Raw genomic sequence first — 72,089 nt, forward strand, 5'->3', positions numbered from 1 at the left:
TATTCTTTACCACAATAGTTTTTAAGCTACTTTCCCATGAGCTATATATTGCAAAGACAAGGAATGAAATTTTAAAGGTAGCACGGAAGCAATTTACTTTGGAATGGCAGAGAAATACCATATAGTAGGTAGTTATGGTGGACACAAATGGCATAAGTTTTGGCTCAAGGTTTTGGATGCACGAGAAGCATTCCCTCTCAGTACAAGGCTTTGGCTAGCAAGGTTGTTTGAAGCAAACACAAGTATGAACCGGTACAGCAAAACTTACATAAGAACATATTGCAAGCATTATAAGACTCTACACTGTCTTCCTTGTTGTTCAAACACCTTTACCAGAAAATATCTAGACTTTAGAGAGACCAATCATGCAAACCAAATTTCAACAAGCTCTACAGTAATTCTCCACTAATAGGTTCAAACTACATGATGCAAGAGCTTAAACATGATCTATTTGAGAGCTCAAAACAATTGCCAAGTATCAAATTATTAAAGACCATATACCAATTACCACATGAAGCATTTTCTGTTTCCAACCAAATAGCAATAAACGAAGCGGTTTCAACCTTCGCCATGAACATTAAAGTAAAGCTAAGAACACCAGTGTTCATATGAAACAGCGGAGCGTGTCTTTCTCCTACACAATGAATGCTAGGATCCGAATTTATTCAAACAAAAACAAAAATAAAAGCACACAGACGCTCCAAGTAAAGCACATAAGATGTGACGGAATAAAAATATAGTTTCACTAGAGGTGACCTGATAAGTTGTTGATGAAGAAGGGGATGCCTTGGGCATCCCCAAGCTTAGATGCTTGATTCTTCTTGAAATATGCAGGGACGAACCACGGGGGCATCCCCAAGCTTAGACTTTTCACTCTTCTTGATCGTATTATATCATCCTCCTCTCTTGACCCTTGAAAACTTCCTCCACACCAAACTCAAAACAATCTCATTAGAGGGTTAGTGCATAATCAAAAATTCACATGTTCAGAGAGGACACAATCATTCCTAACACTTCTGGACATTACCCAAAGCTACTGAAAGTTAATGGAGCAAAGACATCCATTCAACACAGTAAAAGAGGCAATGTGAAATAAAAGGCAGAATCTGTCAAAACAGAACAGTCCGTAAAGACGAATTTTTTCGAGGCACTTAACAGGCTCAGATGAAGAAGCTCAAATTGAATGAAAGTTGCGTACATATCTGAGGATTACTCACGAATTTTTTCAGAATTTTTAGATTCTCCTACAGAGAGAACAGCTCAGATTCGTGACAGCTAAAAATCTGTTTCTGCGCAGAAATCCAAATCTAGTATCAACCTTACTATCAAAGACTTTACTTGGCACAACAATGCAATAAAGTAAAGATAAGGAGAGGTTGCTACAGTAGTAACAACTTCCAAGACACAAATATAAAACAAAAATTGCAGAAATAAAATAATGGGTTGTCTCCCATAAGCGCTTTTCTTTAACGCCTTTCAGCTAGGCGCAGAAAGTGTAAGTCAAGTAACATCAAGAGAAGAAGCATCAACATCATAATTTGTTCTAATAATAGAATCAAAAGGCAACTCCATTCTCTTTCTAGGGAAGTGTTCCATACCTTTCTTAAGAGGGAATTGATATTTAATATTTCCTTCTTTCATATCAATTATAGCACCAACAGTTCGAAGAAAGGGTCTTCCCAAAACAATAGGACAAGATGCATTGCATTCAATATCCAAGACAACAAAATCAACGGGGACAAGGTTATTGTTAACCGTAATGTGAACATTATCAATCCTCCCCAAAGGTTTCGTTATAGAATTATCAGCAAGATTAACATCCAAATAACAATTTTTCAATGGTGGCAAGTCAAGCATATCATAAAGTTTCTTAGGCATAACAGAAATACTTGCACCAAGATCACATAAAGCACTACAATCAAAATCATTGACCTTCATCTTAATGATGGGCTCCCAACCATCTCCTAACTTCCTAGGAATAGAAGTTTCAAGTTTTAATTTCTCTTCTCTAGCTTTAATGAGAGCATTTGTAATATGTTTTGTAAAGGCCAAATTTATAGCACTAGCATTAGGACTTCTAGCAAGTTTTTGCAAGAACTTTATAACTTCAGAGATGTGACAATCATCAAAATCTAAACTATTATGATCTAAAGCAATGGGATCATTGTCCCCAATATTCTGAAAAATTTCAGCAGTTTTATCACAAATAGTTTCAGCAGTTTTAGCAGTTTCAGGCAGTTTTGCACGCTTTGCATTAGGAGTAGAAACATTGCTAACACCAATTATTTTACCATTGATAGTAGGAGGTTTAGCAACATGTGAAGCATTAACATTACTAGTGGTGGTAATAGTCCAAACTTTAGCTACATTATTCTCTTTAGCTAGTTTTTCTTCTCTTTCCCACCTAGCATGCAATTCAGCCATCATTCTAATATTGTCATTAATTCGAACTTGGATAGCGTTTGCTGTAGCAAATGACTTAATATCTTTAGTTTCATTAGGCATAACTTTCAATTTTAAAAGATCAACATCAGCAGCAAGACTATCAACCTTAGAAGCAAGAACATCAATTTTACCAAGCTTTTCTTCAACAGATTTGTTAAAAGCAGTTTGTGTACTAATAAATTCTTTAAGCATGACTTCAAGACCAGAGGGTACACTCCTATTATTGTTGTAAGAATTAGCATAAGAATTACCATAACCATTACCATTATTAGAAGGATATGGCCTATAGTTGTTACCAAAATTATTCCTATAAGCATTGTTGTTGAAATTATTACTTTTAATGAAGTTCACATCAACATGCTCTTCTTGAGCAACCAATGAAGCTAAAGGAACATTATTAGGATCAACATTAGATCTACCGTTAACAAGCATAGACATAATAACATCAATCTTATCACTCAAGGAGGAGGTTTCTTCAACAGAATTTACCTTCTTACCTTGTGGAGTCCTTTCAGTGTGCCATTCAGAGTAGTTGATCATCATATCATCAAGAAGTTTTGTTGCGGCACCCAAAGTGATGGACATAAAAGTACCTCCAGCAGCTGAATCCAATAGGTTCCTTGAAGAAAAATTCAATCATGCATAAAAGGTTTGGATGATCATCCAAGTAGTTAGTCCATGGGTAGGGCAATTCTTTACCAAAGATTTCATTCTTTCCCATGCTTGGGCAACATGTTCATTATCCAATTGCTTAAAATTCATGATGCTACTTCTCAAAGATATAATTTTAGCAGGAGGATAATATCTACCAATGAAAGCATCTTTACATTTAGTCCATGAATCAATACTATTTTTAGGCAAAGATAGCAACTAATCTTTAGCTCTTCCTCCTAAGGAGAAAGGAAACAATTTCAGTTTTATAATATCCCCATCTACATCCTTATACTTTTGCATTTCACAAAGTTCAACAAAATTATTAAGATGGGCAGCAGCATCATCAGTACTAACACCGGAAAATTGCTCTCTCATAACAAGATTTAGTAAAGCAGGTTTAATTTCATAAAATTCTGCTGTAGTAGCAGGTGGAGCAATAGGAGTGCATATAAAATCATTATTATTGGTGCTAGTGAAATCACACAACTTAGTGTTCTCAGGAGTATTCATTTTAACAGCAATAAAAATAAGTAAGGCAAACTGAATTAAATAAAATAAATGCAAGTAACTAATTTTTTTGTGTTTTTGATATAAAGAAAGCAAAGAAGACAGAAAATAAAATAAAGTAAAGCAAGACAATAAACAAAGTAAAGAGATTGGATGTGAGAGACTCCCCTTGCAGCGTGTCTTGATCTCCCCGGCAACGGCGCCAGAAAAAGAGCTGCTGGCGTGCAGTTGACGTGGGAGTTAGAAATCTCTGTGGTGTAATTTTCCTGTTTGATCCCCGGCAACGGCGCCAGAAAAAGAGCTTGATGACGCGTGCTACAGGGATTGCAACGGCGCCAGAAAGTAGCTTCCTTGTGACGGTAAAGCACTCGTCCGTTGGGAACCCCAAGAGGAAGGTGTGATGCGTACAGCAGCAAGTTTTCCCTCAGTAAGAAACCAAGATTTATCGAACCAGTAGGAGATGAAGGCCACGTGAAGGTTGTTGGTGAAGGAGTGTAGTGCGGCACAACACCAGGGATTCCGGCGCCAACGTGGAACCTGCACAACACAATCAAAATACTTTTCCCCAACTTAACAGTGAGGTTGTCAATCTCACCGGGTTGCTGAAAACAAAGGATTAAACGTATGGTGTGGAGAATGATGTTTGTTTGCAAAGAACAGTAGAGAACAATGATTGCAGTAGATTGTATTTCAGATTTAAAAGAATGGACCGGGGTCCACAGTTCACTAGTGGTGTCTCTCCAATAAGATAAATAGCATGTTGGGTGAACAAATTACAGTTGGGCAATTGACAAATAGAGAGGGCATAACAATGCACATACATATCATGATGACTAATATGAGATTTACTTGGGGCATTACGACAAAGAACATAGACCGCTATCCAGCATGCATCTATGCCTAAAAAGTCCACCTTCGGGTTAGCATCCGCACCCCTTCCAGTATTAAGTTGCAAACAACAGACAATTGCATTAAGTACTGTGCGTAATGTAAACAATACAAATATCCTTAGACAAAGCATTGTTGTTTTATCCCTAGTGGCAACAGCACATCCACAACCTTAGAACTTTCTCACATCGTCCTGCATTCAATGGAGGCATGAACCCACTATCGAGCATAAATACTCCCTCTTGGAGTTACAAGTATCAACTTGGCCAGAGCCTCTACTAGCAACGGAGAGCATGCAAGATCATAAACAACACATATATGATAGATCAATAATCAACTTGACATAGTATTCCATATTCATCGGATCCCACCAAACACAACATGTAGCATTACAAATAGATGATCTTGATCATGATAGGCAGCTCACAAGATCTAAACATGATAGCACAAGAGGAGAAGACAACCATCTAGCTACTGCTATGGACCCATAGTCCAAGGATGAACTACTCACGCATCAATCCGGAGGCGGGCATGATGATGTAGAGTCCTCCGGTGATGATTCCCCTCTCCGGCAGGGTGCCGGAGGTGATCTCCTGAATCCCCCGAGATGGGATTGGCGGCGACGGCGTCTCCGTAACTTTTCTCGTATCGTGGCTCTCGGTACCAGGGTTTTCGCGACGGAGAGTATAAGTAGGCGGAAGGGCAGAGTCGGGGGAGGCACGGGGGCCCCACACCATAGGGCGGCGCCCCCCCCCCCCCTTGGCCGCGCCGCCTTGTGGTGTCGGCGCCTCGTGGCCCCACTTCGTATCCTCTTCGGTCTTCTGGAAGTTCCGTGGAAAAATAAGACCCTAGGCGTTTGTTTCGTCCAATTCCGAGAATATTTCCTGTGTAGGATTTCTGAAACCAAAAACAGCAGAAAACAGGAACTGGCGCTTCGGCATCTTGTTAATAGGTTAGTGCCAGAAAATGCATAAAAATGATATAAAGTGTATATAAAACATGTGAGTATTGTCATAAAACTAGCATGGAACATAAGAAATTATAGATACGTTTGAGATATATCATGGGGCTCGAGGGCGACGTCGGTGAAACAGCGCCAGGACGGCGTGGTCGAGCAGGCGCGCAGAGGCTCGCATCGCTCGGCTTTGGCATGCAGGGGCGGCCCTGGACGTCAATGCCGACCAGGGCGAGCATGGCGGGACAGGAACTGACGGTGATGGGTTCGACGACGGCGACAGTCCTGGCAGGCTCCTGGCAAGAACAATGAGCGAGTTAGGGTTTCTAGAGGGCGAGAACAAGAGAGGATCAGAGAGCTAATCGGAGAAGGCAGCTACCGCGGCCACAACGAGAAGCGGACGGATGAGCTCCGGCTCATTCTCAGGTTTGGCCAAGGAAGAAATGAAGGAGGTCTCCTTCTCTAGATTCTCTGAGAGATAGAGAGGAGTGAGGAGAGGTGTGGAGAGAAGGGAGGGCTCGGTCTGCCTTTTTACTAGACGTTGGTTGTGTACAGTGGCCGAGTCGGACGACCTCATGAGTGAGGCGTGCAAGGACGCGATTGGGCGGATGGGCGGTGGGAGCATTCACGGTGTGGTTCTCTGGGTGTAGTGCGAACAAAGAGAGGGAAGGGAGCGTGCTGAAAAGGCCAGGAACAGTGGGGTTGAAATGGTATCTGCAGGTGTTCGATAGGAACCACACGGCAGAGGAGGCAACCAGAGGGCGAGGTAGGGCAGAAGTGTGGGCCGCTCTAGCATGCCCTATAGGCCTACAACATTGGATGCGACAGGAGAGGCGGAGACGATCGGGAATGAATCGGCATGCTGTGGTCGAGGTGACCACGGGGTGGTCAAGCACGGCGAGTTGGTTGTGGGGCATGGATGGCCTCCGGACCGTGCACATTACAGAAAGGAGGGACAGGACGTGCCAGTGGCGCAGCCTATGGGGAGGGGACATCATTTTACTGTTGTCCAGCATTTGAATGCCCACTGGAGAGTGTGAGAAGGAGAGAGGGCACTGTAGAGAAAAGGTGCCAGAGAGGGAGAGTGGGGTGTAGAGGGGCGGCCTCGACCACCTTCTGGTCTCCCTGGCAGAGAGGTGAGAGGGAAAAGAGGGTGGCACAAGATCTTGGCAAGAGTTCCACGGGTCTCTCTCTTTCTTCTCCAGTCCAACACAAAAAGACAAGGTGAAGTCGTTGTAGCAGTGCTAGGGTTCGGCCAAACTGAGGGAGAGAAGCGATGGAGAGGTCAAGGTGGTAGCTATGTGGTGGCCATCTTTGATTTAGAGAGATTTGGTAAAAGATAGATGATGTTGCATGTGATGATAAATTCTGGATTTGAGTTTGTTTGAAATTTCACCAAGCAAAGGCATGCATAGATAGATCAGATAGGTGGGAGATGATGTGGTGAAGGTCATTGCCAAGTTTGAAAGTGATTGGAATTTATTTGATCACACATGTGAGCAAGGCAAAAATTTGGTGAAATTTGAGTTGAACTAGCCTTTGAAATTTTTGAAAATAACAAGATGAATTTTTGAGTTAAAAAAATGTCTTACTAGCATAAAAAGGCACAATAGAATTTTCCCACAAACAAAAAGGTGCTTAAAACTGCAATAAATTGCATAGTTGCCATTGCCATGCATTTTGGAATTAAGGAAATAAAATATAGAAATTATTCTTGATGGGAAAATGAGTGATACAAAACATAGGTATCATTTCCCAATTTTAAATAAGTAGATTTTTCTAAAAACTAGCTGATAAAACCTTGAAATAAATTTGTAGAAGAAATAGAGATGTTGGGGTTTAGAGTTTCAGAAAAAAATTGGAGGGAAACTCCATTTAATTTGAGTGGGTGCCATAAGATCCTGGATTTCTTTTTCAGATTTTTGGTTTGGAGAATAGCATTAACTTAGTGTAGATTAGTAAGTCAGACAAACCATCACGAAAGAGACTAACACAAGCCATATGCAACCAAACAAGCCAAGGTATTTTATAGATTTATTTCGAGAAGAAGAGACGAATCCAAGCTTGAGGATGATCCTTGAATGATGGTAGAAGTGATCCAAAGATAGAGAGTGGGTAGGAGAAACTTCATGCTTACACAGGGATTTTCTACAAGATTAAGATATGGGGTTTTGATCACCCAGATGAGAAATGAGATCTTGTTTTGTTAATTTGCATTGAAAAGTGGATCATAACCAAGTGTGGTTTTTGAAAGAAGATAGCCACAAAAAAAATTTATAAATCTTGGGTAATATTCCCATAATTTTCAGAGACAAGAATAGTACCAAAAAAGTATCCTTCCTATATCTGCTATTTTTGAAAACAAAGAAAATAGTTATGATAATATTTTAATAAAAGTTACTTTGTGAAATAAACTGAGTGCACACGTAGAGTGTACCTCATTTCTGAATTTTGATAAACTTGTGTTTTTGAAAATAAAAACTACTTTCATAAGAAATAAATTTTTAGGGCTTAAAGAGAAGAAAACATTTAGAAGGGATTGTATTTGAAAGAAAATAATTAGTTTGAAATGTTGTAAGCAAATCCCCACTGGCCATAATATAAAAAAGATGTGTTTTTAGATAGGTTGGGCCATATGCCCACCTGTAGATCAAAGCTACGCACAAGTAATTCAATCAAAGTCAAGCAGAATCACACATAAGAAACTAGTCAAACATAGTCAAGCAAAGTCAATATAGACAACAAACAAACCAAAAGGCAAAAGGGTGAACCAGTGCTAAGACATGATCATGTCATGGTAGGGTTTAAGAAGGGTTTTAAATAAAAGAGCAAAGCTTTTGCAAAATTTTCCAGAAATTGTGGAGACATAAACATCCCCTTTTTCTAAAACTTTTCAAAGGTGTTTGAAAACCATTTGTAGATTATTTATAAAAGAATGTTTTGCAAAAACAGGTGGGATCATACCAACCTATAAACCCCTATGGGTTTTATAAATACTTAGTTTGGAAAAACATTTATGTCAAAATAAATCTTGGCTCTTTGTTTTAGAAAAGTTAAATCACTTGAAAAAATAGGAGTTAACAAGATAAAGCTTTTGTCAAATAGATAGTAGTATTTTGAAAGACATGATCACTATGGCACAAGGGATGTGTTGGTTCACAGACTTGTTCAACAATTAGCTCAAACAGACATGCTTAACACAGCAAACAAGACAAACATGCAAGGAATACTGTTTTAGGAGGTTAAGACAAAAAGTTTTTGTTGGCCCTGATTTTCACACTACCAAACTCTACTCAAACAAGGGTACAAAAGTTGGGCTGTTACAGACCTTCCCCCCTTAAAAGAATCTCGTCCCCGAGATTCCTATGGGTGGCACTAAAGAGGTTACGTGGCAAGTTAGAGTTTTGATAACCTCCAGGTGTAGTTGCTCCTTCAACAAGGTTACGTGGCAAGTTTGCTCTACATCTTCAGTTGTGTTGATGACTTCCCTTGATGAAGTGGTGAATATCCTCCTTTTGTTGAAGCTGATGGGTTGAGAATTGAAGTTGTTGAAGGGTCTTGTCGAGTTTCCATCGAGCCACTCAGGGTTAGTATGGGAGTGCTATCTAGCACTTTTTGGAAAGATCTCACAGGGTTAGAGGGTTCTAAGCTTGTAGTTGAGGTCGGGAAGTGTCGAGGATCTCCGAGGGGCTTCTATTGGCTTAGGATCATTGCTTCGCTCGGGTATCTTGACTTGATCTTCTTTCTTGTGATCACACATTGGCGTCTGAGATTAGTGTGGACCTTCTAAGCTTGTAGTTGAACTTGACCTTGAAGAGACTTCAGTCTTTCGTAGCTTTGTGGAGATCGAACTTGCGATACCTAGGCTTCAAGTGACAAGGACTAGACGAACCACGTAGGTTAGCTTGGCTTTGATACTACCACTCACTTGGTTATTTAGCCTGTTAGATGGTGTGCCATGGCGGGGTTTTATGAAGGTACCACTAGGATTAGCGGAACTATACTCTAGAGTTAAACATGTTAGTGAAGTCTTCATCTTCGTGCAGAATTGAAGTGTATCCTTGAGGGTATGACTTCTGTTTCCTTTGGCGGCGTAGGGCGTCTTGGGTTCGTCTTAAATGTTTTACTAAATTTGGGTACTTCAAAAAAGGGGTTGTAATTAATATTTATCCAATTAAGCGTTAGCGTCTTCTGTTAACTTATCCAACTAGCGGTTAGCATTCTACTTGGAATTTAAGTGTATGAGAGGGAAAACATCTTAGGGAGGTTTCCTAGACGGGGGTTGTCACAGAAAAAGGGTTTTTCAGGCCCAAAAGGCCAAAACAAACATACACACAACAAGCAGATACAAACGCACTCAAGGCAACACACTTAGAAAACTGCAAGCAATCATGTGATCCACACGTGGTACTTTAAGGTCCCAGGGACGCCTAATACGCGGGGTTGCTCAATCGAAACAATTTAACTTGTCCTATCTGTACTATAGGTTAGGGTTGGTGAGAGATGTTGACGCCTTCGTTTTATTAACATTGAATTCAACAGGGATCCTCGGAGCTGTTGGTGGTGAAGTAGGAGCGGTGTTGAGTCGTTGATGTTGAGTTGGGGGCAGAAACTGCACAGAACGTCTAGTCCCAACATCCCGTGGATGTGAGGTCTTCGGAGGGGTAATTGCTGGAGTGCTTCATAGACAAACACTTTTCGTGACGATCCTAAAAATTACTAGTCAAGCAACTGAGGACTTGATCCTTGATGACTGCAAAAGTGCAAGTCCAAAGAGGAACAAGGTCAGCTCTCGACGGAGACTTTGGTGACGACCAAAGGCAAAATGTGATTATCCCTATATGAGTAACTCAGTATCCAATCTTCATTATCTGTAGTTGGAGAGACATGATTCCTCTTAAAGCGTTGATCCATCTTCGGCTTCTAGGCTTCCGGTCTGAGTTGAGTACGTCGCACAATATGTAGGTTTGAAGAGGATGAGACATTGGAGTAAGAATTTTAAAAACTTTGGCAATCAGAGAGGAAAGACTTAGAAGTTTTGAAGAGATAAGAAGGTAGAAGCTACTCTTCCGTCTATTTTAGGAAAATAAGTTTCGGAAATAGTTTTTCCTAAAATATTATTTTTCCTAACTAATGTCGATGCTAACTAAGGTCTCCTACAGTCAGGATGGCTCTGATACCATCTCTGTGGGGTCCTGGACTTAGTAGTCCGAAACTCCTGTTATGCATTCATATTCACGATCCCATGGTCAGTGCATCGTGAACACATAACTCCTGTTATACAACGCTGGCCCTATTGGGAGCTGTGCACTACCCTACAATTTCCGTATACTCGTTTATGGTATCAGAGCCTAAAACGATCGATTCCGCCTAGATCTATCGATTCTGTCTGGATCGATTCCGCGCGATGAATACGTCGCCCTCAACTCACAGCGACTCCTCCGGAAGCATCTTCTCCTCCTCCAGCGGGTCGGCTGCCTCGGGTAGTTCCGGCAGCGCCATGATGACCTCGGTGATTCCTACCTTGCCGATAAGCTTGGCGAACCAGATCACCATCAAGCTCACGCCCTCCAATTACCTCTACTGGCGTGCGCAAGTGTTTCCGATCCTACGAAGCCAACGTCTGATGGGTTTTGTGGACGGATCGCTCCCCTGTCCGTCGGCCACCATCATCAATCCGGCTGCTATTGCTGACAAGGCCGCTCCTCCTACTATAGCAAATCAACAGGATCAATCGATCCTCTCTGTGATAATTTGTTCCCTGTATGAAGACGTGATTGGTATGGTGATGCTAGCCACTACCTCTCGTGAGGCCTGGGAAACACTCACAGCAAGCTTCTCTTCGCAATCTACTGCGCGATCTATGCAGATCCGTGGTGCTCTTCAGAATCTCAAAAAGCTGAACTCAAGTGTCACGGTTTATTACAACAAAGTTAAGCAGTTGTCTGATACATTAACGTCGATAGGTCAGCCCCTACGTCCTGAAGAATTTACTGGATACCTCCTAGCTGGGTTGGACAGCGACTACCATGCTCTAGTTGAGGTAGTCTCAGCGCGCAGCACTAGTAATCCTATGCCCATATGTGATATCTATGCGTCCATGCTCAACACGGAACAACGATCTGAACCCCGGAAAGCTGATCTTGGCATCGAGATTCACTCGGCAAATTATGCGGCCAAGACCGCTGGTGGTCGATAGGGTCTGTTTCAGCAGTACCGTCAGGACCAACGCACTCAAGGTGGAGGAGGGAAACTAAACTACACCAAGCTAAGCGGTGGTGGAGGAAATTTTGGCGGTAGCTCCTACAACTCCAACATGCCTGATCGACGTGGCCCCTCTTTTGGCTCTACCTCGAGTGGTGCTACTAGGCCTACTTGTCAAATTTGTGAAAATTTGGGCATGTTGCTTCTTGTTGCTTTAAAAGATTCCAGCATAACTTCCTTGGCGCTGGTAATGATGGGCGGTACATGGATCGACAAATTGCTGCGTTCACGGTGGTACATGGATCAGCACCACAGGGGTCAACCTCCTCCTACCCAATTGATCCTAGTTGGTATGCGGATACAGGGGCGACGGATCACCTCACCAATGAGCTCGACAAACTTCATATGAAGGATCAGTACCATGGCAAGGATCATGTTCATACAGCTAACGGTGCAGGTATGCGCATTACTCATATTGGTCAATCTATTCTTCCCACGTCATCATGCTCTTTACACTTAAACAATGTCCTTTGTGTTCCCTCCGTTACACGTAATCTTCTCTCGGTTCCTAAATTTACTAGGGATAATAATGTCTTTTTTGAATTTCATCCTTGGTATTTCTTTGTCAAGGACCGGTAAACGAGGGAGGTTCTTCTTAGAGGGGGATGTCATGGAAGCCTCTATAATCTTCATCATTCATTCTTCAAGCAAGTTTTCAGCAGTATCAAGGTGTCACATGATCGGTGGCACTCGCATCTAGGTCATCCAGCTACTCAAATAGTCCAACATATTTTACATCGTCATGAACTTCCTTCGATGTCAGTCAATAAAGATGTAATTTGTGATGCTTGCCAACAAGGCAAAAGTCACCAGTTGCCTTTTTCTCTTTCGACTAGAGTTACTACTACACCTTTAGAGATTATTTTTTCTGATGTTTGGGGTCCTGCCCAAACGTCTGTTAGTGTACATGAATATTATGTGAGCTTTATTGATGCTTATAGTCGCTTTACGTGGCTTTATCTCCTTAAACATAAGTCCGAGGTGTTCAAAGTTTTTCTTCAATTTCAACAACACATTGAACGTCTTCTGAACCGTAAAATAATCCATGTTCAAACCGATTGGGGTGGCGAGTACCATAGGTTGAACAATTTTTTCTCGGATATTGGGATTTCCCATCATGTTTCGTGCCCACATACACATCAACAAAATGGCACTGCTGAACGTAAACATCGTCATATTGTAGAGACTGGCTTGACACTACTTGCCCATGCTTCCGTTCCCTATCGATTTTGGAGTGATGCATTTTCTACTGCATGTTTCCTTATCAATCGACTTCCTAGTCGTGTCATATCTATGCAAACTCCACTTGAGCGTCTACTTGGTGAAATTCCTGACTATACTTTTCTGAAAGTTTTCGGGTGTGCATGTTGGCCACACCTTCGTCCATACAATAAACGCAAACTCGAATTCCGTTCTAAAAAAATGTGTTTTTCTTGGTTATAGCTCCCTCCACAAAGGCTACAAATGTCTTCATGTACCCACAAACCGTGTCTACATTTCCCGTGATGTGATTTTCGATGAAAGTGTTTTCCCTTTTTCACAAATGCCTACAAACTCCACACTACCGTCCTCCTCCGCAAATCCATTGCACCCTAACCAATTTGATGATGCTGCATATACTCCGCTGCTTTTAGCTAACCATGGTGCAGGTCTAGGTCGTGGCGTCCGATTGGAGCTTCTGGACGATGATTCTCCGCCTCCTGATCGCTCGGACGATGTTGTTCAGGTCGATCATACACGTTTGCATGGCGATGTCGCCCCCCATGCAGACAGGGCCATGGAAGAGCCAGTTACCCCGATGTGCTCTTCTGGCCCAATAGAGACGGCCTCGTCTGGTGCACCGGCGCCTCGCCGGTTTGGCGCGTCAACGTATGGCTCACCGTCCCTGGCGGACGATGGAGCGGCCGACACTCCGTCGCGCATGCACACGGCTTCTCCTGGCGATACATCTTCCATGACAGCCACAGCGCCTACTAACTCTGGAACAGAGCAGACTAGTTTAACTCCACCACCTGAGCGACGTGGTGTTACCACTCGTTTACAAAAGGGTGTGCGTCATCCAAAGCAGGGAACTGATGGGACAGTTGCATGGCGTGCTATTCGAATGGCGCATACTGTTGACCTTTGGCACTCTGAACCTAGTAATCATCAAGAAGCCATGACTTCTCCGCACTGGCGTACAACTATGGAAACCGAATTCTCTGCTCTTCAGTCCAATAAAACTTGGCGATTGGTTCCACCGGTACCTGGAGTGAATGTAATTGACTCTAAGTGGGTGTTTAAAATTAAGCAGAAATCTGATGGCTCTATTGAAAGATACAAGGCACATCTTGTGGCTAAAGGGTTCAAACAACGCTATGGTCTTGACTATGAGGATACTTTCAGTCCTGTCGTGATACCTACTACTATTCGCCTTCTACTATCCATGGCGATTACACATGGTTGGCATCTTCGTCAACTTGATATTCAGAATGCATTCTTGCATGGAGTTCTTGAGGAGGAAGTCTACATGCGTCAACCACCTAGTTTTGAGGATACTACTCGGCCTTCACACTTGTGTCATCTTGATAAGGCGATCTATGGACTGAAACAAGCTCCTCGTGCGTGGCATGCACGTCTCAGTGCAGTTCTTGTTGATCATGGTTTTACTGCATCTACGGCTGATACATCCCTCTTTATACTCCGGCGGCCTGGGGTTACTCTCTATTTGCTCGTTTATGTGGATGACATTATTGTGGTGAGTTCTTCGATTACTGCCACTGATCGCCTTATTCATTAGTTGCGTGCCTCTTTTGCTCTCAAGGATCTTGGACAGATGCACTATTTTCTTGGGATTGAGGTGCAAAAATATGATGGTGGTCTTCTCCTTGCTCAGCGCAAGTATGCGTCTGAGCTTTTATGTCGTGCTGGTCTTCTCAAGTGCTCTCCGGCTTCTACACCAATGGCCTCTTCAGATAAGTTGTCTTCTACAGATGGTACTCCTCTTTCTACTGATGAGTCTACACGCTATCGTAGTATTGTTGGTGGGCTCCAGTATCTTACTATGACTCGACCAGATTAATCCTTCGCGGTTAACAAGGTGTGTCAATATCTTCATGCTCCTCGATGCTCTCATTGGTCAGCAGTTAAACGCATCTTGCGATATGTCAAGGCTACCATGACACATGGGTTATTTTTGAACCGTTCTACTACGTCTTCTGATCTATCGTCCATTTTTTCTGGTGCGGATTGGGCTGGTAATTCAGATGATCGGCGATCAACCGGGGGATATGCTATCTTTTATGGTGGTAATCTAGTTGCTTGGAGTGCTCGTAAACAGGCAACGGTTTCTCGTTCTAGTACAGAGTCTGAATACAAAGCACTTGCTAATGCTACGGCAGAGCTAATTTGGGTTGAAGCTCTTCTTGGTGAGCTTGGTGTTTCACAGAGTCGTCCACCTATACTATGGTGTGATAATATTGGAGCAACATATCTTTCTTCTAATCCGGTTTTCCATGCTCGAACAAAGCATATAGAGGTTGATTTTCATTTTGTTCGAGAATGGGTTGCTCAGAAATTGCTCCAAATAAAGTTTATTTCATCCAAGGATTAGTTAGCTGATATTTTCACCAAGCCACTACCACTACTGATATTTCAGACATGCAAGCGCAATCTCAACCTTCGTGGTACAGCCGAGATTGAGGGAGGGTGATAAACTACGCAATTGTATTAGGTTCTAATTCTGATTTGTATCTGGTTAGGTATGACCGACTGTGCTTCTGACATTGTACCTCTTGTAATCTCCTCAATATATATAATACAACGCTGGCCCTATTGGGAGCTGTGCACTACCCTACAATTTCCGTATACTCGTTTAGGGGAAGCACGGGAGATGCATCGTCAACTCTCTGCATGCCTCAAAACATACTAGAAAAAAAGCAAGACAACGATCCGCGTAACGCATGTGGAAACGTGGGGACGCATAATCAACTCTCTGCACGCCTACCTCTCACCACTTTAACCAGTCCACCCCGCCTCGATCACTCTCCCATTGGCCAACTAATCCGCGACAAAGACAGATGCTTCGGCTTCTCCGTCGCCTCCGCCACAGGATTCTATGACCGCGACTCCTATCCGGCGGGACGTACACTTGAGCGCACGCCAGGTCGCCGAGCACGAGGACACCGGGTTTCGGAGCACAGCGCCTTCGCCATTCGCAGCCCGACAAAGTGTGACCACGTGGGTAGAAGAATCGGCGACAACATCGTCGAGTTTGTGCCCACGTGGGTAGAAGACCCAGTCAGCGGATTCAACCTCGCCACGAGGCCATGCCTCAAGCATAGCAGATGACGTGGCGACGTGGACCCCAAGCTAGCACAAGGCGGGACATGGAATGCCCCCCAGGATTTAGCTCTACTCCCAAGTTTCCACAATCCCTAGTGGCACCCCAAATGGCATCATGTACTTTCCTGGCATATGAGGGGCGCTGGCACCAACGGCCGCATATAGGGATGACTCTGCCCAGCGGTGCCCCAAATAGACAACAACTAAAACCGGGCAGGACCTAAAATTCCATTAATTTATCGTGATATACTACAAACTTGAATTAAGTTTGACTAAAACTTAAACTAAACTTAACACGAAACTACACACCGTCGGGCGTGCCACGAGACGGGCCTACCTAGCTGTTCTGCCAGCGCCACTTGGCCTGCGCCCGCCTCTCGGCCGTGTCTGCAGATGCCTATGACATCCTCCCCGGCTCCGGGTGTCCGGCGTGGGAGCTGTTATGGGGGGAATTTCCCTCCACCGCCACGTGCCATCCTGTGCTGCCTTCGACTGGCCGAGCATTTAGTGCCCCGCGCGCGCTGCGATATTCCTCATTCTGGGCGGCCCGCTGAACCTCATGAGTGGCCGCCTCAGCGAGATACTGGGCATTGATCTCGATGATCCTCTGCAGCTCATCGGCCATGAGGAGCCGAGTAGCCTCATCCGTGGACGCCCTTTCCTGCGAGATGTCCACGGCGTAGTCCACGACGGCCGCATCGGCCTCCTGCAGGGCTCGGATGGCGTCCCTCTCCAAGCGCACCGTCTGGTAGGAGGCAAGTAGCGTCGCCTGCTCCGGGTCAGCCGGTTCTAGCCCATCTAACCACTGATCCTCTTCCGCTGATCCTCTTCCGCATCCACCTCATTCAGAGCCTCCACCTTGTCCTCCTCGTCTAACTTGCCATATTCAACTGAGTCATCATCTGAAGGTGGTGGATTCTCCCCCGACAGCGGTGGGGATGGGTTCAACTCCGGTGGCGGGACGCGCTGGCGCAATATCGCATAGGTGGTTGGAATACGACGAGGCATATTGCAGGCGAGTGAGGTGGCAAGCAGCGAGAAGGAAGCATGGGTTGGCTCCCCACGCGAGCTCCCCACGCGATGACCCAGCTTTATAGCCGGGGCGCAAGGTGGGAAACAGGGCGGGAAGCGGCGAGAAATGGCGGGAAAGAGCAGTAGCGGACATGACACCGCCACAGAAGAAGGTGCAATGGCGACACGTGCGGAATAAGCAACGCCGATGGGACGTCTCCCTGCCTCCACCTAGGGAACCGTCACCACCATTAACATGATTAGGTGAGAAGCCATTGTGCCTATGATAGGTCTGGCCCGATTGTGGGTATACGACATCGCGATGGCAAAATCTTGCGTCCGGCGCGCCCAGGCGCCCCCCTATGGGTCGGCGTCAGTCCGGGGGTGCCGGACAGTTTCTTAGGCTGCGCCGGAACCAATCCGCGTCTAAGGGTTACCATGCCCAGAAGTTCGTTGTAAAGTGTTGCTGATAATCACGCCGACATACCTGAAATTCTATCCAGGCTCGTCACTCTTCCCATTGCATTGCGCCTAGCGATGGGCACAATGGCCAGTCTCATGGAATCATGCGCCAAGCAGGCGTTGGTTAGGTCTGGCATTTCTGTGCGCTGTCATTTTGCGCTGCTTAATACATGTGCGTCGGGATTTCATTGGATCGCGACGGCGCACTAATAAACTCATGTCTCCAAATTAGCTCTGCACCAGCATATCCTGAAACGGACATAGCATTCATTTGGGGTTAATGCCACTGATCCCACGTGTCGCACACTTTTCCACGGACCATCAAAGATGGCAACCGGAGCGCGACTCGCAAGATCAGTAATAGTAACAGCGACCGCAACGGTTTGTTTGGGTAAACAACGTCAAAAAATTAAACAGCATGGCTGCATGCGTGTAGAAACTAAGGAACAAACGAAACCACGCTAAGCGTAAACAACAGAAGGAATGGCAAAAAACATGACAGAGGAAAATAAGAAAAAAAAATAGATGCTCGTCGGTGTACACGGTTAGCCGAAAAACGACGAACAAAACAAAGCATGAGAACACCAAACAACAAAAGAATAAGCAAGGAAAAAACGATGAAAGAAAAGCAAGTAACAAATGCGACGAAAAGAGAAAGCTAGCAGAGGAGTGCGTACCCTAATTAAAAACCTAACGCTTTGCATCGTCGCCCTGTCCGGTCGTCTGGACATTCCCAACGATGGCGCGCAAGGAAAGTACAGAGTGTAGCATAGGAGAGGGCGGCGACGAGAGGCTAACGGAACGAGGTAGCTAACGCAATGTATATAGAATGGGCTGCGATACGTCTTTTGTAGACGGTGCGTAGCCACGAGAGCCCGGAAGGAGCAACATGCATGTGGGCTGTGGTAGAAAGGCGTGCGGGTTTCAAACACGTACTGTAAATATAACCGGATCCAAAAAAAAAAGATATGACAAGTATTTCATCTACCAGGGTAGGATCGGCAAGAAACACACCGGTGAATCGGACAGCTGACCACAATGTTCCTGGTCCTTATAGTCCAGCGATGAAGGATACTGTGGTCCAACGAATAACAAAACGAATAACTAGGCGCGAGTCCTATCCATACCCTTGTTGTGGCAGGCTCACCCTGTCTCAATGCGCCCGGCATTCAGGAGGCCGGGCAGGATCATAAGCACTTCAACCGGTACGCGCGCCGGAGCTCTGGTGGATCTATAGCGATGGCCCCAGGTTCTACATCCCTGGTGTTGAGGCCCCGTGGAGGTGACAGTGTCTGAAGTATCTGTCTTTCATTTCATGGACACAGACGAGGAGTGATGTGCGCTCACATCTGATTCTAGAGACACATGTGAGTCAGACGCGGGTAGCTCATCTTCTGAGTCATTGAACATGAAATAGGATCCCTTAGGTACACACAAGTCCCTTATACTTATGGCTTCTTCACAAGGGTGTTGATGAGTACCCAAGTTTTTGATCCTAGTAAGATAATTTCGGGGTGCGCAGCTGGAAGTTCCTAGTGTATAACCTCATCATTCTTCTCTTACTTTCCCTCCTTTGTAGGGGTGTTTCAAGAGGAAGTGATTCAAAACTCTCATTTTCTGATCCCTCCGAGTCTGACATGATTACACTGTAAAAACGAGGAAACGGAAGATCTTTTTTAGAAGATTCCTGAAATATAGCTATTACAAACCGGAACTAAACAAATGCAAACAGGACCGTAAACAAAATAACAGAAATGCAACCTATTCCTCAGCCACCGTGAAGAAAAGAGCACCGCGGGGAAGAGGGTCCCCACCATGGCCAGCACTAATCCCACCAAGGCAGCTAGGAGCCTAGGATTAGCTAGCTCGGATGGTAGGTGGCCATGTCAGCTCGTACGCATACCCCAGCACTGCCGCTTGCCCTGGAGTGCGTCCGGCAAGACGGGAGACGACAGCTCACCGGTCTCTTTGTCGAGGGAAAGAACACAGTCTGCAACCGTCTAGTAAGCAGAACCGGCGGTCCAACGTCCACCAGCGGCGGACGAGAACACGTAGGCCTTGCCAACGCCAGCAAGATAAATCATGCATGTCAGCTTGAAATTTGACAGACTGATACGCGCGCATGCATTCTCACCATCGAGGAGGATGGTGCCCAACAAACAGCAGCATTCGTGGAACCAAGCCGAGGGAGGGATCATCTTGTAGCGACGTGACAGGGGATCGCAAACCATGAGACATGATGGCGACACCCAATCGTGTGTGTCGTTGAAGTGCAGAAGGAGTAGGAAGCCGCCCCAAACATCAGCGGGCTCCCACCTTGACTTGCCATATGCCGTGTGTGGGAGGAAGTCGAGCGCAAGATTCTGTGTGGCAGCGATGCCCTTCCAATAAGAGGAGGGAACAAAGGTGGGGTTACGGCAGGCAGATGCGTGGAGTCGATTCCTTCTGCAGTCATATGCCAGGTGGGAACAAAGGTGGGGTTACGGCCAAGCAGATGCCCGTCGACATAGTAATGGCTAGCGACATGTGAGGGTGGCTCGTCGTGGAGAGAGGTGAGGACTCGGAAGCCGTCCGACGCGATGACATGTCGCTAGCACCTGTAGGTGAACATGGAGCGGACAAGGTTGACAGGCAAGGTGAGGCAAATGAAAACCAAACCGAGAAGCTCATCTGGGATGGCATCAACACTGTCCTCTGGAGCAGACTTCCTCCACGCATTCTTGCGGCGGCAACCACCGCCCCCATCTCCGGCTAGACCTAGCCTGGCTAATGCGTGAGGGCAAGGTGTGTGATGTGAGTAGAATGCCCTTCAAAATCAGAAAAAATAAACACTTTCAGCTACCTTAATAGGAATGCAAGGGCGTGTGACGCCCCGGAACCGGTACCATGAGGATTCCAGCGATCCCGCCGAAATCCGCACGATATCGATTCAGAGACGCCCTCCGACACGACGTGCGCGACGAATCACACACGTGATGCCAGAGGAATTAACACGAGCGGTAACATTACAACAGGATTACAATAGAGCCCACAAAGACATATATTACAACAACGACTCCAACGAGTCAAGATACAAATATACAATACAAAGATTCAAATCATACAGAAGATCGAATACGTCCGAGTACGGACAAGATACAAATTGGACTAAGAGTCCTGAAGATAAACAATGGCGTCCATAACCCTGCCCAGGCCAAGCCGGAAGGGTAACCTTGCTAACGTCGTCTTCATCGAACATATCTTCATACCTGCCCGGTTATGTCCCAAAGAAGCAGCAATAAGTACGGGTTCATACTTAACAAGACTTCAAGACGTATAAGCATTCGTCAATCAGTCGTCCTTTGTACTTGAGGCACGCAGGGGACTTAGAGGACGCAAGAGGAACGTCATAGGCAATATGGTGGGGTTATAGGCAGCGCGCAAGCACTAAAAACCTATAGAGACACTCTACAACATTCGTCTATCAGAGAAGGTGAGAGAGCGCACAACTAACAGTTCTATACTCTGCAAACATAACACATCCGATGTGTTCCCCCTTCGCAAAGAAGTACTGGCAAAGGCACTCACACGGTTGTCAAGTTTTAACCATTTATTATTGAAGTTGTGCTAACTTACTATGCAAGTTATTAGTATTGAAACAACGGGTGTAAGTTGTCTATGGTCGAGTCATACAGCTCCAAGTCGTCCATAACCGCGGATGCGGCTTATCGATAAGATTGTAACCCTGCAGGGGTGCCCAAATGTGCCCACACGCACGCTCAACCCACTTACGACAGGTGGATATCACGACACGCACTTTCCTTCACTACCACAATGCCCAGGAAGCCACCTAACTAAGTTAAACCCGAATCAGAGTCCGGCCAACTCTCCGAGACGGACCTAGCTATTGCGAGAACGGCTAAGAGGATCAGAGCCCACTAGAGGATGACCTCTTAACAATACGTACCGCATCCTACGACCGTGCAAGAGAAAATGGGGTTACAAGGCACACATGGCTTCCCCAAAAGTAACATCATATCATCTGACCACAAAGAAACATGCTTGCACGCCCGGGAGAAACAAAGCATTACGAAAACTAATTGTGGCCACTGGATAAAGCTTTAGATTCCGGCAGTGGTCGAGGGGAGACCCGGTAAGCATACTCACGTGTGGTTAGAGCGCTCAGTCTCGAAACAGATAACAAGAACTCGGGTCCTAAGTTATTTAGGAAACACAAGTGAGCCGTCACAAAACGATCAGTTGACCCACCGATGCCTCCGTTAAGCAACTAATAACAAGTAACCATGATACCCTCAACAGATAACCCGATAAGATAACGATAGCGAAACGAGATATAACAGCACTAGCATGCACTACGACTCGCAAGGCAGACCCGATAACCAAACAACAGCTGTAGGAGGTGGTGGTGGCAATATGGGCTGCTTGAGGTAACAAGTGGATAGGACACGTGACAAGAACGCAACTCAAGGCTAGCATAAGAGAGAAGGCAAAATAAAAATAGGTGAGCGACTCCTGCAGAGACAGGAGTTTAGGAAATGCTTGCCTGTTAAAGCTTGTCGAAGAACGTCCGGAGGACTTGTCGTATCTCACCACACCACTTCGCGATCCTATCCGGGAAGAAGCAAATGCTGGAACAAACAACGGATGCAAACTTACTACTACGAAAGAAGAAACATCATGATCATGATATGATATGCATGGCATGGCAAACATGATGCGGCGATGCAACTTATCCAATTTAAGCGGAGTCGGAACCCCGGACAAGCAATTAGGGTTGAGGTTGCATTTCTAATGACAAAGTTAAGTGTTGATTAGCATGGCACAACATGGCAGGGGTTCTCTACGTCAAATTTAATCGGAGCGGGGAAACCCTAGGCGGTGTCCGAAATACTCCGGTGTTCCATATTAGGTGATATGCACAAAATACCATGACGCGAGTTGATGCGAGATGCAAACAATTGAATGGATGGCATATTAATGTTCAGTGCATTTTTCTGATCATTTTTCATATAGAACATTATTTTATTCGAGTTACGGATTAAAAGATATGAATTATCAAAGTTTTATGCGTTTTCTGGAAATTTCAGAAAAAACAGAAAAGGGGCTGGGCTTTTCTCACCAAGGGTTGGTCTAGCTGCAGAAGCTGACGCGCGGGGCCCGGAGGCGCTGACTGGGCGGGACCTGCTGACGGGGCAGAGGACCGCGGGTCAGCACTTTGAAAAAGGCAGGGGCTATTCTGCAAAAGAACTGGATCTGGATCTGCGGGGTTTTCCCACCGGGGTGGATCTGAGCCGCAGCAGATGACAGGTGGGGCCCAGGGGACGACGTGGCTGCCACGCTGGCGAACCATGTGTGCCTGCCCGGTAGGTGTTTGATGCCGGGCGCGGCGAGGGGAGCGGCGGTGACCACCGCAGGCTGGCATCATGCGCGCGGGCGATGCAGAGCATCTCAGGACGCGCGCGTGGTACCGTTCGAACCGCCTCGTCGAGCTCGGCCAGAAGGTGGCGGCGCCGCTTGCAGGAGGTCGTCAGAGCACTGTCGGCGACGAGGATCTGCGCAGAAGGTTTCGGCATCAACGGCGAGTTTGCGAAGGAGGAAACGACGGAGGCGGGGAGGATGTCCAGGGGATGCGGAAACTCACCCTAGAGCTCAAGGTATCGATGGCGGGAACGGAGGTGGACGGAGGCCACCGGAATCGTTGAATCTCTGCAGGCAGCCGGAAGCGGAAACGAGGACCGCGACGTCGATTTGCAGCCTCCCGAGATGATTCCTTGCGCCAGGAGCAAGAGGAGGACGCGGCGGTTCTTCTGGTGCCTCCAAAACGGCGCGGGGTGGTCTGGTATGGCGGGGCGATGACGATGAGCTCGCGGTGGTGTTCGGTGTTCACAGAGAAGAGGAGGGGAAAAGAAACTGGCGGCGGATGGGAAGGAGAGGGACCTAGGGTTCCCGCGGGGGTCTCGAGGTGGGGATTAAAAGGGAACGGGGAGGAGCAGGTGAGTGCGGCGTGGTCCAGGGCCATGGCGGTGACGTTGGCCACGGCGTGGTCACGCCTCTCTCATGAGGAGAAGATGACAAGGGGAAAAGAAGGTTGAAGGGGTACGGGCTGAGCTGGGCTGGGCCAAGGAGGAAGGGAAGAAGGAGGTGGGCCGGAGAGAGAGGAGTAAGTGTGCCACCGGTGTTGAGAGGAAAAGGGAGAGAGAGAGCCCAGCGAGGTTAGCTAGGGTTTCCTGTTTTTTTTTCTTTGATTTTAAAACTGGTTTTATAAAACCTTTTCAAATAAAACCAAAACAAACCAGATTTTATTTCTGAAACATTTGAAGCATTTTATTTTGTTTTAAAATTTTAGTGTTTAGGGTTTTGTTAAAACAAGAGACAAGAGGAGGTTAAAAATATAAACCATATGAGAGGGGGAAACTCGAAATAGTTTTTATTCAGAATAATTTTTATTTGTTAAAATCTTGTGGATGATATGATGCATGCATGATGCACAAAATAAAAAGAACAAGCAAAATCTATTAGGGGTACTACCCTGGGCCGTTACAATCGACACCACTAACAAGGGATCGCGCCCCGAGATCCCACGTCTAGGTACGGAGGAGAGAGGTGAACTATCGGTTCTTCTGGCGGCGTGTTGATCTTCTCGACACCACTAACAAGAGTTGTTGCTCCATGTAGAACGGTCGACACCACTAACAAGAAGTCGTTGTTCCACTGTTGAAGTTGCGTTTCGTCGAGACCTCCGAAGATCGGACCTAATAGGTGAGGGGAAAAGATCGTCCAACCCATGTGGAACCCTATGACTCGGAAACTCAGATAAGAGAGAAGACTCAAAACTCGCAAAGGTAAGATAAGAAAGAATAGGGATAAGGAGAAAAACAGAGCTAGTCAGATCTATCCAACGAGTTTTAGAAAATAATTTTGACACTAGACACAACAACGTCCGTTGGCAAGGTTATCCTACAGGCTGGACCAGTGGGGTACCGTCAACCGGAGCTCTGATACCAACTTGTGATGCCCCGGAACCGGTACCATGAGGATTCCAGCGATCCCGCCAAAATCCGCACGATATCGATTCAGAGACGCCCTCCGACACGACGTGCGCGACGAATCACACACGTGATGCCAGAGGAATTAACACGAGCGGTAACATTACAACAGGATTACAATAGAGCCCACAAAGACATATATTACAACAACGACTCCAACGAGTCAAGATACAAATATACAATACAAAGATCCAAATCATACAGAAGATCGAATACGTCCGAGTACGGACAAGATACAAATTGGACTAAGAGTCCTGAAGATAAACAATGGCGTCCATAACCCTGCCCAGGCCAAGCCGGAAGGGTAACCTTGCTAACGTTGTCTTCATCGAACATATCTTCATACCTACCCGGTTATATCCCAAAGAAGCAGCAATAAGTTCGGGTTCGTACTTAACAAGACTTCAAGACGTATAAGCATTCGTCAACCAGTCGTCCTTTGTACTTGAGGCACGCAGGGGACTTAGAGGACGCAAGAGGAACGTCATAGGCAATATGGTGGGGTTAAACGGCAGCGCGCAAGCACTAAAAACCTATAGAGACACTCTACAACATTCGTCTATCAGAGAAGGTGAGAGAGCGCACAACTAACAGTTCTATACTCTGCAAACATAACACAGCCGATGTGTTCCCCCTTCGCAAAGAAGTACTGGCAAAGGCACTCACACGGTTGTCAAGTTTTAACCATTTATTATTGAAGTTGTGTTAACTTACTATGCAAGTTATTAGTATTGAAACAACGGGTGTAAGTTATCTATGGTCGAGTCATACAGCTCCAAGTCGTCCATAACTGCGGATGCGGCTTATCGATAAGATTGTAACCCTGCAGGGGTGCCCAAATGTGCCCACACGCACGCTCAACCCACTTACGACAGATGGATATCACGACACGCACTTTCCTTCACTACGACAATGTCCAGGAAGCCACCTAACTAAGTTAAACCCGAATCAGAGTCCGGCCGACTCTCCGAGACGGACCTAGCTGTTGCGAGAACGGCTAAGAGGATCAGAGCCCACTAGAGGATGACCTCTTAACAATACGTACCGCATCCTACGAGCGTGCAAGAGAAAACAGGGTTACAAGGCACACATGGCTTCCCCAAAAGTAACATCATATCATCTGACCACAAAGAAACATGCTTGCACGCCCGGGAGAAACAAAGCATTACGAAAACTAATTGTGGCCACTGGACAAAGCTGTAGATTCCGGTAGTGGTCGAAGGGAGACCCGGTAAGCATACCCACGTGTGGTTAGAGTGCTCAGTCTCGAAACAGATAACAAGAACTCGGGTCCTAAGTTATTTAGGAAACACAAGTGAGCCGTCACAAAACGATCAGCTAACCCACCGATGCCTCCGCTAAGCAACTAATAACAAGTAACCATGATACCCTCAATAGATAACCCGATAAGATAACGATAGCGAAACGAGATATAACAGCACTAGCATGCACTACGACTAGCAAGGCAGACCCGATAACCAAACAACAGCTGTAGGAGGTGGTGGTGGAAAAATGGGCTGCTTGAGGTAACAAGTGGATAGGACACGTGACAAGAACGCAACTCAAGGCTAGCATAAGAGAGAAGGCAAAATAAAAATAGGTGAGCGACTCCTGCAGAGACAGGAGTTTAGGAAATACTTGCCTGTTAAAGCTTGTCGAAGAACGTCCGGAGGACTTTTCGTATCTCACCACACCACTTCGCGATCCTATCCGGGAAGAAGCAAATGCTGGAACAAACAACGGATGCAAACTTACTACTACGAAAGAAGAAACAGCATGCTCATGATACATGGCAAACATGATGCGGCGATGCAACTTATCCAATTTAAGCGGAGTCGGAACCCCGGACAAGCAATTAGGGTTGAGGTTGCATTTCTACTGACAAAGTTAAGTGTTGATTAGCATGGCACAACATGGCAGGGGTTCTCTACGTCAAATTTAATCGGAGCGGGGAAACCCTAGGCGGTGTCCGAAATACTCCGGTGTTCCATATTAGGTGATATGCACAAACTACCATGATGCGACTTGATGCGAGATGCAAACAATTGAATGGATGGCATATTAATGTTCAGTGCATTTTTCTGATCAATTTTCATATAGAACATTATTTTATTCGAGTTACGGATTAAAAGATATGAATTATCAAAGTTTTATACGTTTTCTGGAAATTTCAGAAAAACAGAAAAGGGGCTGGGCTTTTCTCACCAAGGGTTGGTCTAGCTGCAGAAGCTGACGCGCGGGGCCCGGAGGCGCTGATTGGGTGGGACCTGCTGACGGGGCAGAGGACCGCGGGTCAACCCTTTGAAAAAGGCAGGGGCTATTCTGCAAAAGAACTGGATCTGGATCTGCGGGGTTTTCTCACCGGGGTGGATCTGAGCCGCAGCAGATGACAGGTGGGGCCCAGGGGACGACGTGGCTGCCACGCTGGCGAACCATGTGTGCCTGCCCGGTAGGTGTTTGATGCCGGGCGCGGCGAGGGGAGCGGCGGTGACCACCGCAGGCTGGCATCATGCGCGCGGGCGATGCAATGCATCTCAGGACGCGCGCATGGTACCGTTCGAACCGCCTCGTCGAGCTCGACCAGAAGGTGGCGGCGCCGCTTGCAGGAGGTCGTCGGAGCACTGCCGGCGACGAGGATCTGCGCGGAAGGTTTCGGCATCAACGGCGAGTTTGCGAAGGAGGAAACGACGGAGGCGGGGAGGATGTCCAGGGGATGCGAAAACTCACCCTAGAGCTCAAGGTATCGATGGCGGGAACGGAGGTGGACGGAGGCCACCGGAATCGTTGAATCTCTGCAGGCAGCCGGAAGCGGAAACGAGGACTGCGACGTCGATTTGCAGCCTCCCGAGACGATTCCTTGCGCCAGGAGCAAGAGGAGGACACGGCGGTTCTTCTGGTGCCTCCAAAACGGCGCGGGGTGGTCTGGTATGGCGGGGCGATGACGACGAGCTCGCGGTGGTGTTCGGTGTTCACAGAGAAGAGGAGGGGAAAAGAAACTGGCGGTGGATGGGAAGGAGAGGGACCTAGGGTTCCCGCGGGGGTCTCGAGGTGGGGATTAAAAGGGAACGGGGAGGAGCAGGTGAGTGCGGCGTGGTCCAGGGCCATGGCGGTGACGTTGGCCACGATGTGGTCACACCTCTCTCGTGAGGAGAAGACGACAAGGGGAAAAGAAGGTTGAAGGGGTACGGGCTGAGCTGGGCTGGGCCAAGGAGGAAGGGAAGAAGGAGGTGGGCCGGAGAGAGAGGAGTAAGTGGGCCGCCGGTGTTGAGAGGAAAAGGGAGAGAGAGAGCCCAGCGAGGTTAGCTAGGGTTTCCTTTTTTTTCTTTGATTTTAAAACTGGTTTTATAAAACCTTTTCAAATAAAACCGAAACAAACCAGATTTTATTTCTGAAACATTTGAAGCATTTTATTTTGTTTTAAAAGTTTAGAGTTTAGGGTTTTGTTAAAACAAGAGACAAGAGGAGGTTAAAAATATAAACCATATGAGAGGGGGAAACTCGAAATAGTTTTTATTTAGAATAATTTTTATTTGTTAAAATCTTGTGGATGATATGATGCATGCATGATGCACAAAATAAAAAGAACAAGCAAAATCTATTAGGGGTACTACCCTGTGCCGTTACAATCGACACCACTAACAAGGGATCGTGCCCCGAGATCCCACGTCAAGGTACGGAGGAGAGAGGTGAACTATCGGTTCTTCTGGCGGCGTGTTGATCTTCTCGACACCACTAACAAGAGTTGTTGCTCCATGTAGAACGGTCGACACCACTAACAAGAAGACATTGTTCCACTGTTGAAGTTGCGTTTCGTCGAGACCTCCGAAGATCGGACCTAATAGGTGAGGGGCAAAGATCGTCCAACCCACGTGGAACCCTATGACTCGGAAACTCAGATAAGAGAGAAGACTCAAAACTCGCAAAGGTAAGATAAGAAAGAATAGGCATAAGAACTGCATTTATGGAGAAGAACTCGGATCTTTGATGAGCTCCCTTCTGCAAGCCGCAACTCAAGTACTCCTAGCTGCATTTATCCAAAAACAACGGTTCTCGAGCCATGATGGTAACACAAACCTGGAGGTGTTCTTTGTGGCGATATCAAACTACTCCCAGATGTTGGAGTCGAGGTTGGGGCTATGGGGACTGGTGACTGGGGATTGTTGGTCTGCTATCAACTTGGCTTGGCTATGCTCTGGCCAAACATGTCGCACCTCAATCTGACGCTCACGGAGATCCAGGGCGTGATCCCGGCAGAGATCAGCGATGTCATAAACATTACCGTGAACATGTCGAGCAACCAGCTAAACAGGAGGGTCCCGGCGTCCATCTACCCACTGCTGAAGCGATAAGCTCTCCCTATCCAACGTCCTGACGGGCACGATCCCCAACATGCATAAGGTCCCAACACCTGCTTGTTTTCTATTCTAAGCCGCTGATAGAGATTGAACGGCAAAGGTGGATCAAGGCGTCAGCGGAAGTGGGTAATGTCGACGTACGGCGACGATCCAATGGTCTTTGGGACTCGGGGAAGGTGCGCTCGGGTGAGGAGTGCCACAGAGCGGTCGAAGGAATGCTTGTAAGGTCCTGGCGCGGCCCTAGAAGGTGGCGGCTCGATTTGTGGCGCAGAAGCTCCGGCCTAATCCAGGCGGTATTGCAGGCTTCTTTCCACCGATCATGGATGGGTAGAGAAGGACCTAGGAGCTCTGTTGACGATGAAATTCTCGATTTCAATATTCTGTGGCAAACGATCTCTGTTGATAGGAGTTGTTCTACGTTTTATCTGGTAATCGGGAGCAGAGGGGACGGGTTATGTAGAAAGGAAATCGAGTAGGAACCGTCCTGGTTCGATTCGAGTTCTGGCGAAACTGAACAGTGGAACCCGGAGGAACGTATACATGATGAACTCTGATTCTTGCGCTACAACAAAACTTACCATAGAAGTCTTCTTTGCGCGACGGACCAAAGAAAAGGAGCGGACGACGGAAATTACAACGGACCAAACCACGGAAACGCTTCTTCCTTTATTATTAGGTACTAGGAAATATGCCCGTGCGTTGCACTGGGAGAGAAAAAATCCACAAAATCATAAACTGTTAAATCACTCCACGTAGCTCCTCTTTGTTTCGCCAATAGTCGCCTCCGTCTCGCGACGAGCGGATGTAACTGTTGCTACACTTGTGGTCACACAATGTCTGCTTCGACCGTAAGACCTCGTCACATGGTCGTCGAACTTGGCGTACTTTATAATCGTGTATAGGATCTTGAATTCTCGATCGAAACCCTAGTTGGGGCAATTTATGAGTATCGGTTGACAAGCGAGTGTTAATGAAGACGGCAACAAAGTATTACAAATTGAGATCAATTTAAATCTAAATAAACATATAAAATTATTAATCATGAGCAGCTAGCTTTGAGGAAAAAAGAAAGCAATTTTGGTAACACAAACAACGTCAGCTAGCTATCTTAATTTAGCCAGATAAATTTTGTCAAACAAATCTAGCAAAAAGTCTCACGCATTCCAGCAGCACCACGTTGGCCACATCCAAGGCCAGTAGCGTGCACGCGCTCCAGCCCCGGCCAGCAGCCCATCGGCGACCCAGGAGAGCAGCGCGCATGGCCGAGGTGATGCACGACGCCCTGCCACCGAGGCACAACACCACGTTCCCATCGCCTGCGACACCGTTTTTGTGGAATCCCCGCCGGGAGCACCGCGAAGGCGCCCTGTTGAGCTCCGAGGTCAAGGCTCGTACGCGTAGCAGCAGCTTGCGCTGTTGCGCAGTTCCCTTAGGACGCTGATGCAACTAAGTCCGCGGAGGCCACAGTGGTCGCGGAGCTAACACATCCCTCTCCGGCCCACGCAAAGGAGCTCCATGCCAAGATCGAGCTTGACCATGGCGGCATGGCCGCGCCGGCGGGCCACTGGATCAGCACTGGCTCGCCCATGATCGCCAAGCAGTCTTCGCAACCCGGCGTAACCTGCAGCTTGTACATATGCATGTTAAACATGGTCGACATCATCAGTTCATCACCCACACCGCCGAGGCCGACTATGAGCCTATGAGGCCACCGTCGACGATTGTCAGGCTGCGCCGCCGCTGCATATATGTCCATGATTACTCCCGATGGCCGCCTTCGCCGCAGAGAAACAATACGTACATACTACCATGGCTGCCGCTGCTGCATCGCCGTGCTTACTCCCGATGATTACCACCGGTGGAAGACCTCAAGACCGACCATACGTACACTCCCGATTGCACGTACCTACTCCCGATGGCCGCCGCAACACCATCGCTCTCCTTTCCCTGAGACTCGAGAGACGCAAAAAGCGATGGTAAGGCCCGGACTGATTAAACGATGCGACATCTTCCTTGGCTCGTACATATATGAGCGTTTACAAAGGCGTATGTGAAATCTGGAATCTTTTTAGGAACGAGGCCGGAGACCAATCCTGAATACCTGATACGTGGGAGACCAATCCTGATCGGTTTCCTTCCGAGCACAAACAGATTTTGTGATGAACTCTTTTGGTACGACAGACGCTGCGTGCTAGCTTCGGATGGACACAGAAATTAGCGATCAAAGGAAACGTTTAGGATGACGAAACGTTTTCTTGATTGATTGATGATTGACTTACCGGTGGGAAGGGTATGTAATTTTAACGAAAATTAGGGGTAAAAATAGACGGACCAACAAGAAGCCTTATTTTCTTTATTATTAGGTAAACATATAAATAGATATATTATATATATATATATATTATTAGGTATAAACTGGTACACATGCCCGTGCGTTGCAATGGGAGAAAAAGACTACTACACAAAGACGCACAATAAAAGTTGTCGTTGATTTTATAATTCTTTTCCAACTCACATCAAGAAAACAAGTTTTAACAATAATTTCGAGAAACCATTACCAATAACCGTTCTTGCCGACATGCTGAGCGACGACAGCTGGCTTCTTCCCCTCCAGTGTTGTCGTTGCTGCTGCTACATACATCCCCCCTAGGCCTCGACGACACCTTCTGACCTGTGGTAGCACCTTGGGCCTCGGCTCAGAGTCCGCCACAGGATGCTGGTGACAAAGTAACTTCTCGTTGGTTCTTCTATAATTCTATTCCATCTAATATGAAGAGACAACAAACATCAAGAAAATAACTCTCAACAGTAATATCAAGAAAGATTACCAATAGCAAAATTTATAAATTTGCTTTGTGCTCACCTTTGCAAGTACATCTCAAGCATATATACCAATTAAGATGATCTCGTGGTGATATCAAGCCTGAACCAGACATCCGTGCATTGCATGTTCCAGTATGTTCGTGTAATGGAACTATGAAAAAACTTGTATTCTCATATCCAAACCCTCGCCACTCCTCTGTCTTGGTCTTTTTTTTGGAGCCACACCCCACCTTGGTGAACGCCTCGTTCTCTGAGAGCTGTACTGATCCTTTGAGTTGAGTTTCAGAATAAGCGACCAGCAATCAGATTGGCCATCGGGAGCGATGGAGGAACTTGGGCCAGCTTGTCGACGCGCCACCCACGTCTCCTCTGACCAGGGCATGCGCAGGTCCTCCTCGATCTGGTCTCATCAGCCGCACTGCTAATAATCCGACTCAACGACGACGGACAGAGGTGATGAAGTAGACTTAGTGCTTGGCCGAGGCTGCGCTAGATCAGCCGTTGAGCGGCGTGGCGGATGCAGCCATCAAGTTAATCCAAGCACCGATTATGTCGCCGCCAACAGGGGAAAATTCCGATCCAGACATCATTATCATGGGGATGGCGGAACCACCGGGTCTGCCCTTACGACCGCGTCAATATCCATGGCCAGAACACCGGCGAGATCGCACCGAGGAACCTTGATCGGAGTAGAGTACCATACTCGGCTCGATCGGTCCCGGATTTCCTACGGGGCGGGCGCCATCAGGTCGCTCAACATCCCATGTTGGGGCCATGGAGTTAGGTAGGTATACGACCAGAAGACGCGGCGATCGGACCTGCTTTTTTAGAAGCGTCCCAAGCTCGAAGTGCACTCGCGGTGCTTCACCCACAACTGTTCCGGCAGGATCGGACGCCACACCATCTTCTCTAAACACCGACCCAGGCCAGGGGCGAACGTCCGGGACGACGGCGTCGGGACCGCCCTCTTCTTCGTCCGTTCTCTCCACCTCGTCTCCATTGTCCTCGCTGCCATCCTGGTATGGAGCGGCTCCAGAGAAGTCGCCAACCCAGGGGCGGATATCCGGGACGACAAGACGATGGATGAGCCAGATGTGTCTACACGTCTCGCCGTCCTGCTCCTGGATGTCGGTTCTCGTGGACGTGATGGAGGATTAATAATGGGACTGTCTAATCATCATCTAGCTGAAAGCGACATGTTATAAGGATACAAATTAACAACAGTGTTAAGTTGGTACTCCTACATAGTAACTTTTAGTAAATTATTTCCATCGCAAAAACACTTTTAATTAATTAATTAATTGCTTCCTATCTCCCTGCAGCCTCCGTATTTTCTAATTTGTTTCTTTTGGTTTGTATGATTGCTGAAACACATGAATATGACACATAACCAGAAAAATATAGGAAATAATATCAAGGAGTTATTAGCCCATTAAAGAAGGAAAAGGAAATCTTACCAAGAGGTGGGTGATTGGAATATTCTTGCAAATAGAATGCATGTGAATTATTAGAAAAGATCCTTAAAAGTCTTGTGCTCTCTCTATTTTCCTATCGTGGTGAATTAATTAGGAGGCATGTGAGTCCACCCAAAATGTCACTTACTCACAATTCCAAAACACAAAGCAGACCCCACCATCTCAATAGAAGGCAAACCTTGTACGTTGATCGAAAGTTCTTCCACCTCCAGAAGAGAGGTTGATGATTATCCGGGAGAGCGGTTCAGGTCCTTCAACCATTGCATCCTCTGTTTCAAATTAATGAAAATGTATTTTTTCACCAAATCAAATCCAAAAAACCAACCAAAGACGGGTGCTCTCTTGTCCGACTTCTCTATAGCCACTGGTATCACACCCGACCGTAATTCTCTACACTCAAACAATGGCATCTTCAAGTTGGGTTTCAAGTGCTCATATCGTGGTTTTGGTGTCTGCTTCACTAACTCACCATACCGTAATCCTGATTATATGCCGATTTGGCAACCTTACTTGGAATCGAATTTCGATTGTTATTCATCATCAATTTGCGTATCAGACTATGCCATGCATACCTCTCTCCTTTTTATCTCAGAGTACACGGTAACACTTCTAACTCTACCATTGCCATGCTTCTTGATAATGGAAATCTTGTATTAAGAGATCAAGTAACTATGTCTGAAGAGCTAGAAACCAAGTCTAGCGAGTGGCTCAGCGGACGGCAGCATTCATGATGCATGCCATACACGGACAAATAATTGGTGATCTCGAAAAGAGTCAGATGCGTTCCCATGGCCACCTATCAAGCTACAGCTTGATTAATTGTGGTGGTTGTACAACTCCAATTAATTGGTGGTCGCAAAATGAGTCAGATGCGTTCTCGTGGCCACCTATCAAGCTACAGCTAAATTAATCGTGGTGCTTGTACAACTCCAATTAATTGGTCGTCGCAAAATGAGTCAAATGCGTTTCCGTGTCACATATCATGCTAGCTACTGCTGGATTGATCATGGTGCTTGTGCTATTACAATTAATTGGAGGTCTAAAAATGAGTCAGATGCATTCCCATGGCCTTGTTGTTAGGTTTTACAAATTCTGTGGATATTTTGATTCAGATCCTTAGTCGAGTTTCTTCTTATCCTTGCAAAGCGATAGGACAGAAGCCATCAGCTTCCTACGTCACCAGGATGATGTACGCTTGGTTGATGTTAGCGAGGTGGGCGCGCTCGTCGTGGAAATCATTGAGGAAGGACAAGAGATGACATTGATGCTACTCATGGTGTGCTTTATTGAACCACAAACATGTCTGCCGACTGTAGCTTAACTAATGAATGAATACATAAACTTGTACCATTCAATGTCAGCGAGATCCAAGCAATTAACAGATGAAAGAAAGCGCGAACGTAATAACATCACAGCTGTTTGTCAAAAATTTGATTGTGCAGGGAAGATTTGCTGTCCAAGAAGTCATATGTATTCACACCCAAAGAACGCAAACATGCAAACCAATTTACTTGGTGATCTGAGTAATGCGCCTAACAGAAATTGTCTTCTGAGAACTACACCTAAATTTTAAATTATTGATTTTTTCTTGTCCAGGTAGCCTCGACATGCCAACCAGCACCTGACTAGTTAAAGAATACATAAACTTGTACCTTTCAACGTCATCGTCCAAGAAATTAACGTATGAAAGCAAGTGCGGATGTACTGGCATCAAAGTTGTTTGTAAGTAATTTGATTGTGCAGGGAAGATTTGTTGGCCAAGAACTCATATGTATTCTCACCCAAACAACGCAAACAAACAAACCAATTTAGTTGGTGATCCGAGTAATGCGCCTGACAGAAATTGCCTTCTAAGAGCTACAGCTAAATTTTCAATTATTGATTTTTGCTTGTCCAGGTTGGGTCGACATGAAGTGTTATTTTGTGCCCGAGAAAATGTAAAGTAAGATTAAAATTTGGTAATTGCTTCCAAAAATGATTAATATTTGGAATCGTTCCGACCCGGCTAGTTTGCCCGGGCAATTTGCAGCAGAGTGTGTCCAGCCTGGCTACCTATTTCTCCATATAGGGAGCCACTCTAAAATAGCCTCTCCCTATTTCCCGACAAGCTCCAACCCACTACCTATATTCTATTCACCTATATTTTATTCATATTTTGTAACTAACAAAATATTTCTAACGGCTATATTTTCAATTGCTATATTTCTAACAGACATTGATGCATATTCCCAGTTTTTTTAGCATGGCAATAAAATATGGCTATGTAATTTGTTAATATGCCTGGATTTGTTAATGATAATGAATTTGTTAATATGTTTCCTATGTTGAGCTTCGCAATAATCTCAAAATTTTATATGTAAAAATATGCATGCACACATATTATATATTCAATATAGTAGAGACCTGATTTTCCGGAGAGACTCTTGTTAGTCAATATAAAGAAAAATATCCCCATTAGGCCAACAATATGTTTATGTATGCTCCATCAAAAATGCTTTTTTTCCGTGTGTGTGCGACATCAGATAGATAAATCAAAACCGTAGGTTATAGTTAGAGAAACATGATGCCGGATGATTTTTCATGATTAATGCTGGTTTTTATAGTGTTATGAAAATCCCTAGAGTACTAATTCATGTTAGTGCTAGATGAACCTCCAAATTGGGATGCACATATAAAATGATACATATCGAATTTGTATATGCATACCTGATCTACACGTATTTATCTATTTGTCTGTTCACTTTTCGTTTGATGAACGTATCAATACGTCGATGTATATTAACTTTTTGTTTGCTGCGCGGCAAATGGTACTATGAGTCTGAACTTCTCTTAGTCTTGCTCGATCGATCGAGACGAATGGATGGCAGGTACGCGCGCACAGCAGACTCCCTATAAATAGGTGGCCTTCCATCGGCATTTGGTCATCGCAACTAGCAAACACACGCACAGACTCTTCAGACTCAGTTTTTTTGTCGTAGTAGCTCGAGAATATGGCGGTAAGGCTATGTATATACACAGAAATGCATACATGCATGTTGAAGTAGAGCCAGAATATGGCGGTAATTAACTGACTTGTTTATTTTGTGATGCATGCATGCATGAATGTTGTATGCAGGTCGTGGTGAGTGTTGGTCCATGGGGTGCACCGGGGGGAGAGCCTCGCGACATCCCCATCGGCAGCATGCCCCAGTCCCTGGTGAGCATCACCATCTGGAGCATCAAGGCCTTGGGGGGGGCCATCTGTGGCTTCTCCTATGTGTACGTCGACCAGAACGGGGGGCCCATCCACGTCGGCCCCTGGGGCAATGCCGACCCGGAACACACCATCACGAACATACAGATGGGTCCCGGCGAGTATCTTTACGAGCTGAGCGGAACCGCCGATGACTCCGCCCTATTATCGCTCAAACTGGTCACCAACCAGCACACGTACGAGGTCGGCGCTCCGTTGGAGCAGACGACCTTCAGCATGCCGCTCAAGAATGGCAAGGTGGTCGCCTTCTTTGGCCGCTCCGACAACGATCACCTCACGGCGCTCGGTATCTACGTGCCGGTGATGAAAGGCTCGCCGGTCAATGTCGGTCCGTGGGGCGACTCCGGTGGCATACCTGTGGACATCACCACGCCGGTGCAGCTTAAGAGCGTCACCGTCTACAGCACCGATTCCAGCGATGGGCGCATCTATGGCTTCTCCTTCACCTATGTCGACCTGACTGGCCAGTCCATCCATGTCGGCCCCTGGGGCACGATCAAGGGAGAGAAGCATACCGTACGTACCACGTTAATTCATTCTTAATTTCCTTTCTACCTATTGATTGCACGCGTCTAGCTACTTAGTTGTCTCACTTGTGACAACTTTAATTTGAGTACAACTCGTCATGCATGCATGTTGATGTGATGCAGTTTGACCTGAGCCTGCAAGGCGAGTATGTGAACAAGATCACTGGCACTACTGCCGGCGACAACCGCGTGACCTCGCTCAAGTTCACCACCAACCAGGAGCGTGACTACGGCCCGTTCGGGAGCGATAGGGGCAATGCCTTTAGCGTGCCGCTGCCAGACGGCGAGCACAACGGCGCCGTGGTCGGCTTCTTCGGCCGCTCCGGGAAGAGCCACGTTGACCTCGGCGTCTACGTCGGCCTCGCGCCCAACGAGCCATGAATCAATCACTTGTAAACGTATATATCGAGCTAGCAGCTAGTTACGTACTCTACCCATCCAGAATGCAGACCTCTACTCGATCTGGATGCTACGTTAAACGCCAGCGAGCTAGCTAGCTGGCTATACATATGTGTCATATATATGTGTGTAATGAATAAGCACGATGGGATCAAATACTGTCAAGGGATTATATATATGCATGTAAGTGTGTAATATTATTAATATAAATAATGCTGTAATGCTCATGGTTTGCAATAAAAATACCACCCGTTTGGCTAATCATGTACGTGCTGATCCCCATAAAATACATCCTCTTTTTACATTTTTTAATTCAACTTATCAAAATCATCCTGCGAGGGAATTCCTGAAATTAGCACATTTTATTAGCATAACATTTAATATATTTACTTTCAGTTGTAACATATCAAACTATTGTAGCACAATGGAATTTTATTAGCATACTGTTTCTCTACCTCCTTTTTTTCTTTTTTGCCGAGTGAAATCTCCCTTGCTTTGAACGGCAAGAAAACAGTTTGCTTTCATGATAGACACATGTACCTTGTAAAATAAATTACATTTATTTAGAGAGGAAAAGTAGGAAAAATACTGTAGATTAAGCAACAGTGATGGGTAGCTAAAGGGATGTGGCAATTGGAAATAACATATCATCGTTTTTTTTATTTTGATAAACTGTAATATAGTAATATCATGATGATACCGAGTACACTAGGTCTCTGCAAAAAAATGACATATCCCTCTCTGCAAAAACTAACATATCATCATAGAAGTTTCAAACAGACCCCTCTCGGCATGTTTGTTTGGGCTTCTGTTTGTGCTTTTACATTGGGTCTAGACTCCATAATCACAAGCTCAGCAAAACAGCTACTTGCTTCAATCAAGAGGAGGTCGTCGTCTAGCATTTCGTGTGTTAATTAGCACGTGTATATGGGGCCCCGGACTTAGTAGTCCAAAACTCCTGTTATGCATTTATATTCACGATCCCATGATCAGTGCATCGTGAACACATAACCATACTGATACCTGATTACAACATCCAATACAATACCGAATTTAAAGTCCTACAACAGTCTTACATAAAAGCCATGATGGCAAAGTTCAACTTCAAATAGCGGAAACAACTTGGCAAAAGCATCGCAGGGGCCCAAGTCACGCCTTAACCCTACAGGCGACTGACTGGGAGAGTGTCCTAGTTCGCATCCTCGGCGTCATACTCCTCTTCATCATAGTACTCCTCTTCACAGTCTGACCAAGTAAATAGCCAGGACAACAATGCCAGTGAGTACGTTTGAATGTACTCGCAAACCACCTAAGAGAGAAGTAAAAGGGAAATGCAGTATGGATGTAGCAAGGAATAGGCTCTAATCTAGGTTTGACTTGATAGAGCAATAATTTCTCTTGTAGATATAGCATCTCTATATCTTTATTGAAAAACATTTTTGAAAACAAAATTCCTTTTGAAGACTAATAGGTAAGGATAACCCAACTTTCTTGCCCGGCCATCTCCGTATGACTAGATACTCTTTCAATCTTCAGTTGTACCTCTCAGGTACCATCCGACCGGTCCCACCGGTATTCTTTCCCAAAACAGTTTTTATACTCTTTTATAAACCAAAACTCTTTAGAACTGTCAACACCCGGTTTTTTTAAGTTCAGATGCCTGTTATGCCATACATCGCAATCCCAGGAATATTGGTTTTGCGAGACATAACAGTTGATATCACAGAACATCATTCATTACAAAACATAATTGTCTTACAACAAAGGATCACATGATCCAGTCTTACAACACAGTTGATCGAAAGATCAAATACAAAACACATAGCGGAAGAAGCGTAGTAGCGGTCCATCTGTTCCACAGGCAACGCTTGACGTCAGGAGTAGTCCTAGTTATCATAGACGTCCTGCTGTCCATCTTCATGGTACTGGTGCTCCTCTTCATAGTCTGGCCATTTGAATAGCCAGGGACACAGCCATGAGTACTTTAAAGTACTCGCAAACTAATACTAGGGTAAGCACTATCAACTATATCAATGGAGTTCTAAGCTCTAGGTTCATTTGCATAAAGCCAGTTTTATTTCATAAGCACTTAGTAGTAAAAGACTCTTTATTTGCCTAACAAACTCAAGTGGGAACATTAGTGTCATTCCCACAACTCTGTTGTGATTCAAGTCAAAGTCACAATTCAAGTTCGAGTCACAAGTCACCAGTCACATTTTGAAAAGTTCTGATGACGGAACAGTATGGCCTTTCCAACTGTCCATGACCGCGGACGCGGCTATTCGAATAGGTTTACACTCTGCAGAGGTTGTACACTTGTGCCACAACTTTTGATTACATCCGTCAGGGATAGCCCTGAATAATCATACTCAGTATGCGGATCATCAACCATAACCTTTCACTTACATACCCTAGTATAGGCACCTCCCCCATGAGCTTGGCCTCCCAGTGATGCTAATTTGCCATCCTGGGAACTGCACAGGGCTTGGGTAGGACAGTCACCTCATTTTCACGTCATTTCTTTGGTTGTGGAGGCAGCTTTCGGCATAACCCCTATGACGCTTGTTTAGAGGGAACCCATACTAAAGTACATAAACTTCCAGTTAAGCCCTACCCATAATCAGGTATTGTGGGGGTACTCAAAAATTGGAATGGTATCGCATCCGAACCCAATCATCAGTTTTTGTCAAAATCACCAAGTCATTCATGTCATATTCACCTTCAAAATCTTTCAATAGAATGACTCATCATTCCAAGGTTTTTCAAAGTCATTTGATTCACAAGTTCCCATCTAGGGTAATCAATTTTTGTTTTAGCACTAGCAACTAGTCATGAGGGGTGCTAGCTAACTTGTAGCCCTCTAGGCTAAATTTGATACTCTTGTAATACTCTATACTTAGACCAAAGTTAACTATAAAAGTAAGCTTTGATAATCAAAGGAAAAGCTTGTAAGGGTAAAAACTTGGGATTGGATCATTAAACATAAAGTAATAGTGCAATGGTGCCTTGCTCTAGTAGAGCTTTGCACTAGGGTAGCTTGCAAGAGTATAGCTTGCCTTGATTGGTACAGTGATCAAAGTTTTCTTCTTCTTCTTCGTAGAAGACCTCCTCCTCCTCGTAGCCTTCGGTACTAGCATCTATAAACGGATACGAGGTAACAATCACCAAACAATACTTAAGTACTAGACTTAACACTCAAAGGGATCACACAAGCTAATCTAGCATCACACATTATTAACATGGTGGTTGGCTTTGGTTTCTTTTAGGAAAAATAATTTTCTCTCATTGAAATATTGTTAGGGTTTCTATTTATTTCCTTTGAGAAATAATTTCCTCTCATTGAATATTACTAAGGGTTAATATCCTCAAATAATAAGTATGAGATCATGTTGACCAAGGTCAATACTTCATATTTACTATTTGGGAAAAAATGATTTAAATGAGATTCATCATCTCATGCAATTTAACTACTACTTTAGGAACAATTTAATATCACTAAGTAATGCAATATGAGGTTCTATAACTAAGTTCATTTCCTCATATTGTATTACTTGGGACAAAGATTTAAATGAGAGAACAACTCTCATACTATTTCATTAATTAATTGGGATAATTTAAATGGACTAGAAATGGCCACATAGCCACTATTTTGCTCTAGCCCATGATCATGTAAACAACTATGCTATGTTTTTACATAAACAATTAGGGTATTTGAAATGTGAATTATGAGAGGTGGAATCAACTCAAAATGAATTATGGTTGATTTTATAAAAATGGTTGAATTTTGAAAAGGTACTGCATTGTTAATTTTCTTGCAAGTGTTCTGTAATGAATTTAGGGTTGAGACCAGTTGGGTTGGATAGATATTTTTATCTACTTTCACACAAATTTTGAATCACCCAATTTGGTTTAGCAGATATTTTTCTATTGACTTTTGAACAGGGCATCAGTATTTGAATTCAGCTAAAAGAAATAATTCATATTTGAATTGGTGGGCTTGCGCGGGAGAAGTTAACGGGCCAGAGACAGAGAGAGAAGCAGGTCGGCCCAGTTAGCACGTCTCGAACGCACGGGCCGTGATACGTCTCCAACGTATCTATAATTTCTTATGTTCCATGCTAGTTTTATGACAATACTCACATGTTTTATATACACTTTATATCATTTTTATGTATTTTCCGGCACTAACCTATTAACAAGATGCCGAAGCGCCAGTTCCTGTTTTCTGCTGTTTTGGTTTCAGAAATCCTACACAGGAAATATTCTCGGAATTGGACGAAACAAAAGCCCACGGCCCTATTTTCCATGGAGTGTTCCAGAACATCAAAGAAGAGTCGGAGACGGCCAGCAGGGGGGCCACCCCGGCGCGGCCAGGCCCCCTAGCGCACCCAGGTGTGGGGAGCCCACCCCTGGCTCCCCTGACGCTACCTCTTCGCCTATATATTCCTTCGTCTCCGAAAACCCTAGGACGATCGGTCTTCCGCCACGAAAAGTTACGTAGCCGCCGCCATCGCGAAGCCAAGTTCGGGGGACAGAAGTCTTTGTTCCGGCACGCCGCCAGGATGGGGAAGTGCCCCCGGAATCCATCTCCATCGACTCCATCGCCATCTTCATCGCCGTTGCTGTCTCCCATGATGAGGAGGGAGTAGTTCTCCCCCGTGGCTGAGGGCTCTACCGGTAGCTATGTGGTTCATCTCTCTTTCCCATGGTGTGATCTTTATGTGATCATGAGCTTTGTAATCTAGTTGAATATGTAGATGTTACTCTTGTCTATTATGCACTCTAGAGGTTACTTTAATATGAACTCCGGATTCACTCTCCACGGTGTGATGGTGACAGTGTGCGCATCGTGTGTGATTCCTTTATGACGTTGTGGAGCTTGTTTACTCCGGCTTGAGGTGTGCTTTTGCAGCCCTACACAATGAATGGTGTTTGTTATCCAACAAGAGAGTGTTTGAGAGTAGCATTTATTTATTCAATTATGTGATCATTGTTGAGAATGTCCACTAGTGAAAGTATGATCCCTAGGCCTTGTTTCTAAGCATTGAAACACCGTTTCCAACAAGTTCTGCTACATGTTCGCTTGCTGCCATTTTTATTTCAGATTGCAATTACTACTTATAATCATCCATATTACTTGTATTTCACTATCTCTTCGCCGAACTAGTGCACCTATACATCTGACAAGTGTATTAGGTGTGTTGGGGACACAAGAGACTTCTTGTATCTTAATTGTAGGGTTGCTTGAGAGGGATATCTTTGACCTCTACCTCCCTGAGTTCGATAAACCTTGGGTGATTCACTTAAGGGAAACTTGCTGCAGTTCTACAAACCTCTGCTCTTGGAGGCCCAACACTGTCTACAGGAATAGAAGCGTGCGTAGACATCAAGCTATTTTCTGGCGCCGTTGCCGGCGAGGTAAGGTAAAAGGTATTCACATCCTCCGACTACTAAGCTATTTCCTAGCACTGTTGCCGGTGTGTGAGTGCTCGAAGTTATTTCCTTTAGATTCTGCAATTGCATCTTTTTGTTTCTTGTTTTTATTTTTCACTAGTTAGGCATAATGGAAAGCAACAAAAAATTTAGTGAGCTTTTTAATCTTTTTCCTGAGTTAAGACATAAATTGTTTGATGCGAAAATTAAAAAACCTATGGAACCTTATTTGCATGCTAGTAGCAATGTTATTAGTATGAACGCAATTACTGCTAATGCTATGGAAAAGTCTAAGCTTGGGGAAGCTAGTTTTTATGATCTTTTTAGCTTCCCATCTTTAGGGGAGAAAATTTGCTCTGATAATACTTTATCTCCCATATGCGATAACTCTAATGATGATTGTGATATTTTAAATCCACCTACTGAAAGTATTCCTTTCAAGATACCTACGAAAATTGTTGAACTTGCTATGAACAATTGCTATTTTGGAGATGGGACTGTCCATCCTAGTGATCATTTACTCTTTATACATGAATTATGCGAGTTGTTCAAGAGTGCAGGTATTTCAAAGGACCAAGCTAAGAGAAAGCTATTCTCTATATCTCTGAAGGGAAGAGCTGCGGAATGGTATAAGATGCTGAAGAATGGTCGATCTATTGGTTGGGTGGAAATTGTACCTCTCTTTTATTCTAAATTTTATCCTCCTCATGAAGTGCATGTTGATAGGAATTACATTTATAACTTTTATGCCTGTGATGGAGAGAGTATTTCCCAAGCATGGGGGAGATTGAAGTCACTAATGCTCAAATGTCCCATTCACGAGCTCCCCCGTAATGTTATTATTAATAATTTTTATGCAAGGCTTTCAGGACACCACAAGGACTATCTAGATGCCTGTTTGGAGGGATCTTTCACAAGCAAGGAGGTTGAAGCTAGATGGGATCTTCTTGAAAGAATTCAAATCAATACTGAAGATTGGGAGAATGACAAAGGTAAAGAATCAGGTATAAACTATGAATATGAATGCATTAAGTCTTTCATTGAAACTGCTGGTTTTCAAAAGCTTAGTGATAATTATGGTCTTGACTCTCAAATTATTGTTGATTGTTGTAGAACCTTTGCTTCTCATATTAATGTTCCTAAAGAAAATTGGGGCGTGTATCATGAACCTTTCAAAGACACTTGCATGGAAAATGAAATTGTTGTTAATGATTGCAATAAACATGCCCAAACTTCTGAAAATACTATTTCTTATAAGCATGTTAATTTTTGTGGAATGCATAGACCTTGTGGAATTAATCAAATCGAAGATGAATATTGTATCCATCATAGGAATGAAAAAACTAGAATGTGGTACAAGGCTCTAGATGATCTTGGTGAAAAAGTTTGTGACCTCCATCCTTTTATTTGTGAACTTTGCTATGAAGTGGGTCATTTTAATTTTCAATGTTCTCGTCATGATGATAGTATTTCGAATTTAATGAGTACTTCAAGTCTATATTGTGATAACATGATCACTCCTAATCAGCATGATGAACTTACTTTACTTTTGGGGTGTGAAGAGCTATCAAGAAAAATTTCTTTGTTAGATATGAGTGATCTTGATATGAATAGTGTGTTGCATGGATGTTATCTCTATTATGTTAATAATTGTCATGCAAACACCTACATACAAAGTGTTATAAAGGATGGGACTTTACCAAAATATGACAGGACTAATATGTGTTTTGTTCTTATTAATGAAAGAGAGGTATCCTCCCAAGTTTCTTCTATTGTTTCTAATAATAAACCAGGTTATGTGGAGAAGCTTCCTTTCAAGCATCTCCCTCCTAAAGAGGAAAAGAAGAAGAAGAAGGGAACGAAGAAGAAGAAGAAGGGGAGTAAAAGGAGAGAGGAAACGGTATCTTCTCCCAAACTTGTTGCTCCTATTACAATCGATACTTATAATTCTGAATTCGATGATTCTGAACTTGATGATGAACCTATAACTGTTATTTATATTAGTGATCATGATTGGGAAAAGCACACTTCTTTTGATATTGAAGATCTCTGGGACACTAATTCTGAAAATGATGATGTTAATAATTGCCATAGTATTAGTACTATCCATGTTTCTTCCCATGATGATATAGAAAGCTCTAAGCTTGGGGATGAGGTGTTTGAAAATCCTTTTGCTACTGATGATTATATGTTTGATACATCTCCTTCTAGTAACAATGATGGTATGTTTACAAATGAACACACTTTGGAAGATAACTATTCTGTTTCTTATGATGACACTATGCCTCCAATCTTTGACAATTATTATAAAGAATACTATGACATGGGTTATAATTACAGTTATCCTCATGAAACTTGTCATAGTTATGGAGGGATTACCCAAAACCATCTCTCTAATATACAGCTTGTCTATCATATTCAAGTTCATTATGGTGATTGTGATATTTTCAGTCCATCTACTATTGAGGATAAAATTCATTATGATTATTCTATGCCTCCAATTTATGATGATTATAATGATGGATGTGATAGTTTTACTCCCACTATTACTAATAAAATTGATTATGCTTGTGTGGAGGGTAATGATACTTTTATGCATGTGGATCATGATAAGAATGCTTTATGTGATAGCTATATTGTTGAGTTTATTCATGATACCACTGAAAATAATTATGAGAGAGGAAAATATGGTTGTAGAAATTTTCATGGTACTAAAACACCTCTCTACATGCTGAAAATTTTGAAGTTACTCGTGTTTTATCTTCCTATGCTTATTGCATTATGCTTACATGACTTGTTTAATTACAAGATTCCTTTTCATAGGAAGTGGGTTAGACTTAAAACTGTTTTTTATTTGCTTTTGATGCTCTCTTTTGCTTCAACTCTTATTTCTTGCGAGGGCATCATTAAAATTACGGAGCCCATCTTAATGGCTATAAAGAAAGCACTTCTTGGGAGATAACCCATGTTTTTATTTTGCTACTATTTTGTTGTGTCTTGGAAGTTGTTACTACTGTAGCAACCTCTCCTTATCATGTTTATTTCATTTTTGTGCCAAGTAAAGTCTTTGATAGAAAGTTGATACTAGATTTGGATTTCTGCGCAGAAACAGATTTTTAGCTGTCACGAATTTGAGTTGTTATCTCTGTAGGGAAATCTAAAAATCTTGAAAAAATTCGTGAGTAATCCTCAGATATGTACGCAACTTTTATTCAATTTGAGCTTTTTCATCTGAGCATGTTAAGTGCCTCGAAAAAATTCGTCTTTACGGACTGTTCTGTTTTGACAGATTCAGCCTTTTATTTCGCATTGCCTCTTTTACTGTGTTTGAGTGGGTTTCTTTGCTCCATTAAATTTCAGTAACCTTGGGTAATGTCCAGAAGTGTTGGGAATGATTGTGTCCTTGCTGAACATGTGAATTTTTGATTATGCACTAACCCTCTAATGAGATTGCTTTGAGTTTGGTGTGAAGGAAGTTTTCAAGGATCAAGAGAGGAGGATGATATAATATGATCAAGAAGTGTGAAAAGTCTAAGCTTGGGGATGCCCCCGCGGTTCATCCCTGCATATTTCAAGAAGACTCAAGCATCTAAGCTTGGGGATGCCGGGCATCCCCTTCTTCATCAATAACTTATCAGGTCACCTCTAGTGAAACTATATTTTAATTCCGTCACATCTTATGTGCTTTATTTGGAGCGTCTGTGTGCTTTTATTTTCGTTTTGTTATCTTAGTTCTCTGAATAAATTGGATCCTATCTATCTTGTTTGGGAGAGAGACACGCTCCGCTTTTTCATTTGAATACTCCTATTCTTCACTTATATTTGTTGAGTATTCAGTTTTCGCACTGTGTAGCTTCTAGCTCTTGGTTTTCATGTATCTCTTGTTCAGAGCTATTAGTTATTTTATAGAAAGTACTCTCTTACTTCACTTATATTTGTTTTGAGAGTTTCTTGCTATTTGGTTGGAAACAGAAAATGCTTCATGTGGTAGTTGGTATATTGTCTTGAATAATTTGATACTTGGCAATTGTTTTGAGCTCTCAAGTAGATCATGTTTAAGCTCTTGCATCATGTAGTTTAAACCTATTAGTGGAGAACTACCGTAGAGCTTGTTGAAATTTGGTTTGCATGATTGGTCTCTCTAAGGTCTAGATATTTTCTGGTAAAAGTGTTTGAGCAACAAGGAAGACAGTGTAGAGTCTTATAATGCTTGCAATATGTTCTTATGTAAGTTTTGCTATACCGGTTTATACTTGTGTTTGCTTCAAACAACCTTGCTAGCCAAAGCTTTGTAGTGAGAGGGAATGCTTCTCGTGCATCCAAAACCTTGAGCCAAAACCTATGCCATTTGTGTCCACCATAACTACCTACTAAGTGGTATTTTTCTGCCATTCCAAGTAAATACTTCATGTGCTACCTTTAAACAATTCAAAACTTTATTACTCCTTATTTGTGTCAATGTTTTATAGCTCATGAGGAAGTATGTGGTGTTTTATCTTTCAATCTTGTTGGGCAGACTTTCACCAAGGGACTAGTGGCACATCCACTTATCCAATAATTTTGCAAAAAGAGCTGGCAACGGGGTTCCCAGCCCCAATTAATTAACTTTCATTAATAATTCTCTTCACATGTTTTGCCCTGATTCATCAGTAAGCAACTTAATTTTGCAAATAGACACTCCTCCATGGTATGTGAAATGTTGGAAGGCACCCGAGGATTCGGTTAGCCATGGCTTGTGAAAGAAAAAGGTTGGGAGGAGTGTCATCCATAAATAAAACTAAAGTACATGTGTAAACAAAAGAGAAGAGGGATGATCTACCTTGCTGGTAGAGATAACGTCATTCATGGGAGCCGCTCTTTGAAAGTCTGTTTGACAAGGGGGTTAGAGTGCCCACTACCATTCGTTGACAACAACAAACACCTCTCAAAACTTTACTTTTATGCTCTCTATATGATTTCAAAACTTGAAAAGCTCTAGCACATGATTTAATCCCTGCTTCCCTCTGCGAAGGGCCTTTCTTTTACTTTATGTTGAGTCAGTTTACCTACTTCCTTGTATCTTAGAAGCAAACACTTGTGTCAACTGTGTGCATTGATTCTTACATGCTTGCTTATTGCACTCATCATATTACTTTGTGTTGACAATTATCCATGAGATATACATGTTGAAAGTTGAAAGAAATTACTGAAACTTAAATCTTCCTTTGTGTTGCTTCAAAACCTTTTATTAAGAATCTATTGCTTTATGAGTTAACTCTTATGCAAGACTTTTTGATGCTTGTCTTGAAAGTACTATTCATGAAAAGTTTTTGCTATATGATTCAGTTGTTTAGTCATTATCTTTTTTGTTAGCAAACTATAGACCTTGCTTTGAGTCACTTCATTCATCTCATATGCTTTACAATAGTATTGATCAAGATCATGTTGGTAGCATGTCACTTTAGAAATTATTCTTTTTATCATTTACCTACTCGAGGGCGAGTAGGAACTAAGCTTGGGGATGCTTGATACGTCTCCAACGTATCTATAATTTCTTATGTTCCATGCTAGTTTTATGACAATACTCACATGTTTTATATACACTTTATATCATTTTTATGTATTTTTCGGCACTAACCTATTAACAAGATGCTGAAGCGCCAGTTCCTGTTTTCTGCTGTTTTTGGTTTCAGAAATCCTACACAGGAAATATTCTAGGAATTGGACAAACAAAAGCCCACAGCCCTATTTTCGACGGAGTGTTCCAGAACATCGAAGAAGAGTCGGAGACGGCCAGCAGGGGGGCCACCCCATAGGGCGGCGTGGCCAGACCCCCTGGCGCGCCCAGGTGTGGGGAGCCCACCCCCTGGCTCCCCCGACGCTGCCGGGACGGGGAAGTGCCCCCGGAATCCATCTCCATCGACTCCATCGCCATCTTCATCGCCGTTGCTGTCTCCCATGATGAGGAGGGAGTAGTTCTCCCCCGAGGCTGAGGGCTCTACCGGTAGCTATGTGGTTCATCTCTCTCTCCCATGGTGTGATCTTTATGTGATCATGAGCTTTGTAATCTAGTTGAATATGTAGATGTTACTCTTGTCTATTATGCACTCTAGAGGTTACTTTAATATGAACTCCGGATTCACTCTCCACGGTGTGATGGTGACAGTGTGCGCATCGTGTGTGATTCCTTTATGACGTTGTGGAGCTTGTTTACTCCGGCTTGAGGTGTGCTTTTGCAGCCCTACACAATGAATGGTGTTTGTTATCCAACAAGAGAGTGTTTGAGAGTAGCATTTATTTATTCAATTATGTGATCATTGTTGAGAATGTCCACTAGTGAAAGTATGATCCCTAGTCCTTGTTTCTAAGCATTGAAACACCGTTTCCAACAAGTTCTGCTACATGTTCACTTGCTGCCATTTTTATTTCAGATTGCAATTACTACTTATAATCATCTATATTACTTGTATTTCACTATCTCTTCGCCGAACTAGTGCACCTATACATCTGACAAGTGTATTAGGTGTGTTGGGGACACAAGAGACTTCTTGTATCTTAATTGCAGGGTTGCTTGAGAGGGATATCTTTGACCTCTACCTCCCTGAGTTCGATAAACCTTGGGTGATTCACTTAAGGGAAACTTGCTGCTGTTCTACAAACCTCTGCTCTTGGAGGCCCAACACTGTCTACAGGAATAGAAGCGTGCGTAGACATCAGGCCGCCCAATAGGTGGGCTCCACCCGTCAGCGTGTTATAACCAGCGAAACGGTACGCGTGAGGGGAGGCCGTAGGATTAGACGACGATCGAACGGCTCAGGTTCGTCGTCAACGACGAGCACACCCTCACTGGCGGCGAGCACCAGGGGTTCGGAGGGTCACCTGAGCTCCGGCGATGGTCGGCGACGAGGCAGGGTGATGTTGCGGACGATGAGGAAGCTAACGGTGGTCGTGGCGGCTCCGGGGGTGGACGGAATCGTCGTCGCCGTCTTGCTACTGCCGCGGCGGTCGCCGATAGAATTGGGGCTCCTCCGGCTAAATTGTGGAGGGGGAAGTGGTCGAGGAGGACTAGAGAGAAGAGGAGAGGCGAGTGGTGTGAGGATTGGAGGCTGGGGCATCCTCCATTTATAGCGGGCGAGGTGCTGCGGCACGGCATGGTTAGGTCATCGTCGTCGACGAGGCTACAGGGACGGAGTGGGGTGGGCGCTGATGCGGAGGTGTTGGCGACGTCATGGCGGTCCTGGGGCGCGTCTTTGTGCAGCAGGGGATGGACGGAGTAGCTCGGGCGACGTCAGTCTCTGCCATGGGCCCGGCGGAGGTCGTCGACGGTGGCGTCAGCTACAGGGCGAGAGCGGTCCAATGGGGTTGTCTGGGAGCTTTCTGGTGCCTTGGTGATCATGTGGGAGAGAGGAGAGGGCGAGGGATGGTCGGAGTCGATGGGGGCAGGTGGTGTTCTGGCGCGTCCAGAGCGTGTCCTGGCGCGCTCTGGCGCGTCTGGGCACGTCATGTACCCGACGTTGTCGTGCTCTTCTGGGCCAGGGCTTGCGCCAGCAGGGTCAGGGGGTCAAGTCCAAGCTAGCTGACATGGTGAGAGAGAGAGGAGAGAAGAGGAGGCAGGTTTGGCATGTGGGTGCTATGACCACCACGGCATCACCATGCCATCATGGTGCAGTGAGGGAGAGAGGTGGCAGAGGGGGTGCACTGATGCCAAGGGGTGTGCTAGGGTTTCAGGGATGCAGAGATGGTCAAGGTTGGACTTGGTCCACCTTTAAAAATCCAGCATGGGCACTTATCTAGACCCTGCCTGCAAGTCGCCGGCTTCCCTGTCATCAGTTCACCAACTTCCTGGGTGTTTGATGAAATGCCCGAAAGAAAAATATTTTTGAATTTTGCCAAATCCTTTTATGGGAGTGATTCAAATAATGTTTGGGATCTAATGGTGGTGTTGGTTTGCAAAGGAGAGTTGATTTGTGAAAATCCAAAAAGTGTATGATCTAGTTTCTGTTTCAAGGTTGCCACTTGGCATGCTTATATTAAGAATTTGAAAAGGATTTAGTCAAGGTGGTCAACACCAAAGTTGTTCACCTTGATGAGGTCTTGGATGAGGTGCAAAGAGTTGGGAGAGTTTGGTTTAGAAAACTCTTAATACAGGGGCTCAAAGTGGGTATGTTGTTATAAATGGCACAAATGGCCATTATCACATGTCACTTAGGTTTTTTTCATTTTCTTTTCTTTTGTTTTGATTTTATTTGACCCAAATGGTATTGTCTTGTGTTCAAAGGGTATAGGGTTGGGTTCAAACAATTCCAACCAAGTAAGTGGGGCATTTGCTCACATTTGCAATTTGGCCATATACCCACATATGTCTCTCTTCCATTTGATTTTTAAAAAGGGCTAGGGTTTAGGGTTTAAAACATGTTCAACACTTCAAACAACAATCATGGCAAAGATCACCACATACATGCGCGAGTACTATGCACACCAAAGCAATTAAATTTATGTTTTTGTTGGCTCCAAATTTTGGAAAAAGGGAAATTGATTTTCTTCTTTGTTTTGAAATTTTGGGGTGTTACAGGAACTAAGTAACATGCCTTCCCAACCATCCATGACTGTAGACACGGCTATTTGAATAGTTTACACTCTGCCGAGGTTGTACACTTTCCCCGGATCGTCATACAAAAGTATGCGAGGCTCAGATAATCGATCGCAGTTTTTCGCTGGCTCGCCTTATCCTAATACATGCCGCCTAGAGTTGTTCCTCCCAACACCAGAGTTCGAGGGGCTATTTTTCCAGGAGTTGCAAAATCCCTAGCTCGAGCCTCCGGAATGCCGCGACCAACTGCGTGACTCTATGTATCTAAAACCTTTCTCCTTGGTTGTGCATGAAGCGGAAGTTCATTATGATGCCAGTGCTTATCCAAGGCCCAAAGCAACCCGGCAACGACATTGATGTGTACCTAAGGCCATTAGTTGATGAACTTTTGGAGTTGTGGGCCGAACCAGGTGTACGTGTGTGGGATGAGCACACCGAGCAAGAATTTGACCTACGAGCGTTGCTATTCGTAACCATCAATGATTGGCCTGCTCTTAGTAACATTTCAGGACAGACGAACAAGGGATACAATGCATGCACACACTGTTTAGATGAGACTGAAAGTAAATATTTGGGAAAAAGTAGGAAAAATGTGTACCCATACAATCCCCATTTTCTTCCGCGCAAGCATGCCTTAAGGAAAAAAGGTAAGCATTTGAATGGCGAGGTAGAACACCGTCCGAAGCCTGTCCCCCGTAGTGGTGCTGATGTATTTGACATGGTCAAGGATTTAAATGTTATCTTTGGAAAGGGTCCAGGCAGTCGACCTGTTCCGAAAGAGGCTGACGGACACGCGCCCATGTGAAGAAGAAATCTATTTTTTGGGAGCTAGAATATTGGAAAGTCCTGGAAGTCCGCTCTGCAATCGACGTGATGCACCTGACCAAGAATCTTTGTGTGAATATTCTAGGTTTTATGGGCGTGTATGGGAAGACAAAAGATACAACAGAAGCACGGGAGGACCAGGAACGTCATAAAGGACGAGACGGCAATCATCCAGGGCAGTTTGAAGGGCCTGCCATCTACGCTCTTACCAAACAAGAGAAGGAGATCTTTTTTGAAGCACTATTCAGTATCAAGGTTCCGTCTGGTTTCTCGTCGAATATAAAGGGAATAGTAAATATGAAGGAGAAAAAATTCCAGAACCTAAAGTCCCATGACTGCCACGTGCTTATGACACAATTGCTTCCGGTTGCATTGAGGGGACTTCTACTAGAAAATGTTCAACTAGCCATTGTGAAGATATGTGCATTCCTGAACGCAATTTCTCAGAAGGTAATGGATCCAGAAACTTTGTCAGGGTTACAGGTTGATGTGGTCGAATGTCTTGTCAGCTTCGAGTTGTTGTTCCCACCATCCTTATTCAATATTATGACGCATCTCCTCGTTCACCTAGTTGAAGAGATTAGAATTCTCGGTCCTGTATTTCTACACAATATGTTCCCCTTCGAGAGGTTCATGGGAGTCTTAAAGAAATATGTTCATAACCGCGCTAGGCCAAAAGGAAGTATCTCAAAGGACTACGGAACATAGGAGGTCATTGAGTTTTGTGTTGACTTTCTTCCTGATCTTAAGCCGATTGGTGTTCCTGAATCCCGGTAAGGCTGACTGGAAAAGGCACACTAGGAAGGAAAGCAAAGGTGTGCAGGGACAAGCTTTCTTTCAATCAAGCACACTACACAGTTCTATACAATTCCAGCTTGGTGGCTCCGTACATCGAGAAACACAAGAATGTTGTACGAGAAATAAACCCGGGCCAGCCCGAGTCCTTGATTACACGTCAACACATGAATACCTTTGGCAGTTGGTTGCAAAGACATCTCATGAGTGACACCACTGTTGGAGAGCAGTTGTACTTGTTGGCCAGGTTACCATCTTCAAACATATGTACATTCCAAGGGTACGAGATAAATGGGAATACATTTTACATGATCGCCCAAGATAAAAAGAGCACCAACCAAAACAGTGGTGTCCGCTTCGATGCAAAAGACGAGAATGGGCAGACCACCACATATTATGGGTACATAGAGGAGATATGGGAACTTGACTATGGACCCACTTTTAAGGTCCCTTTGTTTCGGTGGAAATGGGTGAAGCTCAGCGGTGTACAGGTTGATGATAAGTACGGTATGACAACAGTGGATCTCAACAATCTTGCGTACATGGACGAGCCATTCGTCCTAGCCAACGAGGTGGCTCAAGTTTTCTACGTGAAGGACATGTCTAGCAAATCAAGAAAAAGAAATCAACAAAAGAATACATCAACCGAATAGCCAAAACGCCACATAGTTCTTTCGGGGAAAAGAAACATCGTGGGAGTGGATGACAAGACAGACATGTTAGAAGGTTATAATAAGTTTAAAGAAATTCCGCCCTTCACGGTGAAAATTGACCCAAGCATCTTCCTAAATGATGAAGATTCTCCATGGCTATGGCGTAGAAGAAAACCACAGCACTAGATGGCGATGTTGGCGATATTTAAACCTGTAATGTAATAATGTATTCTTAATATATAGTTTCCAAGACTGTTGGAGGAGATGGAGTCATTCACGGGCTTGCAGGAAAAATTTCCGAGGCGGAACTTCCAAAGATGCCATAGAGCGTGTGCACCAAGGGCATCTTCGAGAAGTTCCGCCACGGGAGATTTCCCAACCCTTTCCTCCATCCATGGGGATGAAACTCTCCCTACCTATGTTGGCTTGTTGAGCTGCTTGCCATGGCGTATCGATGCTCCTTTTATAGGCATGGCGCCGCTTCTACTTTGTCTTGTTCCTCCGACAGGGCGTCGTGCGCTACATGCTTTATCTCATCGAGCAGTGCGTCCACCCACGCGTCCTTATCCTGCCGTCATCTTTAGTCCCATTTGTACCCACCAGCCGGGACTAAAGGTTACCCACGCATCCTTATCCCACCGACAGTTTTGTTAGATGACACAAAAACCACCTTTAGTCCCGGTTGTACCCACCAGCCGGGACTAATGGTTGCCCGCACGTCAGCCACCCCCCAGATAAGGCCCTCCCAGATAAGCCTCCCCCAGATAAGGCCCCCCATCTTTTGTCCCGGTATGAGCCCCCAGCCGGGATGAAAGTTTCCCGCGCCACTGAGTTCCCGCCTATTTTCTTCCAGCGCTTTCCACCGCTTCCCGCCTCCGTCTTCCCGCCATTTTTTCACTATATATATGTAGGTTTGGCCTCCATTTACATATCACATCTAGACTCATACCTGCAAACCTCATCACTCTCTCCCATGGCTTCCATTGTATCTCTAAGCCCCCGGGAGGCGGAGGCGCTTTGCGCCTCGAACTACCCCTGCCCGCCGGGCTACCGCGTCCCGACCAGCTGGTTGCTGAGCATCGGAGGTGTACCGGTACCTCCTGTCCCTCTAGGTGTGGCGCGCGAGATGGCCATCACGAACCACTATTACTTCGAGCTCACGCCAGAGCAGCGGAGGAATCCCCAGTGGCATCCCGACTACAGCCCGACTTGGGACAGCTTCTTCATCAATTGGCGTGAGAGTGCGCTTGCCAGGCACGAGGAGGATGGCCCGCCTCCTTCGAACTTCAACGAGGCCGGCCGTCGGCTGTGGTGGCGCGGCCGGACTCTCCACAGCGTCATGGCCTACCGTGGCCTCCGCCTGCGCTACCCTCAGTCCCAGCCCCTTTTGTCGTGGGTGGTGGCACCACCCGCGACAAAAGGGGTGGACCTATATAATCCACCGCGCGTCGCGGGTGGAGCCACAACCTGCGACGACCGGAGGCCAACCCTAGCAATAGCGCCGCTAGGCTGCCGCGAAATCCTCTGCGCCGCCGCCTCCTCTGCGCCGCCGCCTCGGACCGCCGCCGCCTCGGGCCGCCACGGGCCACCGCCGCCTCGTGCCGCCGCACCTGAAGGTAGTCACCGGTGCCCTCTCTTTTCCCCTCCTCTCTCTGAGCGCGCGCAGCAAGCCCTATCGCGCCGGCCGCCGTTTTGCACCGCCATTGCCGTCCTCCCCAAGCCCAGACGACCACGCCAACGGCTCCGCCTCGACCCCTGCACCTTCCTCGCCGAAGGAATCGATGCGGGGAGCCGCCAATCGCCACCGCCATCTACTTCTTCCCCGCAGCCAGCGATGTGCAGCTCCGTCCGCCGCCGTCGGACGTCGTCGTCCCCGTCGCTCCGGCGACCTCTGGGAAGCGGCACCACCACCAGGTGGTTGCCCTCGTCGGCGCGCATCCGACACGCTAGGCAGCACGTCCAGGCGAGGCCTAGAGCGGCTGCTCCGCTCTTCGCCGGCGCCAGGCCACCGGTGGTTGACCACGCGGTTGACCCCGGTGGGCCCCACGGCTGTCAGCCTTTTCTTTTCTTTCCTTTTATTTCTGTATCTTCTGTAATTATTTAAACTAGGAAAATTTTAGTTAGGTTTTTAGTTTTAGTTTTAGTTATGTTTTTAGTTTTAGTTTTAGTTAGTTTTTAATTAGTTAGTTTTCAGTTAGTTTTTAGTATGTAGTATTTAGTTAGTTTAGTTTAATTAGTATTTTAGTTTTAGTTTTAGTTAGTTAATTAGTTTTAATTAGTTATATTTTGAATTGTCGATTTTTTTTGACAAAAAGTGATAATTTTTTGTGGTCTATGTAAAAAAGAGAAAATTTATCTTGTAAAAAGCATTATAGAGGCACGACGCCACAACTCCCTCTCCCTCTCACGCAATCGCCCTCGTCCCGTGCTCCCTCTCCCTCTCGCGAACACCCAACGCCGCAACTCCCCTCTCTCTCCCTCTCCTCTACCTCTCGCGAACACCCGAGCCTCCTCTGCCGCAACTCCCCTCTTCTCTCCCTCTCGCGAACACACGACACCGCAACTCCCCACTTCTCTCCCTCTCCCTCTCCCTTTCCTCTTTCATTGTTACTCACGTGAGCACGCGCGAACCTGGCGCCGCGCCTGATGACCCACAAGTATAGGGGGTGTATCGTAGTACTTTCGATAAATAAGAGTGTCGAACCCAACGAGGAGCAGAAGGTGTTGACAAGCAGTTTCGATGAAGGATTCACTGTAAATGCTCACAGACAAGTTTTCAGGGGGTTTTGATATAGCAGATAAATAAAGTACGAGTAAGTAAAATGCGAGAGTAATAATTGCAGCGAGTGGCCCAATCCTTTTTAGCACAAAGGACAAGCCGGTTTGTTTACTTATAATGACCAAACGTTCTTGAGGACACACGGGTATTTAGTCTAGTGCTTTCGCTTCATATAGTTGATTAATCTTCATTGTTTTGATAAGTGTTGAGTGGGTGAACCTATGCTAATGCACCGCCCTTCCTAGGACTAATATATACTTGTGATTATACCCCTTGCAAGCATCCGCAACTACAAGAAAGTAATTAAGATAAATCTAACCACAGCCTTAAACTCTGAGATCCTGCTATCCCTCCTGCATCGATATACCAACGGGGGTTCAGGTTGCTGTCACTCCGGCAACCCCACAATCAGCAAACGAATACAAGATGTATTCCCCTAGGCCCATAAAGGTGAAGTGTCATGTAGTCGACGTTCACATGACACCACTAGAAGAATATCACCACAACTTAAATATCAAACCATTGAATATTACTCAACATAGTTCACTACTAACATTTAGACTTCACCCATGTCCTCAAGAACTAAACGAACTACTCACGAGCCATCATATGGAACATGATCAGAGGTGATATGATGATGAATAACAATCTGAACATAAACCTTGGTTCAATGGTTTCACTCAATAGCATCAATAACAAGTAGTAATCAATACCGGGAGAGTTTCCCCTATCAAACAATAAAGATTCAACCCTAGATGTTACAGCGGAGACGAGGTGCAGCGGTGGAGATGGCGGTGATGATGATGGAGATGATGGTGATGATGATCCCAATGATGTCCAGCTCGATGACGGTGACGATGGCGTCGATTTCCCCCTCCGGGAGGGAATTTCCCCGGCAGATTTCGGCCTGCCGGAGAGCTCTTTTCTCTCTGGTGTTTTCCGCCCCGTAGAGGCGGCTGTGTCTATTCGCGATCCTCCCCTGGAGCTTAGGTTTTCGGGACGAAGAAGTACGCGAAGGAGAGGCGGCCGAAGGAGGCTGTGGGCCCCCTCCCCACAAGGCGGCGCGGCCAGGCCAGGGCCCGCGCCGGCCTATGGGGGGGCCATGGCGGCCCTCCTCGGTCCCTCTTTTTGGCTGGCTTCGTCTTCAGGAAAAATAAGATCTTCGGTGTAATTTCCGTCAATTGTTGATCTTCCGAAATATCGCATTCTGACGGTGCTTTTTCCAGCAGAATCCTGACTCCGGTGGGCGATTCTCCAATAATCATGAAACATGCAAAATAGATGAAATAACATAAGTATCATCTCTAAATATGAAATATATCAATGAATAACAGTAAATTATGATATAAAATAGTGATGCAAAATGGACGTATCAACTCCCCCCAAGCTTAGACTTCGCTTGTCCCCAAGCGAAACTGAACTCAGTAAACAAGACCACATGTTTATGGAGTGAAGAGTCGATAAACCAAATACGGACAAGAAGCATCATATTAATTCACACAAGACATTCTAGTGAACAACTTCCTCATATAATTCAACTCGAAACAAGTAGAAGGTAATCACAAATAAAGGTGCATAAGAAATCATAATCGGTGATGGCAAACTTCATTCTTGGTCAGAGAACAATTAATAGATTGTACTTATCTGTCGAGCAGCGCTCTTATGTTAAAGCTTATATGGCACAACTTGCATACTCAATCATAATAATCTTCTCATAAACATTGATAACTTTCGAAGCTATATTCATTCGGATAAAACTTGTACTAAACAAGGAAGAATAAAAGACATGATTAAATAGATCACAGTATAAATGGTTGGATCACAACAACTCAATTGCTTCCTTAAGATAGAGAGAAATAGGTTTACTGACTCAACGTAAAGTAAAGATAGGCCCTTCGCTGAGGGAAGCATGGATTACTATTTTTGTGCTAGAGCTTTTATTTTGAAAACATGGAAACAATTTTGTCAACGGTAGTAATAAATCATATGTGTTATGCATAAGACATCTTATAAGTTGCAAGCCTCATGCATAGTACACCAATAGTGCCCACACCTTGTCCTAATTAGCTTGGATTTCCATGGATTCTCATTGCATAACATATGTTTCAACCAAGTGTCACAAAGGGGTACCTCTATGCCGCCTGTATAAAGGTCTAAGGAGAAAGTTCGCATTGGATTTCTCACTTTTGATTATTCTCAACTTAGACATCCATACCGGGACAACATAGATAACAGATAATGGACGCCTCTTTAATGCATAAGCATTCAACAACAGATAATATTCTCATATGAGATTGAGGATTGTTGTCCAAACTGAAACTTCCACCATGGATCATGGCTTTAGTTAGCGGCCCAATGTTCTTCTCTAACAATATGCATACTCAAACCATTTGATCATGATAAATCACCCTTACTTCAGACAAGACGAACATGCATAGCAACTCACATGATATTCAACAAAAGTTGATGGCGTCCCCAGAAACATGGTTACCGCTCAACAAGCAACTTATAAGAAATAAGATACATAGCGACATATTCTTTACCACAATAGTTTTTAAGCTACTTTCCCATGAGCTATATATTGCAAAAACATAGAATGGAATTTTAAAGGTAGCACTCAAACAATTTACTTTGGAATGGCAGAGAAATACCATGTAGTAGGTAGGTATGGTGGACACAAATGGCATGGGTTTGGTTCAAGATTTTGGATGCACGAGAAGCATTCCCTCTCAGTACAGGTCTTTGGCTAGCAGGGTTGGTTAGCAAGCACAAGAGTTGAGGGAAAACAAACAAATATTCATGTGATAGAAACAATCATGCATCTTCCTTGTAAGCACAACAATCTTAACTTCAGAATACTAAACTCATTAGCTAGCAAGAAAGAAAGATAAAGAAATAATATATCTACATGTACTTCCCTCTTTTCTACTTAATCCTCAAAGTGTTGTTGCTATTGACCAATGCTAAGTTTGCCAAAACCAAATAGATTTACTCAATGCTCCCAAAGTGATACCAATACTAACAACAAGATCAATCATATAGTAGAGATTGCAAACTAAAATAAGATGTGCAATATGTAAATGATAAGACTTCTCATTAGTATTCCATAACGATAACTCACACCAAGGGATACATAGATAACCAACTAAAAGAGAGATACTTCCACACTGCAACCATCTTATATGATAACTTCCCTACTCATGATATAACACTACTTGATAGTAAAAAGGTAAAAGATAGTGATGATGTGATACCGCGGCACTCCCCCAAGCTTGGAACAAACCAAAGGGGGTGCCAATACCAATGATGAATTACTCCTTCGGTGGTGGTGGTGAATTCTTCCCATCATCAGACTTCCAAGGAAGAGGCTCTCCATCAACAAACGACATCTTGGTCTCAGGAATCCTGAAACTAGCAGCATAACTTATGTGTTTAAACCTGTTTTCATACTCACAGTTTTGATTCTGAACATCATAGAGTTGAGCTTGGAGTTTGTTGGTAGTGTCGTGAAGCGAGAGGATATCGTCCCACAGCTTTGCGGTCCCCTTCTTGTGCCCATCAATAAGTTCAGACACAATTTTGTGGAAGATGTCCACTTCACGCTCAGCCATCTTCTTGTAGTTGAAGACCTCTTGTTCTAGTTTCTCCATCCTGTCCTCCAAACTTCCTTCTCCTTTAGGACCCCGGACATCTTCAATCTGCAACTCTCCATCTACGAGCATCAATTCCTTGGGGTGCATCTTCAGCTCGTTCATGTACGGGTTGACGACGTCCTCAAAGAAGCTGTCCTTCAGAATTCCCGACGAAGACATGGTGGCTCTAAATCTGAAAACAGTATCTGGCAGAAAACAGCTCGAAACAAAATACGACGAGAAAACGATATACGGACCTCCAGGGGTCCGGGGGATTATATAGCAGAAATTTTCACGACAAAAGGAAAGTACCAGGTCGAACCGGAGTCGGAGAGGGACAACGAGGGGCCATCCTCATAGGGCGGCGCGGCCAGGCTGGGGCCCGCGCCGGCCTATGGGGGCACGCCCTCGTGCATCTCCTCCACTCCGTTTCGATCTCGTAATTTCTCATATTTTCCAAAAACAGCGAAAACATTGTTCGGAAAGTTAAACGCAGACTTTTTATTACCAGTACTGTTACCTATTCAAAGTCGAACTCTGCAGAACCGTCAATTTGACCTTTGATGAAAGCTTCCGGAGTTACCACTCGAATAACATCAACATCTTCATTATAAGAATCTCCAGAAATATAATGCTTGAGTCTTTGTCCATTCACCACTTGTGTGGCATCGCCTTGCAGAGAACTAATCTTAATTGCTCCTGAACGATACACCTCCACAATGACATATGGTCCTTCCCATTTTGAGAGTAATTTCCCTGCAAAAAATCTGAGACGAGACCGATACAATAGGACTTTATCCCCAACATTAAATTCTCTTTTGATAATTCTTCTATCATGCCATTTCTTAACTTTCTCTTTAAAGAGTTTAGCATTTTCATAAGCTTCACTTCTCCATTCATCTAAAGAACTCAATTGTAGCAACCTTTTCTTACCGGCAAGTTTAGGATCTTTATTAAGTTCTCTTACAGCCCAATAAGCTTTGTGCTCTAGTTCTAAAGGTAAATGGCAAGCTTTTCCATAAACCATTTTATAAGGTGACATACCCATAGGATTTTTATAAGCAGTTCTATAAGCCCATAGTGCTTCCTTCAATTTACTAGCCCAATTCTTCCTAGATTTATTAACAGTCTTTTGCAAGATAGATTTAATTTCTCTATTTGATAGTTCTACTTGCCCACTAGTTTGAGGATGATAAGCAGAAGCAATCCTATGATTAATACCATATTTAGCAAGAGTTTTTCTAAAACCACCATGAATAAAATGAGAACCTCCATCAGTCATAAGATATCTAGGAACTCCAAATCTAGGAAAAATAATATCTAAAAGCATTCTTAAAGAGGTCTCACCATCAGCACTTTTTGTGGGTATGGCTTCCACCCATTTAGTAACATAATCAACAACAACAAGTATATGAGTGTTACCTTCTGAAGAAGGGAAAGGACCCATGAAGTCAAATCCCCAACAATCGAATGGTTCAATAACAAGAGTATAATTCATAGGCATTTCATTGCGTCTGGAGATATTACCAACCCTTTGGCATTCATCACAAGATAAAATAAATTTCCTTGCATCTTTAAAGAGAGTTGGCCAATAAAAACCCGATTGTAGAACCTTTTGCGCGGTTCTATCTCCGGCGTGATGTCCTCCACAAGCACTACCATGACATTTACTCAATATCTCTTGTTGTTCATATTCGGGAACACATGTTCGCATAATACCATCCACTCCTTCTTTATATAAGTGTGGGTCATCCCAAAAATAATGCCTCAAGTCATAAAAGAATTTCCTCCTTTGCTGAGCTGAAAAGGTTGGAGGCAAGTACTTGGAAACAATAAAGTTAGCATAATCAGCATACCAAGGACTATCTCACGAGCTCACCTTTATTACAGCCAATTGTTCATTTGGAAAACTATCATTAACAGGAACAGGATCATAAGCAATATTTTCCAATCTAGACAAATTATCAGCAACAGGATTATCAGCTCCTTTTCTATCTATAATATGCAAATCAAATTCTTGCAAAAGAAGCACCCATCTAATAAGCCTTGGCTTAGCATCTTTCTTTTCCATAAGGTATCTAATTGCAGCATGATCAGTATGAATTGTAACTTTTGAATCAACAATATAGGGTCTAAACTTATCACAAGCAAAAACCACAGCTAACAATTCTTTTTCAGTTGTAGCATAATTTCTTTGAGCAGCATCAAGAGTTTTACTAGCATAATGAATAACATTCAATTTTTTATCTATTCGCTGTCCAAGGACAGCACCTACAGCAAAATCACTAGCATCACACATAATCTCAGAAGGTAAATTCCAATCAGGAGGTTCAACTACAGGAGCAGTTGTTAAGGCTTTCTTTAGAGTTTCAAAAGCTTCCTTACAATCATCATCAAAAACAAAAGGTACATCTTTTTGAAGAAGATTAGTAAGAGGCTTTGAAATCTTAGAGAAATCTTTAATAAATCTCCTATAAAAACCAGCATGACCAAGAACACTACGAATACCTTAACATCCCTCGGATAGGGCATCTTCTCAATTGCTTCAACTTTAGCTCTATCAACTTCAATACCTCTCTCAGAAATTTTATGTCCCAATACAATTCCTTCATTAACCATAAAGCGACATTTCTCCCAATTAAGAACAAGGTTAGTTTCTTCACATCTCTGCAAAACTTTATCAAGGTTTCGTAAGCAACTATCAAAAGAATTCCCATAGACAGAAAAATCATCCATAAACACCTCTACAATCTTCTCACAAAAGCCATGAAAAATAGCAGACATGCATCTTTGAAAAGTAGCAGGAGCATTACATAAACCAAAAGGCATACGCCTATAAGCATAAGTTCCATAGGGACAAGTGAAAGTGGTTTTCTCTTGATCTTTAGTTTTAACAGCAATTTGTGAAAACCCAGAATAACCATCAAGAAAGCAAAAATGAGTATTTTTAGATAACCTTTCTAACATTTGATCAATAAAAGGTAAAGGGTAATGATCTTTCTTAGTAACTTTATTAACTTTTCGATAATCAATGCACATTCTATACCCTACAACTACTCTTTGAGGGATGAGCTCATCATTATCATTAGGTACAACAGTTATTCCTCCTTTCTTAGGAACACAATGCACAGGACTAACCCATCTACTATCAGCAATAGGATATATAATACCAGCTTCAAGAAGTTTTAATACCTCATTCCTTACCACATCCTTCATTTTAGGAATTAGACGACGCTGATGTTCAACAACAGGCTTTGCATCATCTTCCATATTAATGGCATGTTGGCAAATAGAGGGAGAAATACCCTTCAAGTCATCAAGAGTGTAGCCAATAGCTCCTCGGTGTTTCTTCAATATTTCCAATAACCTTTCTTCCTCAAAATCTGAAAGCTTAGAACTAATAATAACAGGATATATTTTCTTATCATCAATATGAGCATACTTAAGATTATCAGGCAATGGTTTTAAATCAAAAACAGGATCTTCCTTTGGTGGTGGCGTTGTACCTAGATCTTCAACCGGTAAATCATGTTTAAGAATAGGTTGACGAAGGAAATTTTCATCAAGCTCATTCCTTTCTTCCCTAAAGACTTCACTCTCACTATTCTCCAAATGTTGCTACAAAGGATTATTAGGAGCAAGAGCAATAGATGCACACTGTTCAACTCTAAAATCATTATTAGGCAAATCAGCTTTATAAGGAGTTTTGGCAAATTTAGAAAAATTAAACTCATAGGATTCACCAGCAAATTTAGTCACAATTTTCTCTTTCTTACAATCTATAACAGCTCCACAAGTATTTAGAAAAGGTCTACCAAAAATGATAGGACAAGACTTACTAACAGCAGAACCAAGTACCAAGAAGTCAGCAGGATATTTAATCTTACCACATAGAACTTCCACATCTCGAACAATACCAATAGGAGAGATAGTTTCTCTATTAGCTAGCCGAATAACCACATCAATATCTTCAAGTTCACAAGAACCAATTTCATGCATGATCTCCGTGTAAAGCTCATAAGGAATAGCACTAATAGTTGCACCAATATCGCATAAACCATAATAACAACGATCACCAATTCTAACAGAGAGCATAGGAACACTGGTTTTCCTAGACTTATTAGGATGTGAAACAATATTAGAAGCATCTTCACAGAAAATAATATGACCATCTTCTACATTTTCAGTCACAAGATCTTTAACTATTGCAATAGCAGGTTCAACCTTTATTTGCTCTTCAGGTTCTATAGGTTTCTTTGCACTTTTATTAACCGCACTATTTATAACAGAATACTCCTTCATTTTAGCAGGAAAAGGAGTTTTTTCAATATAAGCTTCAGGAAGAATATGATCAACAGTTTTAATTTCAACACATTTACCTATAGGTGAATCAGTTTTATCTTTGTAAGGTTCATGATACTTATTAAAATTCTTCCTAGGCAATTCAAAATGAGAGGCAAAAGTTTTATAGAAATTTGCAACAACTTGAGAGTCAAGACCATAAGTAGCACTCATATTTCGAAATTTATCAGTATCCATAAAAGTTTCAATGCATTCATAATCATAATTTATACCTGACTCTCTATCTTTGTCGTTCTCCCATCCTTCAGTATTCTCCTGAATCTGATCAAGAAGGTCCCATTTAAACTCTTCTTTGTTGCGTGTGAATGATCCAGAACAAGTAGTATCCAGCAAGGTTTTATCTTGAAAAGAAAGTCTTGCATAGAAATTATCAATGATGATATTACCAGGAAGCTCATGAATGGGGCATTTGAGCATTAAAGACTTCAATCTCCCCCATGCTTGGGCAATACTCTCTCCATCATGAGGCTAGAAATTATATATGCGGTTTCGGTCCTTATGAATTTCACTTGGAGGATAGAATTTAGAATAAAATAGAGGCACAATATCCTTCCAATCAAGAGAATCCCCATTCTTCAGTAATTTATACCAATGCGCCGCTTTACCAGACAGCGATATAGAGAATAGTTTCTTCCTAACTTCATCCATAGAAATACCTGCACACTTGAATAACCCGCATAATTCATGTAAAAACAGTAAATGATCTCCAGGATGGACAGTTCCATCCCCTTCATAGCGGTTATCCACAACACGTTCAATAATTTCCATAGGTATTTTATATGGAACCTCTTTCTCACCGGCGCCTCATCCACTACCTTTGCAGTAGTAGTAGATTTTCCAAATAGGAATTCAAGAGAAGATCTCTCCATAATGAATTATGGCAGCAGGCAGAAATAAAAAACAGCACGTACAGTAAAAGTTTCCCTTACCAATTCCACTTACCAATAGCGCTTCACTCCCCGGCAACGGCGCCAGAAAATAGTCTTGATGACCCACAAGTATAGGGGGTGTATCGTAGTACTTTCGATAAATAAGAGTGTCGAACCCAACGAGGAGCAGAAGGTGTTGACAAGCAGTTTCGATGAAGGATTCACTGTAAATGCTCACAGACAAGTTTTCAGGGGGTTTTGATATAGCAGATAAATAAAGTACGAGTAAGTAAAATGCGAGAGTAATAATTGCAGCGAGTGGCCCAATCCTTTTTAGCACAAAGGATAAGCCGATTTGTTTACTTATAATGACCAAACGTTCTCGAGGACACACGGGTATTTAGTCTAGTGCTTTCGCTTCATATAGTTGATTAATCTTCATTGTTTTGATAAGTGTTGTGTGGGTGAACCTATGCTAATGCACCGCCCTTCCTAGGACTAATACATACTTGTGATTATACCCCTTGCAAGCATCCGCAACTACAAGAAAGTAATTAAGATAAATCTAACCACAGCCTTAAACTCTGAGATCCTGCTATCCCTCCTGCATCGATATACCAACGGGGGTTCAGGTTGCTGTCACTCCGGCAACCCCACAATCAGCAAACGAATACAAGATGTATTCCCCTAGGCCCATAAAGGTGAAGTGTCATGTAGTCGACGTTCACATGACACCACTAGAAGAATAACACCACAACTTAAATATCAAACCATTGAATATTACTCAACATAGTTCACTACTAACATTTAGACTTCACCCATGTCCTCAAGAACTAAACGAACTACTCACGAGCCATCATATGGAACATGATCAGAGGTGATATGATGATGAATAACAATCTGAACATAAACCTTGGTTCAATGGTTTCACTCAATAGCATCAATAACAAGTAGTAATCAATACCGGGAGAGTTTCCCCTATCAAACAATAAAGATTCAACCCTAGATGTTACAGCGGAGACGAGGAGCAGCGGTGGAGATGGCGGTGATGATGATGGAGATGATGGTGATGATGATCCCAATGATGTCCAGCTCGATGACGGTGACGATGGCGTCGATTTCCCCCTCCGGGAGGGAATTTCCCCGGCAGATTTCGGCCTACCGGAGAGCTCTTTTCTCTCTGGTGTTTTCCGCCCCGTAGAGGCGGCTGTGTCTATTCGCGATCCTCCCCTGGAGCTTAGGTTTTCGGGACGAAGAAGTACGCGAAGGAGAGGCGGCCGAAGGGGGCTGTGGGCCCCCTCCCCACAAGGCGGCGCGGCCAGGCCAGGGCCCGCGCCGGCCTATGGGGGGGGCCCATGGCGGCCCTCCTCGGTCCCTCCTTTTGGCTGGCTTCGTCTTCAGGAAAAATAAGATCTTCGGTGTAATTTCCGTCAATTGTTGATCTTCCGAAATATCGCATTCTGACGGTGCTTTTTCCAGCAGAATCCTGACTCCGGTGGGCGATTCTCCAATAATCATGAAACATGCAAAATAGATGAAATAACATAAGTATCATCTCTAAATATGAAATATATCAATGAATAACAGTAAATTATGATATAAAATAGTGATGCAAAATGGACGTATCAGCGCCCTCTTCTCCCTGCTCCACGCCGCCTTGGTTAGGGTTAGGGTTTGGTTAGGGTTTAGGGGGCCATGGGTTAGAGAACATGTACTTATTGATTTAATATTTTGCAGAAACAATGGATCCTCCATTCCATCGAGACTTCGAATAGGAAGACATAGTCGAGGACATAATCCGCGACGCCAATCTAGAAGACAACCGAGAAGACCACGGATTCAGTGATTGAGAAGACCATGGCTCCGGTGATGGAGAAGACCACGACTCCGGTGATGGAGAAGCCGACGGCTCCGGTGATGGCGAGGTATACGATCACTAGAGTCATTAATGGAATTCTATATGTACATATGTATATAAATTAATTAATTTTTATTCTCTTAGGCCTCCCAAGATAAGTTGGAGAAGTGAGGCCCGGCAAAGAAGTTGGACAAAAATGACCACTGGAAAATTACATCTATATCACCTAAAGGCCAACCGGTGACACCCGCAAATGCCGCAACAAAATTTAAAAATCAGTGCGGAGTTCTGGTTAGGGATCGCATCCCGATCACTGTTAGAGAATGGAACAAGAGCAAGAAGGTGCCCGAAAGTGAGGTTGCCGATCGGTACAAACGCTCGCTTTTTGACGACCTCATGGCACATTTCACCTTGCTAGAATTGGGATCGCAGACTGAGATGGACAAGCAGAGGGAGCTAGTGAAGAAGTGGACTCTTAAGAAGATGGGGGAACTTTTCCGGGCATGGAAGAATCGGTTATGGGCAACTTATAAGGACGAGAAGAAGCCTCCAAAATTCGAAGGATATCTATCGAAGCAGGAGCATAACTGGGAAGAATTTGTGAAGTACAAGTGCTCAGAGGATGTTGTGGCACTGTCAAAGAAAAACAAGAAGAATGCAAGCGAAAAGTTATATCACCATCATACGGGGCGAGGGGGCTACCAAGTATCCATGCCTAAGTGGGATGCACAAGAGGCTGAGATGCAGCGGAATGGGATCACTCCAGAACCCATCCGAGAAAACTGGGACACGAGGGCTCGAAATTGGTTCCTTGGGCATGGCTGTGAGTATGACATGAAGACAGGGAACCTTGTTGAAAGTGGCAGCAAGGTTAAGATACCCAGGGAAAAATGGCTTGAAGTGACGGCAGATATTAAATCGGGAAAATTGAAGTTTGCTCCCGATAGAGAGAAAGACTTGCTGACGCTTGTCCTCGGTACTCCTGAAAAGGGAGGACGAACAAGAGGCTTCGGCCCTAGTATTCCGTGGTCGCTTGGGTTTCCGGACGACGCGGAGACTTATAGAAACCGAGCGAGAGCAAAACAACGCCAGCTGGAGGTGCAGAATGACCGGATGGCCGAGTTCCAACGCCAACTTGACCAGCAGCCGAGTTCCAACGCCAACTTGGGCTTCCAGGCTGGGTACCCCCTACTAGTCGTTGCAGGTCACCATCACCTCCTCCAAATGATCGCAGGTCACCATCACCTCCTCCAAATGATCGCAGGTCACCATCACCCCATGAGTTTGACCACCACATCCCTAGTCCATCTCCATCTCCTGCACCGCCGCTTGCGCCCACTAAGACTCGACATGCACCGAAGCGGAAGCGTTTCAAGAGTCCTGTCTGCAAAATGTCGCCCCTCCCAAGAGTACCAAAGGTTCCTCCCCCCCGTCCTTACGATCTTACCGAAGAGGAAAATTAGGCCGTTGTAAAGAAACACAATTATGAACATTTTCATAAGGAGAAACCCAAGTCCCCAGCAACATACACAGAGAAGCAAAAAGCATATGCTCTTGATTTTCTGAACACACCATCGCAATATTTCTTACACGAGAAGAAGTATGACTATACACGCACACTTGCGAGGGTAATTGAGGACAAGGATAGTGCTAGGGTAATTGAGAAGAAGGATAGTGCTAGCACGAGCAAATCATCAACTAGAAGTGTAGCCGGGAAGAAATCAAGTTCAACAAGTGCACCCAAGGCCAAGCAAGCGATAGCAAGCAGAAAAAGAAAGGAAGTTCCGCAGCTCGGAGACCAGGCCAAACAATCGATCCCACCCCTCAAAGTGTTAGCTGTTCCCTCGGTGTACCAGGAACATGGTGATTTCGATATAGAAGCAGCTGCGGCACTAGCGGATCAAATTGGCTGTACCGTGGAAGAATTGCTGAGTGCCCGTGATGCAGTACTACCCATTGCTGATATAGCTCCTAAATTTGTCTACGGGGCCAACTTGGTCAGCAAAGAGTGGCTGCATCAATTGCCAACGCATATGCGGAATTTGCATCAGTGGTACCTTGATGCGTGCAAGGACAACACAAGATACATCGTGGCGAATATCCTAGAAGAATATTACTTCCGAAAGGAGGAGATCCATATTGAGATTTCCGAACTCTGGCAGTTATTCAATTTAGACGCCCTCGACAAATCTCTCATGAGTTGCTATTGCTTGTAAGTTGTTAACTACATATAAGCTCCTGTTCATTCAGTTGTTCCTGTTCATTGCACATACTCATTGTATCTTATGTGCTCTCTTATGCAGACTGAAGATCAGTGAATGCAGAAGTAATAAGATGTTCAATATTGGATTTGTTGACCCAGATAAAGTACATCATGACACGGTAAGGAATAAAGACGAAGAAACGGGGGGAAACCTACTAAGGTTTATAACGGAGCAACATTTCTATGATTCAATACTGTTTCCTTACAACTGCAGGTGAGAGTCTTACTGATTTGTTGTACACATTCAATTTTTCTTGCTCAATGTTAAGTGTAATTCATGACGTATATATATAAACATGTGCAGTTTCCACTGGATTCTGCTGGACATTCATGTTGATAAGGGAATAGTTGAAGTAAGGGACCCATTGAGTAGAGGCCTGGAAGGGTTTCCTGAGTTGCAGAAGTTGCTCCAGAGGTAATTGCAATCATTAATTGCCGCACTATATCTTTCGTGAGATATCAATTAATTATACACTCATTCAATCATTCTTTTGCCTAGCAGGGTTTGGAGAGTTTTCAAGAAGAGCAATAAGGGTAACTTCGCAGAGAAGCTAACATTTACTCATGTACCGTGCGCCCAGCAGCCACAGGGGACGAATCTATGTGGATACTACGTTTGCAAGTCCATTCGCATGTTAACCACTGAGAAACACAACGATAATAGATTCAACGTAAGCAATAACATTCACAACTTTAATTTATTATCGTCAATATTTCGTTATCAAGATTGATATAGTTATATTCATCTCATTTTCCTATATAGGTCGACTTCATGCGGGAGAAGCTCCAACCACACGAACACCTACAAGGAATTACGGAGGAAGTGGCGGGACTTCTGATGAGAGAAGTAATAGACGACAACGGCTTGTTTAGTCCAAATAGACGGATCAAATGATCCCCATGTAATAGTTAGAATAGACGATGGGGTTTAGTCCCGGTAGTCGTGAGCTCCATGTATATGTAAGGGAATCTACGAATAGACTTTTGCTTCCAATATTTGTTTGCTCGATCTATATATAATGAATGAACGTGTACAACTTGTAGTAGCGTACAAATATATGCAATTTTTATTTAAAAATGAAAAAAATGTAATAGAAGGGGGGCGGTGGCGGGGGGAGGGGGGGTGTGCTGCACCCCTCAAACCCTAAAGCAGCAGCGTTCTGCGCGCGCCACGTAGAGTGCCTTTTGTCGCGGGCTGTATTACCACCCGCGACAAAAGGAGGTGTCCCCTGCGCGCCCCGCGGCTGCCACGTGGTGGACCTTATGTCGCGGGTGGTAAGCGACCCGCGACAAAAGGTTGGGCCTTTTGTCGCGCCTCCGTTGTCGCGGCTGGCCGCCCGCGACAAAAGGGTCTTACGACCCGCGACATAAGGCCTGTTTTCCACTAGTGTAGTAATCCAACGACTTTGTGTTCTTTCATCAACAACACCGGACCTTCTTGTTTGTCTGATAAGCCGACGAAATTACCAGCGCACATCTTTCCCTGAAACCCAAGTCCATGAACCATGGACATTGCCGAGGTTACCCCTCATCAAGAAGCCATATTGCTTTTATTATTATATATATACTAGGAAACTTGCCCGTGCGTTGCTACGGGGCAGGACCAAAATCAACTTTAGACGAAAAACGTCAACTCGCGTCCCAAATTTTGCCCTAAAGTTGATCTGCCCACATAATCTACGGATTGGCCCGCCATCGCCTTAGGTGCTCTTACAGTGTCGATCATGATTAATTGTAGAGAGCCTCAGTTTTTCTTTTATGTAAAACGTGTCAGTGGATTGGAACGGCTGTGTGCATCTCAGCTATGCAGAGGCCGGGTGTAATACTTAAACCTTATAAATAATAAAGCATCATTGGAAAAAATAATCCTAGCCTTAGTTAGCCTTTTCGTCTGAATCTTTATTTATTTATTTGATCCACCTCCACCGGCGCTACAACCGCCAAATCACCTCCACCTTTACCATAGACAGGAAAACCAACTATGTAGTGAAAACTGCACGTCAAACTTGTCAATTACTAAATGGCTAGATGCAAACCAAAATAATAGAAGTAGGATGCGAGCTATACCTGGAGTAGACGAACTGATTCTCCTATATGCCATCCTTGCTCACGCACGCTCAGTTTGCGTATGGTCGACGCCCCATGTACTTTCCGGCAAGGTGCACTTGCAAGATCTGGCTCGGCATGGAACGCTCGTGAACGGTTCGCAGCTAGCAGGTGCTTTTGACCCTATCAAACGTGAGCATAGCAGCAAAGCGTAAGCTAGCTGGCCTGATTGATCCATGGATTTATCTAGTGCTCCTGTACTAAGCTAGCTAGATGAGCTAATTAATTTGATGTGTAAGATTACCCAAATAAACATCGAACAGCTGAACCTGTTGGATTAAGCAAAAGGCGCACGTAGCAGCAAAGCATAAGCTGGCCTGGTTGATCCTCGATCGATCTGGTAGTCCTGTACGAAGCTACCAGATGCGCTAATTAATCTGTGGTGCAAGCTTATCCATAGCAACCTCGATCAGCTGAACCTGTTTTCGGGCGTGGCCAGCCGGCCGGGAAACGCCGCGGCCGGCGGCAGCGCAGCGCGTGGCTGGGAGGCAGCCAGGCAAGCCACGCCCGTGCATCTATACATACACATATATACATACACTCATCCCTATGAACATA

At 44.4% G+C, this 72,089-nt stretch overlaps 2 protein-coding genes across 2 annotated transcripts; one reads left to right on the forward strand and one right to left on the reverse strand.

The window, feature by feature from the left end:
- Positions 1-20,569: 20,569 nt before the first annotated feature.
- Positions 20,570-23,532, reverse strand: LOC127341176 (uncharacterized). The gene is made up of 5 exons (XM_051366955.2): positions 23,151-23,532; positions 22,786-23,061; positions 22,629-22,690; positions 22,053-22,137; positions 20,570-20,757 (listed from the first exon to the last, which is right to left on the reverse strand). The coding sequence occupies exons 1-3, from the start codon at positions 23,526-23,528 to the stop codon at positions 22,640-22,642; spliced, it is 705 nt and encodes a 234-aa protein (XP_051222915.1). The 5' UTR covers positions 23,529-23,532; the 3' UTR covers positions 20,570-20,757; positions 22,053-22,137; positions 22,629-22,639.
- A 12,599-nt stretch (positions 23,533-36,131) lies between these two features.
- On the forward strand, positions 36,132-37,515 carry LOC127341166 (mannose/glucose-specific lectin-like). The gene is made up of 3 exons (XM_051366943.2): positions 36,132-36,204; positions 36,324-36,977; positions 37,112-37,515. Exons 1-3 carry the CDS (start codon positions 36,199-36,201, stop codon positions 37,367-37,369), a joined length of 918 nt encoding a protein of 305 aa, XP_051222903.1. The 5' UTR covers positions 36,132-36,198; the 3' UTR covers positions 37,370-37,515.
- The last annotated feature ends 34,574 nt before the right edge of the window (positions 37,516-72,089 follow it).

Source organism: Lolium perenne, chromosome 1 (assembly GCF_019359855.2).
Source record: "Lolium perenne isolate Kyuss_39 chromosome 1, Kyuss_2.0, whole genome shotgun sequence".
NCBI classification, from domain to species: domain Eukaryota; kingdom Viridiplantae; phylum Streptophyta; class Magnoliopsida; order Poales; family Poaceae; genus Lolium; species Lolium perenne.

What these genes read in the sequence shown, in the direction of transcription:
- LOC127341176 (XM_051366955.2), bottom strand. Translation starts at nt 23,528, where the DNA reads ATGGCCCTGGACCACGCCGCACTCACCTGCTCCTCCCCGTTCCCTTTT. An exon ending in TCGATACCTTGAGCTCTAGG is followed by an intron (nt 23,062 to 23,150) that starts GTGAGTTTCCGC and finishes CCTTCTGCGCAG; the next exon opens with ATCCTCGTCGCCGACAGTGC. An exon ending in TGCGGCTCAGATCCACCCCG is followed by an intron (nt 22,691 to 22,785) that starts GTGGGAAAACCC and finishes CCCCGTCAGCAG; the next exon opens with GTCCCGCCCAGTCAGCGCCT.
- LOC127341166 (XM_051366943.2), top strand. An exon ending in TCAAGGGAGAGAAGCATACC is followed by an intron (nt 36,978 to 37,111) that starts GTACGTACCACG and finishes GATGTGATGCAG; the next exon opens with TTTGACCTGAGCCTGCAAGG.